This window comes from Adiantum capillus-veneris, chromosome 7 (genome assembly GCF_014529385.1).
Source record: "Adiantum capillus-veneris isolate H3 chromosome 7, ASM1452938v2, whole genome shotgun sequence".
Taxonomy (NCBI): Eukaryota; Viridiplantae; Streptophyta; class Polypodiopsida; order Polypodiales; family Pteridaceae; genus Adiantum; species Adiantum capillus-veneris.
In genome coordinates, this window is record NC_140937.1 from 136,091,627 (window position 1) to 136,163,715 (window position 72,089).

At 39.7% G+C, this 72,089-nt stretch overlaps 1 pseudogene; it reads right to left on the minus strand.

The window, feature by feature from the left end:
* Window positions 1-19,909: 19,909 nt before the first annotated feature.
* LOC147454666 (26S proteasome non-ATPase regulatory subunit 7 homolog A-like) lies at window positions 19,910-39,734 on the minus strand (annotated as a pseudogene).
* Window positions 39,735-72,089: the final 32,355 nt, after the last annotated feature.

Below are 72,089 nucleotides of genomic sequence, written 5' to 3' on the forward strand. Positions count from 1 at the left end.
TTCCAAGCTTGCAACTAAGTGTGAGAACCAGTTAACTAAACCAACTGGACACTTGGTGGGTAGGCAACTAGACTTGCCATGCAAGGACTGAGTGCTCACTCAGATGCTTATAGTGGCACAAATTGATTTTCAGCTTGAGAAGGCCTATTTAAAGGCATGCACACACACACACACACACACACACCCATGCTCACACACACACCCAGTACACACACACACACCTACACACACCTTGGGGAGGTGCTGCCGGTACACACACAATTTTTGAAGGAGAAGCAAGGAGGGAGGTGCTGCCGAAATTCTCATCTTGAGGATTCATTGGATCAGAAAAATCAGAGGATTCTCAGCCCCTAATCACGGTAATCATGGTTTAATTACTGCTCTTCTTAATTCTCATCTTTATTCTCCAAATTCCTTAGCTACTAGGCTTAATCCTGGCTATAATTCCCTATAGCTGCTCTCTAAATCTCCATAGCTATACTCCATTACATAATAATCATTCAATTAGCTAAATTATGCATCCATTCATCATCCTTAATTAATGATTAGTGCATGATTATTAGAATTTTTTCTCTCTAGGTAGCATAGTAATTAATCGGTAAGCTGGTAATTATGTAGATTGATGAGAATCACTCTTTCTATCACGCATTAATATTGTAGCTGATTTAGATTCATTTCTGTTATGCATTAAGATATAATTAAGGTAAGATTAATCTGTCATTAAGTCTCTAAGAGGTGGTTTTTCTCACACCTATGCATGCGGTGATTCTGCACCCTCTAATTGCTAGGAAAGAGATTAATCGTGCTTAATTCACCTCTCTCGTAATTCCATTAGTGAAATCCTATTATTCTTAATCATGTAAGCCGAGTAATTATCTTTAGAGCCGGTTCCCATAGGATCATGTGTCATCCATAATGATTGCTATATGAAAAATCTAGACCTCTCATATAGGAGGGATTAATTGATGTTACTAATCTATCTATTGGGTTGTTGTGACGCTTGCGAACCTTAGCTTTTTCTCCAAGCTAACTAATTAAAGTAGTGAGTAAAATGGCCTCGGTTAAGAGAACTCACTTCGGTGGTGCCCACGACCACGAGGCAGGAACGAGCAATACAAATGGAACAGGAAAAGCTCCCATGGTCGAACAAGCACCGGCCATCTCACGAGCCAATGACGAAGAAATGGAAGAGGTAGATCATAGTTTTATTCAAGATGTTTAATTTAACGTTGCATACGTTTAGCTAGGAATGAACATATCCCCAAACATGTTGGAGAAATCCGACGAAAACCTCGGCAATTGAATTCATTTATATATTAAAGTCTAAAGTAGGAAAGAAATGATTGACGGATATACTGTTTGCAATAGGAAAGAATGTCTGCTAGGGAAAATTTAGCTCGGCATGTTCATTCTATTTCCAATGTTGAATTAGTCATGAACCCCCTCCTGATCATAGGGGGTAGAGTTCCTGGTTAAGGGCTCTTGAATCCATGTCTGCTGGTTAAGCGGTGGATACCCACGACTGCTGGTTAAGCGTTGGGAACCCATGTCTGTTGGTTAAGCGATGGGAATGTCCATGTCGTGCTTTCTATGCGATGGACATACCTAGTTGTATGGGCAGCTAGGCGACAACGGGAGGAGTAAACTCTCGCTGGAGGGGGGATGTTGTACCTCCAGAACATTGGAATTTTAATGAATAAGTTTGAGTAGAATTTTTACTAGAATACTGTCTTGGTGTTGTTTGCAATACTGGTTGAAGGACTGTCTTAACGAACAATGTGCTTCGGAATTAAAGCAAGGAATGTTTATGTTGAACAAACTTTGTGGTAGTAATTAGGTCACACAAGGAAGTGTGAGTGTGGGGGTGGAAAGTGGGGGCTTGGCTCAGGTTGCCAATGCCTACGAGATGGGTGGTCCCGATTGGTCTTGAACTCTTTGTCCCCATAGTGCCTACTTCGATATTAGTAATACTCATTGCCCCTAGAGCGGTGAGATCTCGAGAGTACGTGCCTCTGAAACATGGAGAAAAAGGCACTCGAGGTTTCTCTCCTCTTGGAAGGTGGGTCTTAGGATCGATAGATAGGTTAAGTACGCTTCCCCTGCGAGGTGGAGCTAGATCTCCTTGCTAGTAGGCTCGAACTTGACTCACTTTGTGATGAGAGATCGTCCGCTAGTCGAGCCCTGAACCATTTTGTTTGCTTCCGCAATAGATCTAGTGGCCACCAGGTTCACCATCAGATCCGCTGTTTGATATGGCGGTGTGGGGACCTCACACCAATGGAGGAGCCCAAAAGGATATGGATGAGGCAAGCCGGCCAACGGAGGGTGAGGAAAAGACCTTGCAGGAAACCATGGAAGACAAGCGAAATGATGAGGCACAAAGGGCCATGGGGGAGACCCTTGATGAAGATGAGAACGATGACTACAACGACGAAGAAAAAGCAGAGGATAGCAACAACGACAAAAACAGTATAGAGACCCAGTATGGACCCTTGCTACCTGTAGATATGGTTGTTCCGGTAATGTCTAGTATGGAAAAATATGTTCAGCTTCTAACTACTTATATGTACTTGTCAACTTTTGCAAAGGTTGATTATCTTGGACATCAATGGATTGCTGCTGATGCGCCTGCCCCTAGGTATAACAGACACCTACGAGGATTTGCAAACATTTCGGATGGGTACTTGTCGAGTTGTGGTTCGTCCAGGAACAAAAGAATTTATTCAGTTTCTTCTTCCGCACTTCAGAGTTTCCGTATGGTCTTCAATGCAGCCGCAAAACTTGTTGCTACTAGTTAGAATAGTTTGCATTGTATCCGGTGTTCATACGAGACATTTTGCCTTTTTGTATGATCAGAGAAGATGTGTTACCATCGAGGGCCACTAACACCCTAAAAAACCCAACTTACATCTTTTGTAAAAACCGTTCAGCCAAATCAATGTACCCTTTGATGAAAATAATACACTACTGATTGATGATACTCCTGAAAAGGGAGACCTAAATCCACCAAGAGCAACTATCTCACCACCCTCTTTTGAAGGGCATACCTTTTATTTTTACCTTGAAGACATTTTGATTCCATACTTACAAAAATTGTATCTCAGTCCATTGTTCACCGATGAGTTTGTACTTTCTAATGAATTAAGACGAATCTTCTATCATGTCTTTGTGTTGCCTTACATTGAGAGAGAGAGAGAGGCACACACACACACACACACACAGAGAGAGAGAGAGAGAGAGAGAGAGAGAGAGAGAGAGAGATGTGGCAATGGCTAAAGAAATGTATTTCAAGAATACTTATATTCACAGACCACAATTGACAAATGAGCTCAACAAAACTTCATGTATTGAAAGTCAGTCGTATACACTTGGGTTCACAAGAATCTCTGTTACATTGACACTATTTCAACTTGACCATCCAACTCTTTGCACAAAATATCTTTCTCCCTGCGCCACATCAGCTTATGGCCAGCCTAGGAAAAAGGAAAAATCTGAAAGGTTCCTATCCATTGACTCTTCAATTATGTCGTGCCACAACTGCAGAAGACTGCATAGCTCCCTTATTGTAACCAGCAACATTAGGCCATGCTCTTTATCAAACACTTCCACATCCACAACATGATTCTCTTCCAAACCTGCAGAAACTTGGTCCATAGAAATGTACTTACCTCTGAGCATTTGTGATCGCATATACCAAAAGGAGACTAACAGTGATTGGCTTGCAATCATGTACTTGACAACTAGAGTGTCAAGCGCGACCTCACACCGTATGCCAATCTCTTCCTTTACATACCATCCTCTGTCAAGAAGTTTGTCACAGGATGATTGCTGAAATGACTTGCACATGAACATAGTTTTCATAACACGTATATTGTAGTTATGAAACAATTCTATGAACAGTGCAGCAACCAGCAGGACAAAAGTTTGCAATTCTAACGAGTTTGGTGGGAATAGAGCCACGTAAAGACCTATGTATATCCTTGTAGAGCTTACTTCGCATTGCCTCCACCATTTTTCCCTTAGGAACTGGCTAGTCCACAGTGTTCCAGTCGGTTGGTAGAGGCACTTTCACCAACATGCCATTCTTATTCCCTGGGCAGAGTTAGTAGAAGTGGTGATAGAAAAATATTCCTTCATCAGCCAGGATTTTGCTAGTTCTCCCTGAATACTGTAGAGAACCAATGTGGGCATGAATGACAAGGAAGAGGCCTATTATGCACTCCACAGGCTCCCATTCCTCATAAGAAGAGGAATAAACATCTGCAAAATTTATAAAAAGAGTCAAACTAAGAGTATCGATAAGTGAAAACTAAGAGTATCGATAAGTGAAAATGACAAATCTAATGTAGTTGAGATGTGAAGAATGGAGCCATTGCTCATAAGAAGAGGGATAAACGTTGCAAAATATATAACAAAAGTTAAACTGAGAGTATCAATAAGTGAAATGACAAATCAAATGCAGTTGAGATGTGAAGAATACTTACAATTGCAACATGGTTGATGTATATCTGACACATTTCCACCATTTGTTATCACCTCTGGATGGGTAAATACATGCTGAACAAGAACTTCCTTTACAAATATTTTGCCGATTTCAACTTTGAAATCCAACACTCTGGCCTTCCATGCTGAGCGGTAAACATTGATAGCACTAGACCTCTTGGCTCTTCTTGGTTGCATTAGGACCCATGAACATTTTCTTATCCTTTGTCCAACCCATTGGTTCTCTGCACTTATTGAAGTTGATATTGTAATTGATGATATGCTACTACTTGGCCTTCTAGGCAAAGTGCAAGTGGTGTTAGTTGGTGTGAGAGACCCATAAACACCTAGAGCTTCTTGGGCAGGAAGACATGGAAGCCATAGCTCTGAGAGAAAAGCTTTAGTGGAGGGAGATTCACTTTAAAAGTATCCTAATGGAGGGAAAGTGTTTTACAATTCCAATATCTTGTGCGGGCTTAATGGCCACCCTCTAGTACGTTAATGACCATAAGAGAATATCAGTACTGGGACCATACATGCACCTAACAGCTCGGTAAAAGTAAAGAAGTTACGATGCCACAATCCTAGATTCGTGAAAGTTTTTAAATTATTTTCCTATTTCTTGAGTCTTTCCACATATTTTCCTACGTAATGTAGCCCTGAAGCTCATTGGACAAGCTCTATTTTCTCTCTCTTTCATATGGCCCTCTAAATGACCTCCAAATTTTCCTAATGGCTAGTAGTTGAGCCAAAAATATAAATAAAAATAAAAGCCAAGGTATATTATGGTCCTTTTGTGTATAGGTATTTCATTGTATATAGGGCCGAAATATAGGGATGTTTTATTATAATTATTTTGGTATTTATTTAAATATTTTTGTTTAGGTGTGTGTTATTTATCTAAGTATGGTATGTATATTTACTCACAACTACCATGATGTTTCTTACCTATGTATTCTATAAAAAATAATTTCATGCAAGCTTCTCTTATTTTTTGTGTGAATCCAATCTAAGGAAATACCTCAAAAAAATACCTTCCACCATCAGTCATTACCTTTCAATAAATTTCTATTTTCTACAGGTATTTCTTCTTACCTCTTGTAAATAAATATACACCAATCAAATAAATGAGAGCCCTCCTCATTTTATTCACTATATTTTCATATATCTATTTTTTATTTATAGCCCACACTATTCTAGATTCAAGGAATTATTTGTATATACTAGCCTCATTTTTCCATCAAATTCATATAGTATATTTATGCATAATCCACAACCATGCATATTTTCAAACACCTAAGAATCAATTAGGTCACGCTCTAATGCAAGGAGGGGCTCACTTTTGGAGACATATGCAAATCAATTAGGTCATGCTCTAATGCTCTAATGCATGGAGGGGATCACTTTTGGAGACATGCAAATTCAACAAAAGGAGGGCCACTAAAGAATTTTTTTTGAAGAAAAATAGTCATTTTGGTGGGATTTTTTATATCCATCTCCACTCTAAATTTGAAGTGGTGGTTAAAAGACAAAATGTGTAACAAGAGCTAAATAATCACCTCAAAAAAATTGATAATTTTTGAAGCTACCACTGGTGAGGTAGGATTTTTTGATTGGACCCTAGTCCGCCTACTTTTCTCACAAGTAGCCCATAGTCTTCTCTCACCTCTTTCCACACTTCCACACACACACACACACACACACACACATACACCCATTCTTCTCAATCCCTCACTCAAACCTGCACCTTCCATGGTTTCTTTCACCTTATTCACCATTAACCTCCTCTCTTACTTCCATAGCTCTCCTATGAGCTCTACATGTACATACACTATCTCTATGCCTCTCTCTATTACTTCCAAAGTATAATTCCATCTTACCCCTTCTCTATATACATAAATTCAACATGTAAACCATGCTTAACCTCTACAAATTGAGAGATCTCATCAACTAAATTTCCATTTTTATCGCGATAATCAACCTTGGCAGCGGTGGCATAAAGAAGAAGAAGGCATGAAACAACGTTCAAATCTTCGTCCTTCTACTTGCGCAATACGGTTTGGTGAATTCAAGGTGACTTGTGTATTTTAAGTTTTTTTCATTTGATCTTGTGTTAGTGTGTTTTCATTTCTAATTTTGTGTCCATTGTAAGAGGGTATTGTGGTGAGAGGTCTCCCACACCCTAAGACAATGTGTATGTGTGTGTGTGTGTTGGCAATGTTTAGCTTTCACTAAGCATTGAGTTAGTTTTTGTACAAGCTCTACGATAGCATCATAACAAACCATCTCCATTTGCAAGTCACAAACAAGGTATTATGAAAGTTCCATTCGTCTCTCTCTTACCTTTGCTCTAGCTCTCTCTGCTCCATTTGTGTGTCTTGGTGTGAGATTGCTTGTGTGTGTTTGTGGTGCGTCTTATTGGGTGTGACAAAATCTCTCTTCTTGCATCCTAGTCCGCATACCATAACTAGGTGGTGCCCCTTCACTTGTTTTGTTGTGGTTTTGTTGTTGTTGTTTCTTGCTTGTGGTTGCCCCAGCTCCAATTGAGCAGCACGGGAGCCTTGAGGGGTGTTTAGAAGTTGTCTCTCTTGTTGCCTGCCTCAGACAGCCTCAACAGATCGCGATTTTGTAGAGGGAGTACAAGGAATGGTGTAGAGTATAGGATGCAATGTATCCCTCTCTGCCATGTTGAGATCCTCCCCAACCCTCTCTCTCTCTCTCTCTCTCTCTCTCTCTCTCTCTCTCTCTCTCTCTCTCTCTCTCTCTCTCTCTCTCTCTGGGCCAGTTCACATGGAACGTGAGGTTGACAACATGCTGGCAACCCGCAACCAAGACATTTTGATTCACATGAATCAAAGCCCAGTGAGCGCAAGAAAATGAAAAGGCAAGGAAGAGAATAAATGACAAGCAGACAAAGCTAATTTTGGCTAGTTTTCTTTGTTGTCTTCTGCGATTGCAGTGTTGCTCCACCTCTTGAGGCAGGAGCCTGCTCGCAACCATTGGGTAATTAAGTGCCCAATACGTTTCTAAAAACTCACCACGTGAAGTCGAGTTGTTTGCAACAACTTGCACACATGTTCACAACCAATTATCTAGGTGAATTGTCTTTCTCTCCCCCCCCCCCCGGCCCTCTCTCTCTCTCTCTCTCTCTCTCTCTCTCTCTCTCTCTCTCTCTTTCTCTGAGTGGTGCTGGATTTCATGACCTGTCACTCCATGCGTAATTGATAGAAAAATTATTCCACGTTCCTTATTCTAATTACAATAGCCCCTCCACTTTGTAGCTCAACAGAACGACACAAAGGCATGCACTCCTTAACCGTTATTGTCAATGTCATATGAAGTATCCCACAAGACCTCAAAGATCTAGCAAATGAACGATGACTCTTAGACTTAAGGCCAATTATTCAAGAGATAATTGGGATGATCAACCTACCATGTGTGGGTGATATAAATGATATTCCATGGAAAAACCAGAGCAGTGAAAGATCCATAGAGAGAGAGAGAGAGGAGCCTTCTACAATGGCTACTGAAAAAGAGGCAAAAAAATATCCTCTCCTGTTAATTTTGAAGGGAGCAGCTTGGGGAAGATGGTTATTTTTTGGGGGTAATGCTTATTTTGAAAAGTTTTCTCTTTAAAAAAAAATTAGGAGTTCATCTTACCGAAGTAGCTCAAAAATTCAAGCTCGAGTGTACTCTCTTTAAGTTTTGTTGGTCTTCTCACCTTTAAATATAAAACCTAAAGGTAAATTTCAAAATTTGTAGGTGGGATTGCAGTAAACCTAGGTTTTTATTGAGCTCGCAATGTTCATCATAACAGGTTTTCTCTAATTTTGTAGGTTTTCTCACCTCCAAATATAAAACTTGAAGATAAATTTTGAAATTTTGTGGATGGGATTACATTAAACCTAGGTTTTATTGGGCATGCCATGTTCATCATAGTAGGAGCTCGCAACCAGTTCGCAATTAAGTGTCCAATACGTTTCTACAAACTCACCACGTGAACTCGAGTTGTTTGCAACAACTTGGACAAATGTTTGCAACCAACCATCGAGGTGAACTGCCTCTCTCTCTCTCTCTCTCTCTCTCTCTCTCTCTCTCTCTCTCTCTCTCTCTCTCTCTCTACCCGCTAGATTTTCATGACCTATCACTCCATGTATAACGGATATAAAGTTATTCCACATTTTTTCTTCTAATTACAATAGCACCTCCTCTTTGTGGCTCAACAAAACAACACAAAGGCATGCACTCCTTATACGTTAATGTTTAATGTCATATGAACTATCCCACAAGACCTTAAAGATCTAGCAAATGACCGATGACTCTTAGACTTAAGTCCGATTATTCAAAAGAGAATTGGGATGATTAACCTACCATGCTTGGGTGATATAAATGTTATTCCATGGCAAAACAAGAGTAGTTAAAGAGAGAGAGAGAGAGAGAGAGAGAGAGAGAGAGAGAGAGGAGCCTCCTTAATTGTTAATGTTTAATGTCATATGAACAATCCCACAAGACCTCAAAGATCTAGCAAATGATCGACGACGCTTAGAACACATTTCTAGTTTTCTATCATCAATACACGTCAAGCATTTGAGGCGATTATGAAGGGTTTCACATGCCTCCTCTGACGGCATCGTGCTAATGACAATAGTCTTTATTGGAAAGTTGCTAATGAACATTCCTAGCTTCATTTGTTCAAGAGAGTGGAAAGGGTAGATTGAGTAATTTGTAAGTTTGTCAAGATCTTACAAATATCTACAAGCTAGAAGCAGTGCTAGAGAACTAGGTTTAGTGTAATCCTATGTATAAATTTTGAGGTTTACCTCTATATCTAACCCAATAATATAACAATACCTTTAAGGAGAAGGTGCCCTAATTTTCTTCCCCATTTCCTTTGCTTGCTTCTCTTTCTGTGTCTTGCTACCCACATCATCATCTATCAAGAGAGAATTTGACAGACACATGACATACACACACAGATTTATATACACATGTAGGTATGTACACACATACTCATATGTTTGAGCTGGGAAACTATATAGGCTTGACCTATCGGTGAAAGCAAATGAGATCCACCAAAGACATGTGTTCGTACACACATACTCAGATGAGTGATCTTGACATACTATATAAGAGATCCTCACAAAAGGAGCATTTTTGAGTGTCAGCCCTAATGAGGGAGGGAAGTCTGTCTTTGAGCATTGTGTTTTGGAGCCCCATGAATTGCTCCTAGATCGCACTTTTGCGAAGGGAGTAAAAGGAATGGTGTAAATCTCTCTCTCTCTCTCTCTCTCTCTCTCTCTCTCTCTCTCTCTCTCTCTCTTTTTCTCTCTCTCTCTCTCTCTCTCTCTCTCTTTGCCTGCTGGATTTTCATGACCTGTCACTCCACGCATAATGGATAGTAAAGTTATTTCACGTTCCTTCTTCTAATTACACCAACCCCTTCGCTTTGTGTCTCAACACAACGACACAAAGGCATGCACTCCTTAATGTTTAATGTCATATGAACTATCCCACAAGACCTCAAAGATCTAGCAAATGACCGACGACTCTTAGTCTTAAGGCCAATTATTCAAGCGAGAATTGGGATGATCAACTACCATGCTTGGGTGATAGAAATATTATTCCATGGCAAAACGAGAGCACTGGAAGATAGAGAGATAGAGAGAGAGAGAGAGAGAGAGAGAGAGAGAGAGAGAGAGGAGCCTTCTACCATAATTACTTACAAAGAGGATTACATTAAACCCGGGTTACATTGGGCATGCCATGTTCATCATAGTAGGAGTTGGACCGCCTTGACCCCTTGCTTATTGTCTGCATTCTGTTGACACACAATGGTTTTATACAAAGAATGAGAACTATTATGACCTATAGACTTTCCAATTCATACATGTGCTATGTGATATAGAACACATTTCTAGTTGTCTATCATTGATACGCCTCAAGAATTTGAGGCAATTATGAAGGGTTTCACATGCCTCTTGAGACAGCATCATGCTAATGACAATAGTCTTTGTAAGCAAGTTTCTAAGGCAAATTTCTAGCTTCATTTATTCAGGAAAATGGAAAGCGTAGATAGAGTAATTTGTAAGTTTGCCAACATCTTACAAATATCTACTAGCTAGACGTAGTGCTAGAGAACTAGGTTTAGTCTAATCCTACGCATAAATTTTGAGGTTTACCTCTATATCTAACCCAATAATATAACAATACCTTTGAGGAGAAGCTACCCTGATTTTCTTCTCCATTTCCTTGCTCACTTCTCTTTTGTGGCTTGCTGCCCACATTGTCATCTATCAAGAGAGAAAGTGATAGACATAGACATCCACACCCACATTTATATACACACGTAGGTACATACACACATACTCATATGTTTGAGCTGGGAGACTATATAGGATTGACCTAGTGGTAAAAGCGAATGAGATTCACCAGAGAAACGGGTATGTACACACATACTCAGATGAGTGAGCTTGACATACTATATAGGAATGACCCCTTGGTAACAGCGAAGGAGACCCTCCAAAGGCGGGTTGCGTGAGCTTGTGATCTTTAACAACCAAGCACAGATGATGCCAAAAAGCACAAAATCTAGAAAATGGCCAGTAGAGAAAAAATAATGTGAGTAAATGACAAAGATTCAATACCTGGCAGTTAAAATATATGAGCTTGAAGAGCCATGTGCAAGCTTTTTATGTTCCTTGCTCACCACCTTGTTGTTGATAAGATTAATATAACACAATCACACTTCAAATAACTGACACCGAATAAATGACCATCATCATGTCATTCGTTTAAACTGCAAACAACTTGACAAGCTTGTTGACATTCAAGTTTGGTATAAGATTAAAAGAATCTCTTGTTGCAAGAGTGTTGATGGTTGTTTCCTTTACATCCCTGAAAAGATGCTCAACTCCGATTTCCTGTAAGGTTTCCAGTTTTTCAAACCTTAAAAATTGTACAAAGATTGTAAAATTAAATTAAATACCACTGTTGAATAATTCAATCATGGCTAATATTCGTATTTTTGGAATCATAAGCAGAGCTTTACTATGGTTAATAATTTTCAGAATCAGAATCCGATAAAAACTAGAGAAGTTACAGGCCCTGAAAGGTTTCACTAGGAATTCAATTAGTTAATAAAAATTGGATGGTTTCAGTAATTATTATTAACAAAGATTTTCTTATCCTAAGGTTCTAGAATTAACTGATATTCCAATTTTCATCATGAGAAATCAGTAAAATCAACCAAAATCGATTCTAGAAGATGTGTGGGCAGTGTGGAGCTCGGGGGAACCTGCTAGGGACTGAAATAGTAGCAGTTGGCGCCACCTTGAAGCTGGGGGCCTGCTTGGGGTGTCAAAACCTACCAAGAACTGCCCGGGGCCCAGAAAAACTATAAAAAGACCCCCTTTCCTTCATAAAAATTTAGACTCGAAACCTTGACACACTCTCTCTCATCTAGAGAGACCACTACATAGAAATCACTAGAGATTAAGCTCTAGTTGATTAAATTAAACGGCAACTAGCCTAATCCTTCTTAATTAGCAAGGCTAGATTAACCTATTTTCTTAATAAATTAAAGATTAGGCCTATGTATACTCAAAAATACTCTCTTAATTAAATATTCTCTGTTGATTGTTGTAATTAAGCTTAGGGATATTAAGCTAATTAATTACTACATCATATTAGGATTGAAATTAGCCATATTAACATTTATTAATGGGAAATATATTAATTAAGTTTAGATTGAGTTGAGATAATTATTAGAGTTGCATTAGACTGTCATTAAGCTAGGAGAATTATCTTATAATTTTTTGGGTAATTTTCATAATTAAATTAGCAGAATTACAGTGTTTTTTAGAGAAAAATAAAGTGGAAAATAATCAAATTGCTTCAAAATGCTTTGAGTTATTTATCATAGGTTAATTACATGTTAGAATTACTTAAACTATTAAATTTCCTAATTATTTTAGTGGAATTACTCTGTTTTTAGAAAAAACTAAAAGGGAGAAATTAGCAAATTGATTCCAAATGCTTTGAGTTATTTTTTAAAGGTTAATTACATGTTAGGAAACTCGTGATAATTATGTTAAGCTAAGATAATTAAATTTACCTAATTACTTTAGCAGAATTACTCTATTTTAAGGACAAATTAAAAGGGGGAAACTAGCAAATTGATTCATAATTTTTTGAATTATTTATCAGAGGCTAATTATATGTTAGAAAACCCGTGATAATTATGTTAAGCTCAGATAATTAATTTACCTAATTAATTTAACAGAATTACTCTGTTTTAAGGGCAAATTAAAAGGGGAGAAATTAGCAAATTGATTCAAAACACTTTAAGTTATTTATGAGAGTTTAATTACATGTTAGAGAACCCATGATAATTATGATAATTATGTGAAGCTCAGATAATTTATTTATTTAATTACTTTAGTAGAATTACTCTGTTTTTAGGACAAATTAAAAGAGGGAAATTAGCAAATTGATTCAAAATGCTTTGAGTTATTTATTAGAGGTTAATTACACCTTACGAAACCCATGATAATTATGTTATTCTCAGATAAGTAGTTTATCTAATTATATCATTAAAATGACATTATTTTTAGGAAAAAATAAAAGGGGGAAAATAATACATTAATCAAAAAATCTTTGATATAATTATCATCGATAGAAAACACCTTCAGGAATTCGTGATAAATACCCAACCCCAAATAAATAATTTAAATATTTATCTTCATTAAAAGTAACCGATTTTGCGTATAACATAGAGAAAGGAAATTAGTAAATGAATTTATCTAACTACCAAATAAATACCTGAGGTCCAAAATCACTATTGAAGGGTGGAAAAATTACCTCATCATAAATGGTTGGTATAACACATTACTATCAGTAAAATTTTACCTAAATTAGACCATAAGTATAGGAGGGAAAGGTTATAAATCAAATTTATTCCTAAAGATAGAACATATCCAATTACAATTTAGGATGAGTAATCCATTAGCCGATAGAAATTTATAATTTACTAAGGTTAAAAAGTGGAATAAACCTAGTTAAAAGACTTCCCTAATTAAACGGTAATTATGGGAAATTATTAAACAGTATAAAGAAGTTACAGTAAGAATATCTCATCCAATTAACTATCAAGGATACCTACTTATTACAAAAATCCTTAATTTTGGGTAAAAAGAAAAAAAAACATTATTCAATTAAACTTCTAATCGATTAAGTCTTTTTATAAAGCTGTCGACATGGCTCCAAAGAGAACCAGGGGAAATCCTCTTAGCGAGGAAGAGGATGTTAGCAACAAAAGAAATAAGGCCACTAATGACCATGAGGCTAGGCCTAGTCATAGGCCAACGGAGGAAATTCTACGGGCTCCCGCCCAACAGCACATGGACGAGCAGTCGTAGGTGGATTTCTATTTTGTTTTCTTAAAATCTTTTAAAGTTCATTTTTAAGTTAGCATTGCATACGTAAGGTTAGGAAGGATAAACTGGCTATAAACGGAAGGTAACTTCCACGAAACTAATGAGCAATGATTGTAAATAGAAAATAAATGATTGGGTTATGACTCATTGACTTAGGAAAGAAATGTTTGACCATCCTTAAGACAGCTTGTCTCAAGACACCTCTGATTCCTTGGAAATATTTTACTCCAGGTAATGAGTAATGATGGCGATATCGTCATGGATGAGTCGGTTTTCTCAGCACGCCTGGAGTCTTTACCCCGTGCTTGTTTGTGTTTGTGGATATTACCTTCAAGTTTATCCTAGAGGAACCGCCCGGTTGTATGGGCAGTCGGTTTGCGTATGGGCGCCCAGACTTTTGGTGATGGTTTTTCCCACCCCGGTTTTTATAAATAAGGAATGGGTGCCGTTTTTTCACCCCTGTATAGGTGGTCTTGAGACAAGCCAGTACTGGTCAGAGATACTTCAGAATGAGAGTACGTTGTCTTAAGTCTAAAGATGTTTGTTTGGTGAAAGAATGTCTTCGATATTATTTTCAAAGGTTGTCTTAATGAAATTTAGTTGTGAAAGTTAAAAAGGAATCATTGTTTTAAATGTGAAAAGAATGTGGTAGTAATTAAACAACACATAAATCATGTGTGAGTGCGGGGTGGTAAGTAGGGATTGACTAAGGTTGTCAATTATGGACGGGTGGATCTAATTAGTCAGGTAACTATCCATTCTCGTACACTAAAGCGTTTAGAAACTTCTTCACTTGGAAGAGGAATCCACCAACGGCTGTGCCCTCATATATGTTAGGGGGAAAAAGCGTTGGCTAAGGAGACCATAATCTGAATGATGAAGTTATAGGGCCGAAATGTTTTTTGTAGTCCCGTTTGCACTGCGAGATAGGACTAGGTCTCTTTCTAGGGCTATAAACCTAAACCATTGTCAATGGTAAGGGTTAACTCCCTGTAATTTTTCTTGTTTACGAAGTCTAACTTAGTAGGCCTAGAGACCTGTCAATGGTACCATCCCGTTTTTTGGTGTCGGCGGGACTGGGGACATTACAAGTGGTATCAGAGCATGGTTTAATAAGGTCATGACCTTAGGAGGAAAAAAGTTGAAAAAAATAAGGCACAAGTTATATTGCATTTTTATTTATGGTATATTGTGAAATGAGAATTTCCCTAACAATACAGGAAAATATCCGCCAAGCTTACCGAAAGTTTTTTATTTTCAACATCATGTTCGAGGATGCTTGCAGCTCCAATAACTTTGTACTTCACAAGAGCATCATGCAATTATTAGATGTAATATTTTTCCCTCCTTCTACATGGGGAATTAGCTGGTCATAGTTTGGTGGAATTTTCCTAATTGATGCGGGATGGGTAGAAGGGTTGGCACTCAATCTTGAAAGACACAAGTGGGAACACTTCGGACCATCGAAATTTTCTTTTTCAGTGGGACTAAAGATCCAGATCAAACCATTATTATAGATGGGGTAGAAGTGTCACAAAATCAGTGGGTATATGATCAGGTAGCCAAAGTAATATACCCAGGTAGGATCAGGCCCATGAGGGTAGGCCCAAAATTTAGGGGACCAAAAGATGTCATATTTTTTGATCCCCTGTCAGACCCACGAATGGTGAAGAGGATGTTGATCTAGAGAGTTACACATTGTATACAACATGAGTCCATCTTGTATATAGCATGAGTCTTGTACATAGTATGAGTCAGTGTCGTATTAACCCTTGTATATGTAGTTTTATGACATGCTTTGTGTAGTTTAAATTGAGATGGTGATAGTGATTTTCGGATTTCTATTTTCATTGAAAATTTTAAAAGTATATAGAGTAGAAAACTTGCATAGAAAAACAAAAGTAGTGTAACCACTAAAAGATTTTCATTAATTACAAACCCAAGGAAATGCAAAAAGTCTCTATACTCCCACCCAGGAAAATAAACTACTGTTAAAACAAGTTCAACTCCCAACTTTCAAGGGAGAAGGAACCAACGTAGAGCGTGATCCCAAGCCTGGCTCGACGCCATGGATGATTATTTCTTGGCAGCAGGAACTGCTTCGGAAAATCAGGCAATGTTAGGAATGTTTCGACTCACCGGAGATGCAAAACGCTGGTGGAAACAATACTGTAGAGATAACCCTTCCATTATTCCCTCCTAGGAAAGAGTGAAGCAGACAGTGAAAAGAAAGATTTCTTCCTCCAGCTCACCAAGCTATTAAAATGAATGAATTCTTTGCCCTCAAATAGTTAGGGCTTACGTTGGAAGAGTACTACACCAAATATGTGTCTTTACAACGTTATGCATCACCAATGACTATGGAACAACAGATTGCTCGTTTTTGTCAAGGTCTAAACAAACCTTTAAGTACCCGCTTGGAAGCTATGAGACCCATCTCTATTCAAGATGCTCTTCTATGAGCTAAACCACTTGCAGCTGAAGGAAACCCCCCTACTAGGAGCTATTACAACTACAATAACTTTAGAGGAAGAGCAAGGGGAAATTATAACCATGGAAATCAATGAAGGGCAGTGTCAGCTACAGCCACTATAGAGCAGACTTTTCCAAACATCAGATGCTATGGATGCAATAGAATGGGACACTATAGGAGTCAATGCCCCGAGGGGCAAAATCCCCGAGTTGCTACCGGAACCACTCCTCAGACTCAGATAGGACAAGGAAATAATCAAAGAGGTAGAGGAAATAGAGGACGAGGCAGAGGAAGAGGTAGAGGAGCCAGAGCTTATGCTACAGTATGAGAACCCACCTTGCTGGATGAGGAAGATAAAAGAGATACTCTTTTTGGCGCCATTGATAACCCTGGAGCTCGGCAACAATATGCTGTAATTCAAACCACTCCAAACAGAGAAGGTGAAAAATTTGAACTACTTATAGATTGTGGCAACACACACTCTTTTCTCTCCCCAAAATGTTTAAGGAAACTTAAATTGAACCAATATCCCACCAAGAAATTAGTGGCAGAACTAGCAAATGGGAAAGAGGTTCTATCTCAATTTTACAGCTGGGGAAGTTGAGTTTGAACTAGGAGGAACCCTTACGTCATCTTACTTTCGGACTCTACCAGTAGGAATCTATGATGGCATTCTAGGAATGGATTGGTTAATAAAAAATAAAGCCCAAATTCACTGTGCTCAAGGGAGCTTAACCTTCAAAAATCACTTAGGTGAAGAAACATTAGTACAAGGATCAAATGGGAAGCCTAACGCTCATTTAGTTAAGGCTAGTCGACTTCTGAAGGGGTTACGCAAGGGGCAACATATCTTTGTAGTAAAACTTAATAAGGCCAATGATTCAAGGGACAACACAACTCTAGAATGACTTAAGGAATTTTTGGATATATTTCCAAAAGATCTCTCAAATTTACCTCCTCCAAGGAATATAGACCATGAAATAGAAACCTTTCCAGGCAGTGAACCAATTTTAAAAAGACCCCTACAAAATGTCCCTCCCTAAAGCTATTGAATTAAAAGAACATCTTCGTCAGCTTATTGTGGACAAGGATTCATAAGACCAAGCATTTCACCTTGGGGAGCGCCTATTCTATTCCAAAAGAAGAAGGATGGATCTTTACGTCTCTGCATCGATTATAGGAGACTTAACCAGGTATCAGTAAAGAATAAGTATCCTATTCCTCGCATCGATGAATTTATTGATAGATTACATGGAGCCGAAGTATTCACAAAAATTGATCTCAGATCAAGTTACCATCAAATCCGGATTAAGGAGACAGATATTTACAAAACTGCTTTCAACACCCGGTATGGGCATTATGAGTTCATCATGATGCCTTTTGGTCTTACGAATGCTCCAGCTACTTTTAACCATCTCATGCAGGATATATTCAGAGAATATCTGGATGATTTTGTGTTGGTGTTTTTCGACGATATCCTGGTATATTCCAAGGAACAACAATTTAGGAATTTAGGGAAAAATGCACAAAAATGGGACAATTTTGCTTACCTCTATTTCTAAGAACATCTTAAGTCTGGTTGAGGATGCACATCATTCTTGTCTAAAATGTACAAACTACTAAACAAGTGCTATTTAGGAAGCTCTAAGTTTTGTCTTGGAGCCCAATGCTTGTGGCACATGTTACATGTAGGTTGTCCCTACAAGAAGGTGTAAAAGATGTATGGTCATGAGGCAAATACTTGATGCTAATACTCTAAGAGTGGTGCAGATCCTCTCCTTGAAAAGTATAGTGAGATTTTGAAAGTATGCGTTTCCAGAGACAATGATCATATCAAAAGTGTTTGTGAGACTGAATATCTTGGTTGAGGGTGTGTGCCATCTATAGCATGTGCATGTTGTAATTGTGCAAGCAAGCATATATGGTGACAATAAATTAGAAGATACAATGGTTAGCTTGCATGATGGATACATATCTTCACCAGTGACCAACAACTCCATCAAGGACAAAAGTCTTGTTAGAAGATGTTAGGACTAAAATTTTAGATCAAGCATCTTTGAAAATTCTTACAAACAAAATGGGAGGTCCAAATTGTGTTGACATAAATATAGAAAAGAAGTTGCTCAATTCTGTGAATACTTGTAGAGATCTTGCAAGGTGACTACCTTGGAGTTTACTTACACATATTTGTATCATTACAACTTAACCTTGAGAACATAACCAAAACCACTTCAAAGAAGCATTGAGGCTCAAACTTGAGTTAGAGGGTTGCAAACCTGTCCCATTTAAACTAGTGCTGAAAAACTCACAAGAGATCAAAGAGCTATCCCACAACTAGTATTGACAAGCTCACAAAGGGGCAAAGAAGTGACCAAATCTGTAGGGCCACACTACCACCCGAGAAGGAGAGAAAATGGAGAAAGGAGAAGTCCACACTCCATCAAAAAATTCCTTCAACTATTGTCATTGTCAGCTAAGAGTCTAGCATCAGATGCTTCACCTCTAAACTCCATCCAAGGAAGTCAGATGATAAAACAAGAAATGGCTTGAGAGATAGAACTATCCCTCTCTCCTTGTCAAAGCCAACTCTAACACATGGACTAGAACATGCACGTGAACTTTGTTGAATATCATATGAACAAGAGTCACTTGAGGTCGGAACTCAAACTTCCATCCTTAGAATTTATACTCGATGTGCATCTTCAAAGTCTCATAGCATAATGCATACTCTATGTACATCTTCAAAGTATGGATCTAGAACCTCAAAGAAAGATTGAAGCTCGAACTTGAGGTCTCGAGCAAGATGAAGGCATTGCATTATGATCCAAAGCATTGCATCATTGCTCTTCTAGGTGCTAGCAAAAAAACGTGTGGGTGTGCTCATTGGGTGGTCTCGTGAAAAGTGAGTGGTGTGCACCATTACTTAGTTCAAGACAAAATATCACGTGAACCTCATTAAGTGAATGCACTTTAAATTGAATTTTGAAATTCAAACTTCAAATCCATCAGATTGTGACGGTGGTTCTCCCCTACCGTCTGCTGATGTCGTTCATTGCCGTTAAGTGCTGCATTGTATTTTGCTACCAATGTTGAGCTTCATGCCAGCCTACACGCACGGTGGCAACGATACTTGCAGAGCGGTGATGGTTGTTGCTGCAGAGCAATGAACATTAGCAATGTAACGAAGTGTAGCCTTGACTGTCCCGTGTTTTGATATTAGAGAATTTTTTATGGGACAGTAGGGATGATAAGGGAATGGATACTCCCCACTCCTGGCTCAGCAAGCGCAGGTTTGTATTTTGTTCAGTAGTGTAGGTTTGTATTCTGTCAGCAAGCGCAGACTTGTATCTTGACAAAGCCTCGAGCAGCGACCCCATGCCAATATAGTTCGTGAGGAAACATCCCCGCCATTGAAGGATCGGCAAGCATGGACGTCTGTGGTGCCCAACTAATCACGTCATCTCTCTCTTTCTCTCCGCTTCTCTCTAGAAAGCCATCAAGTGACATTCACTTGCGCATTCTAGCCATCACTCTGCCCTGCATGGTGGTCGTCGAAGCTAGGAACCCACAAAAATAGTTGTTTGGATGCTCCCAAACCCAACGCCACCTCCTCCTTAGTGAAGTACACCATGCTCCTCAGCGCCATATACACCACAGATGCAAGAGACTGCATGTTAAACCGCTACAGAAACTCTGTTGTGGAATAGCCATTGGCCAGTCCGGACATAGTGTAGCTTATAAAGTGGCCTGCCTTGGGCGCGTCTACCTCCAGGCTAGACAATATAGAGCCCAAAATATACAGTCAAACCCACCATTGCAACCAAGCTCTGCACTATCTCTAGCAGTTCCAGTTGATGCATCGTGTTGACAATTGCTCCTGCATCTCTCTTCGTCCCCTTCACTATCTCAAACAGAAACTTCAGTTGTTGGCAGTCTCTTGCACGAAAGTCATTTGCACGGGACTCCCTACAGTGACATTAGTGTAGATATGAGAGAATCAGTTACCTAGGAATGTTAGAGGATCCGAAATAGAAGCGGCTGAAATAGAGGCAGAGGGAGAAAATTGGGGTGGAGCTGAAGGGAAGGAGCATCAGGCTTGTGCTGCAAGAATATGGTGACTATTGTTGAGCAATCATCTCAAGCTTGCAACCACTTCTACCTGCATCTGTCTTGTCATTCGATTTCATAAAAGACCTCACAAAATCCAAAATTCACATCATGATTTGGCCGCATGCAGACAAGGCTTGTAGAACCCTGCATTCCATTCTCTTGTCATAATTTGGCCGCATGCAGCTGTCTCTGAGTATTGGTGCACATTTTGTAGCCAACATGGAGATAGACTCTAGCCTCATGCTCTTTATTGACTTAGAACAAGGTGGAGGCTTAAATATTTATGTCCCTTATGTGCCTAGAGCAAGGTGGAGGCTCGAACTTAAGTTGGAGCCTCACGCACTTACCAACTTTGGACTGCAACATGGAGGCTCGATCTTTTACCTATAAATTTGGAGCAAGAAAAAGGCTCCAACTTAAGTTCGAGCCTCATGTCCTTGTCATATTTGGAACAAGGTAATTGCTTGAACTCAAGTTCGAGCTTCATGCCCCTTGTATACCTAGAGCATCGTCAAGAACTCAAGTTTGAGCTTGAACTCAAGTTCAAGCTTCATGCCCCTTGTATACCTAGAGCATCAGCAAGAACTAAAATTTGGTCCTCATGTCTTTACCTACTGCGGATTTAATACAAGGTAGAGGCTCAAAAACTTCATGTTCCTTACGTACTTAGAGCATAGCCCCAAGAGTTTGAACTTCAACCTTTCCTTAGGTATTAAAGGGACATAATGCTCAAACTTAAGTTTGAACCTCATTTCCAATACATATTGTCTAGAACATGGTGGAGGCTTGCCTTACCCCTTCAGTATCTAGATGAAGACTCAAGATTTCGGAGTCCTATGCCCCTTATCTACCTAGACCAAGGCAAAGGAGTTTTAGCCTTGTACTGCATATGTATCTAGAACAAGGTTGATCCTTGAGTCATGGCCCGTACATACCTATAGCAAGATGGAAGCTCCTTACATACCTATAGCAAGGTCAAAGCTCAAATTATGAGTGTGTTGATTATCATGTCCTACTGGTACCTTGAACATGGTGGTACCTCTAGCCTCATGCCCCTTATGTACCCCCTTTCAATACCTAGCAAGAGGTGGAAGCTGACACTAAAGGGGCATAGAATGGGGGCACATAAGAGGCATGAGGTTCAAGAACAATGCCTAGCAAGAGGTAAAAGGTTATAGTAAACATTGACCTTCTTGCCCTTTTCTATCAAAAAATGGATATCTTAGTTTGAGCCGCATGTCCATTATATACCTAAACATTCTTCGTATCTATTAGTGAGTAGTAGCACCAAGTGAGGATTGAACTTAAGTTTGAGCCCCCTATTCATGTGCTAGTGCCTCATTTTTACATGGTGCAAAGGCTCTTCACAAACAACCATGAGGTCAAACTTAATAAAAAATACTCCAATTTTTAATCTCAATTTAAAAAATGGGACTTGAATAATTCCCAAAATTCCTAAATATGTCTTAAGGATGAAAAAGAGCATGAAGGCCATGTACGTAAAGTACTTCATCTTCTACGCCAACATCAGTTATATGCCAAGATGAGTAAATGTGTATTTTTCACACCTGAAGTTAGTTATCTTGGGTTTATAATAAACCCTAAAGGAATTTTAGTAGACCCCGCAAAGATTAAGAATATAATAGACTGGCCACAACCCAAAACGGTCAGTGAGATTCAAGGATTTTTGGGCATTATAGGGTGGTATAGAATCTTCGCCAAAGATTATGCAGTCATCGCCGCACCCTTGACGCAGCTACTTAAAAAGATAGCCAAACTTACATGGAAAAAAGAACAGGAGGATTGTTTCCTCAAACTAAAACAAAATCTCACATCAGCCCCGATACTCAAACTTCCTGACTTCACTCAAGAGTTTGAAGTAGTAATAGATGCCAGTGGTCTTGCTATAGGAGGAGTCTTCAACCAAGAAGGCAGACCAGTCGCCTTTACTTCTCAAAAATTAAGAATCCACGAGCTGAATTATCCAACTCATGATCTAGAACTCCTAGCTGTCATCCATGCTCTAAAACTCTAGAGGCACTATCTTCTAGGAGGGAAGTTCCTGTTAATCACCGATCATCAGAGTTTAAAATGGATTTTCGCACAAGCAACACTCAACATGAGGCAAAGAAGATGGATAGAACTCTTACAGGAATATGATTTTGAAATAAAATATAAACCAGGAAAAGAGAATGTGGTTGCTGACGCTCTTAGCCCGTAAGGTTTTTCTTGGGGCTATTTCCACAATCGACAATCCCATCCTAAACAAGGTTAAGGAAGCTTCCTTGGAAGATAAGGATTATCAAAAACTTCTACAGGTTATCAATCAACAGGATCTAAAAGAGAAAGAGAAAGACAGAATCAAAGCTTATTCACTTGAGGATGGGCTTCTCTATTATAAGTATCGGCTTTACATTCCCAATAATCCAACATTAAAGGAGTTAATCCTTTATGAAGGACACAACGCTCTAGTTGCGGGCCATCCTGGTTATGCAAAGACCCTTAATGCCATAAGGAAAATCTATTTCTGGCCAGTAAAGAAAGGAGATATACTTCGCTACATCAGACAATGTCTTTCCTGTCAAAGGATTAAGGCTGAACGAGTAATGATGCCATGGAAACTTCAACCTCTGGACATTCCTCAAATGAAGTGGGAACTCATTAGCATGGACTTTGTAACAGGCCTTCCCATTGTTCAAGGGGGTTACAACTCCATTATGGTGGTAGTGGATATGGTGACTAAAGTATCCCATTTGATGCCTATAAAAACAACTTACACTGCATCAAACATAAGCCGTCTCTTTCTCAAAGAGATCTTCAGATTACACGGACTTCCTAAGAGAATAGTTAGTGATAGAGATGCAAAATTCACTTCAAAATTCTGAAAAGCGTTTTTTAAATCCTTAGGTACCCAGCTATGTTTCAGTACATCCTATCACCCTCAGATAGATGGCCAGATGGAAAGAGTGAATCAAGTTATTGAAGACATCCTTAGAGCCTACTGTAGTAGAGAACCCCGGAAATGGATCCAATTCCTTCCTCTGGTGGAATTCGCCTATAACTCATCCTTTCATAAAAGCATTGGGATGTCACCACTTAATGCTCTTTATGGGCATGAATGTATATCACCCTTAAAATTTTCTGACCCTACTAAAAGAGTAGAAGCTTCAAAGCAAATGTTGGAGGAGATAGATGCCCAAACCAAAGCCATAAGACAAGACATTCAGGCAGCCAAGGACCGCCAAAAACAATATGCTGATAAAAAATGGTTTGATCGGTTTTTCAAACAAGGGGATGAAGTATTCTTTAGGGTATGGCCAAAGAGAAGCACTTTATCCTTGGGAAAATACAAAAAATCAAGTACTAGATATTGTGGACCTTATGAAGTGATTAAAGTAATCAGTGATCAAGCTTACAAACTAAAACTACCTGAGCACCTCAAGGTCCATAATGCATTCCATATCAGTCTTCTAAAACCCTACATCCCAAAATCCAAATCACACTCTAGATGATGAACAAATTGTGATGCAGAAGCAGGGAATTCTTGAACTCAAACCAGATTGTATTCTCGACACCAGGGAAAGGAGTCTACGAAACAGAGTTATCAGAGAACATTTAGTAAAATGGAAAGACTACCCCACTGAAGATGCCACCTGGGAGGATGAAGTATCACTTTGCAAATATTTTCCCAATTTCGGTTGAGATGAGGATATCTCAATTCCTTAAGTTGGGGTGAATGTAAGGTTTCCAGTTTCTAAAACCTTAAAAATTGTACAAAGATTGTAAAATTAAATTAAAAACCACTGTTGCATAATTCAATCATGGCTGATATTGGTATTTTTGGAATCATAAGCAGAGCTTTACTATGGTTAGTAATTTTTAGAATCACAATCCGACAAAACTTGGAGAAGTTACGTGCCTTGAAAGGTTTCACTAGGAATTCGATTAGTTAATAAAAATTGGATGGTTTCAGTATTTATTATTAACAAATAATTTCTTATCCTAAGGTTCTAGAATTAACTGATATTCCAATTTTCATCATGAGAAATCAGTAAAATCAACCAAAATCAATTCAAGAAGATGTGGGGACAGTGTGAAGCTGGGGGGAACCTACCAGGGACTGAAATAGTAGCAGTTGGTGCCACCTTGAAGATGGGGGCCTGCTTGGGGTGTCAAAACCTGCCAGGAAATGCTCGGGGCCCATAAAAACTATCAAAGAATCCCCTTTCCTTCATAAAAATTTAGACTCGGAGCCTTGACACACTCTCTCTCATCTAGAGAGACCGCGACACAGAAATCACTAAAGATTAAGCTCTACTTGATTAAATTAAACTATAGATAGAGTAATTTGTAAGTTTGCCAACACCTTACAAATATCTACTAGCTAGACGTAGTGCTAGAGAACTAGGTTTAGTGTAATCCTACGTATAAATTTGAGGTTTACCTCTATATCTAACCCAATAATATAACAATACCTCTGAGGAGAAGCTACCCTGATTTGCTTCTCCATTTCCTTGCTCACTTCTCTTTTTGTGGCTTGCTTCCCACATTGTCATCTATCAAGAGAGAAAGTGATAGACACAGACATACACACCCACATTTATATACACATGTAGGTACGTACACACATACTGATATGTTTGAGCTGGGAAACTATATAGGCTTGACCTAGTGGTAAAAGCGAATGAGATTCACCGGAGAAACGTGTATATACACACATACTCAGATCAGTGAGCTTGACATACTATATAGGAATGACCCCTTGGTAAGAACGAAGAAGACCCGCCAAAGGCGGGTTGAGTGAGCTTATGATATTTAACAACCAAGCACAGATGATGCCAAAAAGCACAAAATCTAGAAAATGGCAAGCAGAGAAAAAATAATGTGAGTAAATGACAAAGATTCAATACCTGGCAGGTAAAATATATGAGCTTGAAGAGCCATGTGCAAGCTTTTCATGTTCCTTGCTCACCACCTTGTTGTTGATAAGATTAATGTAACACAATCACACTTCAAATAACTGACACCGAATAAATGACCAGCATCATGCCATTGGTTTCAACTGCAAACAACTTGACAAGCTTGTTGACATTCAAGTTTGGTATAAGATTGAAAGAATCCTTTGTTGCAAGAGTGTTGATGGTTGTTTCCTTTACATCCCTTAAAAGGTGCTCAACTCCGATTTTCTGTAAGGTTTTCAGTTTTTGAAACCTTAAAAATTGTACAAAGATTGTAAAATTAAATTAAATACCACTGTTGAATAATTCAATCATGGCTGATATTGGTATTTTTGGAATCATAAGCAGAGCTTTACTATGGTTAGTAATTTTCAGAATCAGAATCCGATAAAAACTAGAGAAGTTACGGGCCCTGAAAGAAATTTTCAGAATCAGAATCCGATAAAAACTGGAGAAGTTACGGGCCCTGAAAGATTTCACTAGAAATTCAATTAGTTAATAAAAATTGGATGGTTTCAGTAATTATTCTTAAGAATCACTTTAATCTTATCCTAAGGTTCTAGAATTAACTGACATTCTAATTTTCATCATGAGAAATCAGTAGAATCAACCAAAATCGATTCTGGAAGATGTGGAGGCAGTGTGGACCTGGGAGGAACCTGCCAGGGACTGAAATAGTAGGAGTTGGAACCACCTTGCTTGGGGTGTCAGAACCTGCCAGGAACTGCCCGGGGCCTAGAAAAACTATAAAAAGACCCCCTTTCCTTCATAAAAAATTAGACTCGGAGCCTTGACACACTCTCTCTCGTCTAGAGAGACCGTTACGCATAAATCACTAGAGATTAAGCTCTAGTTTATTAAATTAAACTGCAATTAGCCTAATCCTTCCTAATTAGCAAGGCTAGATTAACCTATTTTCTTAATAAATTAAAGATTAGGCCTATGTATACTAAAAAATCCTCTCTTAATTAAATATTCTCTACTGATTGTTGTAATCAAGCTTAGGGATATAAAGCTAATTGATTATTACATCATATTAAGGCTCAAATTAGCCATATTAACCATAAATTAATGGGAAATATATTAATTAATTTTAGATTAAGTTGAGATAATTATCAAAGCTGCATTGGACTATCATTAAGCTAAGAAAATTATCTTATTATTTTCTGAGTAATTTTCATAATTGAACTAGCAGAATTACATTGTTTTTTAGAGAAAAATAAAGGAAAAAATAATCAAATTGCTTCAAAATTCTTTGAGTCAAAGGTTAGTTACATGTTAGGGAATCCGTGATAATTATGTTAACCTCAGATTATTAATTTTTTAAATTATTCTAGCAAAATTACTCTGTTTTTATGACAAATTCAAGGGGGCAAATTAGCAATAATTAAAAATGCTTTGAGTTATTTATCAGAGGTTAATTACATATTAGGAAACTTTGATATTTATGTTAAGCTCAGATAATTAATTTACCTAATTACTTTAGCAAAATTACTCTGTTTCTAGGACAAATTAAAAGGGAGAAATAAACAAATTGATTCAAAATGCTTTAAGTTATTTATTAGAGGTTAATTACATGTTAGGGAATCCATGATAATTATGTTAAGATAAGATAATTAATTTAATTAATTACTTTAGCAAAATTACTCTGTTTTTAGGACAAATTGAAAGAGGGAAATTAGCAAATTGATTCAAAATGCTTTGAGTTATTTATCAAAGGTTAATTACACCTTAGGGAACCCGTGATAATTATGTTACCCTAAAATAATTATTTTATCTAATTATCTCATTAAAATTACATTATTTTTAGGAGAAAATAGTAAATTAATCCAAAAACCTTTGATATAATTATCAGAGATAGAACACACCTTGAGGAATCCGTGATAAATACCCAATCCCAGATAAATAGTTTAAATATTTATCTTCATGAAAAGTAACCGATTTTGCGTATAAAATAGAGAAAGGAAATTAGTAAACGAATTTATCTAACTACCAAATACATACCTGAGGTCCAAAATCACTATTGAATGGTGGGAAAATTACCTCATCATAAATGGTTGGTATAACAAATTACTATCTGTAAAATTTTGCCTAAATTAGACCATAAGTATAGGAGGAAAAGGTTATAAATCAAATTGATGAAAATTCCTAAAGATAGAACATATCCAATTACAATTTAGGGTGAGTAATCCATTAACCCATAGAAATTTATAATTTACTAAGGTTAAAAAAGTGGAATATAGACTAAGGATAAACCTAGTTCAAGGGCTTCCCTAATTAAACGATAATTATGGGAAATTACTTATAGTATAAAGAAGTTACAGTAAGAATATCTCATCCAATTAACTATCAAGGATACCTACTTACTCCAGAAATCCTTATTTTTTAGTAAAAAGAAAAAAAAAATTATTCAATTAAACTTCTAATCGTTTAAGTCTTTTTATAAAGCTGCCGACATGGCTCCAAAGAGAACCAGGGGAAATCCTCTTACCGAGGAAGATAATGTTAGCAACAAAAGAAATAAGGCCACTCATGACCATGAGGCTTGGCCTAGCCATAGACCAACGGAGGAAAGTCTACGGGCTCCTGCCCAACAACACATGGACAAGCAGTCCCAGGTGGATTTCTATTTTGTTCTTTTAAAGCTCATTTTTAATTTAGCATTACATACGTAAGGTTAGGAAGGATAAACTGGCTGTAAACGGAAGGTAACTTCCACGAAACCAACGAGCAATGATTGTAAATAGGAAAGAAATGATTGGGTTATGACTGATTGGGCCTAGGAAAGAAATGTTTGACCATCCTTAAGACAGCTTGTCTCAAAACACCTCTGATTCCTTGGAAATATTTTACTCCAGGTAATGAGTAATGATGGTGATACCGTCATGGATGAGTCGGTTTCCTCGGCACGCCTGGAGTCTTTACCCCGTGCTTGTTTGTGTTTGTGGATATTACTTTCAAGTTTATCCTAGAGGAACCGCCCGGTTGTATGGGCAGCCGGTTGGCGTATGGGCGCCCGGACTTTGGGTGATGGTTTTCTCCACCCCGGTTTTTATAAATAAGGAATGCGTGCCGTTTTTTCACCCATGTATAGGTGGTCTTGAGACAAGACAGTACTCGTCAGAGATACTTCATAATGACAGTACCTTGTCTTAAGTCTAAAGATGTTTGTTTGCTGAAAGAATGTCTTCAATACTGTTTTCAAAGGCTGTCTTAATGAAATTCAGTTGGTGAAAGTTAAAAAGGAATCATTGTTTTAAATGTGAAAAGAATGTGGTAGTAATTAAACAACACACAAATCATGTGTGAGTGTGGGGTGGTAAGTGGGGATTGACTAAGGTTGTCAATCATGGAAGGGTGGAGCTAATTAGTCAGGTAACTATCCATTCCCGTGCACTAAAACGTTTAGAAACTTCTTCACTTGGAAGAGGAATCCACCAACGGCTGTGCCCTCACATATGTTAGGGGAGAAAAAGCGTTGGCCAAGGAGACCATAATCTGAATGATGAAGTTATAGGGCTGGAATTTTTTTTTTGTAGTCCCGTTTCCACTGTGAGACAGGACTACGTCTCTTTCTAGGGCTATAAACCTAAATCATTGTCAATGGTAAGGGTGAATTCCCTAGAATTTTTCTTGTTTAAGGACTCTGACTTAGTAGGCCTAGAGACTTGTCAATGGTACCATCCCGTTTTTTGGTGTCAGCGGGATTGGGAACATTACATTTCCTCAGCCTCATATGCCCCAATGTTATAGGTTACATGAAAAAAAACCTTTTGGCTCTTTTGAGCGGCGTCCTCCTTGACTTATTCTAATGCGTAATACACTGTTGTTGGTATTCCAATCTCTTTAGGCTGCACGTGAATGCTTAAAAGCACTAGATTGGGAAGATAGTCTTGGAATAGCTCGTGTATATTCATGTCATTCTCTCTTACCTTTGATCTTGTACTATACCATCTGACCACATGTTCTTTGACCACACTTAAGAGAGTGTAATCACTCCTAAGAAAAAAATGTCTTGTAATATTTATGTTTTGTGATGTGTGTGAACACACTAGGACTGCCAGGGCATTTTTTCCCTCTTTAGGAGGTTTTTCCCCCCGTGCATTGTATATACACCCATCACTCTAGGGCTATCTATCTTTCCATTTCACACTAAGTGATACACTCTCTATTGTCTGCCTTGAGCTTCCTTCGTCTTCTCCAAGCTGTGTGCATTTCTCTGCAACCCTAATTCCAACAATTGGTATTAGAGCAGGTTGCGTCCTCCCGGGCTTAGTCACTAGCTGCTCTAGCACACGCCTACTCACTTTCTCCGATTTCAGTGAGCTTTGGCAAGCGTTCGTAGGTCTGCTCAGATTTTTTATTTGGGCTCATTTCGACCTCCGTTTCCACTACAGGCAGTACTGCATAGGCTATTTCATCATTTTGTGCAGAATATCTGTCAGTGTCATTTTCTGCATAACAGTTGCCTTACAGTCTTCTACGGTTTGTGTTATATAGCACGTGTTGTTCCCGCTCCATTTCTCCTATTTTCGGGTAGTTTTCACATCAGGTGCAACATTTACCATGGCTGACAACAACAACACAGATGTGTTCAAGATGTTTGCTACTGAGGACAGGTTGGATGGGGACAATTACCCTATGTGGGCTTATACGATGCAACATGTTCTTATGTCAAAGGGCGTCTGGAATATTGTGCAGGGCATTGATGTACGTCCTGGTTCTGAGGATGTAGGCGATCCTGAGGATGTTGCAGGTCTTGCTGCTGTTAGAGTTGTTTTGCCTACGACAGAACAAGATCATTGGGATGTTAAGGATGCGCATGCTCATGCATTGATTGCGTTGTCTGTGAAGCGCACCATTGTTCCTCACATCCGTTCAGCAAAATCTGCAAAACAGGCTTGGGATATATTGGCTGGTCTTTATGCAAGTCGCAATGAGGCTAAAATTGCTTTGCTGCGTAAAGAGTTGGAGTCAAAGATTATGCATGAGGAAGATGATATGGACACTTTCCTTGCTAGTGTCAAGGATATCAATGAGCAACTCATTTCTGCAGAGGTGAAGTCATTTCAGACAGTTCCCTTGTGCAGACTGTTCTTGATGCCTTACCAGATTCTTATCAGACTTTTGCTAGTATTTAGAGACTGATGACCCAAGGAAATCCTGAAGTTGTCAAGTTTGATGCATTATGCACATTGCTATTGCAAGAGTCACTTTCTAGAAAAAACAGGACTAGCCAGTGTGCAATTGAATAGGCTTTTATTTCTTCTCAAAGAAAGGGTGGTAACAATAATGCAACCACTTCTTATGGTTTAGCTGCGAATGGAAAAACTTCTGTTCCTAATGCTTCTCCTGGAAACAATTCATCTGGAAATTTTGGTGATAAGGGCAACAAGAAGATGCGTTGCCATTATTGTAAAGCTAATGATCACTTGATCAAGTCATGTCCTAAGTTGAAGGCCAAAGAGGCTAAGAAGAAAGAGGGTGGTTCCACTGCAAATGCTGGTTCCACTACAAATGTATCCATTGTTGAGTCTTCTGTGAAAGGAGACTGTAATGCTGATGTTGATGCAGAATGGGCTTTCAGTAGAGTGCACTTACAATTCTGTTGTCCATGATGCATGCTTGTTAGTTGTTGCAAATTCACATGTGTGGTATTTTGACAGTGGTTCCACAAAGCACATTACCTCACATCGTGAATTGTTTACCTCTCTCGAGTATGTCCCTCATGGGAATTTAGTCACTTGTGCCAACAATGCCTCTTATCCAGTTCAGGGAGTTGGAAAGATTGTGCTTACTGCTGCTAATGGCAGTTCTTTCACACTTGTTGATGCACTTTATGTACCTGAGATGAAGAAGAATCTCTTGTCTGTATCTGCACTTGCTAGACTTGGACTTGTAGTCAAATTTGTGGATGACAGATGTACGGTTCATGATCTCAGTTTTGGTGACGAAATTGTTGCATCTGGCCTTTTGTGCCGTGGGTTGTATAAGCTCACTTTGTATGACAAGTTTCGACAAAAATTTGCAAATGTTGTTGCAGATTCAAGGGCTATTTTAGATGCAAAAATTTGGCATGCACGTTTTGGTCATTTGAATTTTTCCAGTTTGTTGTGTTTGCAGAAATATGATATGGTTGCTTCTTTGCCGCCTATTGAAGCACACGTCAAACATGTTTGTGAAGGCTGTATTTTGGGTAAGATGCAGCGTTCTAAGTTTCCAAAGGATGGTTCAGTTCGGGCCACATGCAGGTTGCAGCTTCTGCATAGTGATGTTTGTGGGCCCATGCAAACTACGTCCTTGGGCAATTACCTGTACTTCGTGACTTTCATTGATGATTACTCCAGGCATGCATGGGTATTTCCGCCTAAAGCGAAGTCCGAAGTTTTTATGTGCTTCAAAAAATTTCTTTAAATATGAATGTAATTTCCAATGAGGCAAATGTACAACCTATGGGGGTTTCTGAAAATGTTATAGATCAGCCTATCACTGATGCAGATGTACATGATGTACTTCATGAGGAAAGGGCTAAAAATGAGCAAGCTAGAGGTATGCCAAAATGGTTGGTGCACACTTTGCGTGACAGTAAATTGGATACACCTTTGTCTAGTTGTACTCGTTCAGGCTCTCGCCATGCATCTTATGCATCAGATTGCTATGCTTTGGTTGTGTCTAGCTTACATGATGTTGAGGAGCCTCCGTCTTTTTATGAAGCACAAAATTCAAAAAATTGGATGGCTGCCATGCAATCAGAATATGATGCACTTATAGAAAATGACACATGCAGTTTATGTGATTTGCCTCCTGGCAAAAAGGCCATTGGTACGAAGTGGGGTTACAAGTTGAAACGCAAGCCGGATGGTGAGATCAATCGCCATAAGGCTCGACTTGTTGCAAAGGGTTATGCACAGCAAAAAGGCATAGATTATCTGTCATATGACTACTGCGCATTTTCTATGTACATTGGTAGCTCATTTTGGTTGGGATGTACATCAATCAAACATTGTTACTGCTTTCTTGAATGGTGACATATTTGAGGAAGTTTATGTAGCGCAGCCTCGTGGTTTTTTCATAAAAGGACAAGAGGACAAAGTGTGCAGATAAGAAGCCTTTGTATGGGCTGAAGCAATCTTCTCGTGCTTGGTATGAGAAAGCTGACACTCATTTGTTTAAACGAGGCTTTCGTAACAGTCCGATAGAAAGCACTTGTATGTAAAGCGTGAGGATGATGTACTTCTCGTTGTGGTTCTTTATGTCAATGATTTGCTGATCACTGGACCAAATGAGAGACATATTGCTGAATTTAAGGCTGATTTGAATGCTACTTTAAAGATGAAAGATTTGGAGTTGTTGCATCATTACTTGGGTATACACTTTAAGCAATGTGATGGTGGTATTGCCTTGTGTCAGAAAAGTTACATAGAAACATTGCTATGTAAGTTTGGACTTGAGAATTGCAAACCTATTGCCACTCCCATGGAAATAGGTTTGAAGTTGAGTCTACATGATGTTGGCAATCCTGCTAATGTCACTCTTTAACAAACTGCTATTGTGGCTGTCTCATTTATGTATGCAACAAGAGGCCAGATATTCAGTTTGCAGTCTCACAGGTCAGCAGATTTATGCATAGCCCAGGGTCTAAGCATTGGCAGGATGTCAAGAGGATTTTCCGCTACCTTAGTGACACTTTACACCTTGGCTTGTTTTATCCCAAGGGGGGATCATTGCCGCCAGACTTACATGCTTTTTCGGACTCAAATTGGGCTGGTTGTTTTGACACGCGAGTGTCCACAAGTGGTTCTTGTTTCATGCTTGGAAGTTCATGTATATCATGGTTGAGCAAGAAGCAACCTACTATGGCCACTTTGAGTTGTGAGGCTAAGTACAGGGCAGTCTTGAAGGAGTACGAGCGGAAGTGCGACGCGAGAGAGAGTGCGAGAAGAAGAGCACGACGATATGGTGAACTCGCTCTACTGTAATGTGTAGAGCATAGTGAGTTCTTATTAGGTTTTTACAAAAGAATATGTGTACATACCTGGCGGCCCGCCCACTTACCTGGGCGACCACATTGGGCTTTATACCCCAACAACCTCCCACTTAAAGTCCAATGTGGTACTTTAAGTGTAAGAGAAGCTACTATACAAGCTAATATACAAGAGATGTAGAGAAGTGATGTACTACCCTACACCTAACTGCTTGCGAAAATGCGCAAAGCTCTCTGAGGGAAGTCCTTGTGTAAGTAGATCAGCAGGATTTTCTGTGGTGTGAACTTTGACAAGCTGAAGTTGCTTATCCTCGAGCATTTCCCTGATGAAATGATACTTCACATCCACATGCTTTGTCTTTGAGTGATAAACTGGATTGCGAGCCAATTGTATAGCACTTTGACTATCACAATATAACACAGGCATCTCTTCTTTGATTCCCAAATCTGTTACTAGTCGATTAAGCCAAATTGATTCTTTGCATGCCTCTGATGCTGCAACATATTCAGCCTCTGTAGTAGACTGAGTAACACAATCTTGTAATCTAGAACTCCATGATACTGCTCCACCAGCCACTGTAAAGACATACCCTGATGTAGACCTTCGGTTGTCTAAGTCACCTGCATAATCTGAGTCTGTAAAACCCTTTACACTTAGCTCCTGACTCTCATAGCATATACACATACTCTTTGTAGCTTTCAGGTATCTCAATATTCCTTTCACTGCCTCCCAATGTTTCTTGCCTGGGTTTGACATGTATCGACTTACTACTCCCACTGCAAATGCAATGTCTGGGCGAGTAGAAATCATTGCATACATCAAACTACCCACTGCAGACGCATATGGAATCTTATCCATTTCAGCCTGTTCTTCCTCAGACACAGGACAATCTTGTTTGCTAAGTTTCCAATATGGTGGCAATGGAACACTCAGTGCCTTTCCCTTCTCCATATTGAAACGTTTCAAAACCTTGTCAATATACTCTGTTTGAGATAACCAAATCAACTTCTTTGATCTGTCTCTCTCAATGCGCATACCAAGTATATGACTTGCCTCACCCATGTCTTTCATGTCAAACGATTTTGCCATCTTTGACTTCAAAGCTAAAATTTCTTCCAAGTGCTTGCCAGCAATCAACATGTCATCCACATACAAAATAAGGATCAGCCAACTACCATCCTTAGCCTTCTTTGTATATAGACAGCGATCGAACTCACTACGTTTGTAGCCTTGAGAAAGCATAAACTTGTGGAATTTATGGTACCATGCCCTCGGTGATTGTTTTAAGCCATAAAGACTTTTTAACAACTGGCATACCCAATCTTCCTTGCCTTTCTCAACAAAACCTTCTGGCTGCTGCATGTAAATTTCCACATCTAAATCACCATGCAAGAACACTGTCTTGACATCCATTTGGTGCAACACCAAATCTAATATGGCAACCAATGCAAGAAAGCATCTCAATGTAGTCATCTTGACCACCGGAGAGAAGACTTCATCAAAGTCAATGCATTAATCTTGCTTAAAGCCCTTGGAAACAAGCCTTGCTTTGTACTTTGGATGACTATCATGAGCGGTGATCTTATACCTGTAAACCCATTTACAAGGTAGAGCCTTTTTGCCCTGTGGTAATTTAACTAGCTTCCATGTCTTGTTTTTATGCAGAGCTGTCATCTCTGACTGCATGGCCAATTGCCGGCGTCCTTCATTTTCACTGCTTCCTTGTAACATGAAGGCTCATTGCAATCAGTCAACATGACATAGTTCATAGATGGAACAAACCTATCAAGAGGTCGCGTGACACGTCCAGATCTATGCACAATACGTGGCTCAGGCTCAGCCACAACCTGTGGTTCCACTCTATCCTGACCTTGCTCCTCTTGAGCCCTGACATTTTGTCTTGCACGTGCAGGTCCATCTTCTTGGAAGACAACTCTTCTAATCTCCTCAACTTTCTCTGGTTTAGAATGATATTTGGCTTCATTTGAAGTGAACATCATTGCTGCGGATAACCTTTCTAGATTCGGGATCCCAAAGTATGTACCCCATCTCACCAGAATTACCATAGCCTAGAAAGATGCACTTTCTACTCTTTGGCTCAAGTTTGTTCCTAAATTCCTTTGGAACGTGAGTATATGCCTCACAGCCAAAGACTCTGAGATGCTTGTATGAGGGCATTTTGCCTGACCATACCATCTCTGGCAGTGAATCCTTCTGCAAAACCTTGCTAGGAGATCTATTTACAAGATGAACAACTGTTGATACAGCTTCAGCCCAAAACCCATTTGGCAGCTGTGCATTAGACAACATACTTCTGACCTTCTCTTGTATGGTCCTATTCATCCTCTCAGCAAAACCATTTTGAGGAGGATTGTAAGGAGCAGTAAGTTCACGTTTTATACCTTTTGACTCACAAAAGTCCTGAAAGGCCTTTGAAACATACCCTCCACCATTGTCAGTGCGTAAGCATTTAAGCTTCTTGCCACTCTAATTCTCCACAAGTGTCACAAACGTTTTGAAAACACTAAACGCTTCATCCTTGTGCTTGAGAAAGTAAACCCATACTTTCCTCGAGTAATCATCTATAAATGTCATAAAGTAAGAAGCTCCCCCTAGAGATAGGTTAGGCATAGGTCCACACAAATCACTATGAACAAGTGCCAACTGTGTATCTCTTCTACTGCTTCTATGCTTATGTGGCTGCTGTGTTTGCTTACCATACAGACAATGTTCACAGAATTCAAAATCATTAAATGAAAAGCCAGGTAAATAACCAGAACGAGACAAGATTTCCATTCCCTTCTTGGACATATGTCCTAACCGGCTATGCCACAAAGAAACGTTCGGCTGCTCGGTTACATTGATTACATTTTTAGAGACATTTGATACATAAATCATGTAAAGTCCTCCAGACTTTACTCCATGTGCTACTGTCATAGAACCCTTGGATATCTTCCACATGTTCTGTCCAAAAGTGGTGACGTAGCCAGCATCATCAAGTAAACCTGTGCTGATCAAGCTCTTTGTAATTGCGGGAACATGTCTCACATTCTTCAGAGTGAAAGAAGAGCCATTCTGAAACTTCAATTGAACATCTCCAACACCTAAGATCTCACATGTCTATCCATTGCCTAGCCGAACATGATCTTTAGTGGTCACATAAGAGGTAAACCACTCCTTGTTTGGAGACACATGAAGTGATGCCCCTGAGTCTATAATCCAGTCACTCAGTGCATTTCCATCAGATGATGTAAGAAGAGCTGAGTCCATTGTATTCTTCAAGAAGTAGATGTCTCCTTACACTAGACTGTCATCCTCTGCAACAGTGTTTGTCACATTTATTTCTTGAATCTTCACTGAGGACTTGTTCTTCTCACCATGGTCTTCAGCTTTCTCTTTGCCTTTTTTTGCTTTCCATTCTCTGCAGTCTCTTTTCATGTGACCCTTCTTGCCACAATGGTAGCATTCTATGTCACTCTTGCCTTTAGCACTGCGGGACTTGCTACGAGACTGATTCCTCTTTCCACCTTTGTACTTTTCTTTGGTCCTTCCCCTGACAACTAAGGCTGTTCCTTTGCCTTTGTCCATTGTCTTTCTATTGGTTTCTTCAGTAAGCAGACTTCCTTCTACACCTGCTATGTTCAAACCATCTGGAGGTGCAGAATTACTCAAAGCTGTGCGAAAAGTGTCCCAACTTTCCGACAATGTGATCAACAGGAACATAGCTCTAACAGGTTCATCAAACTTGACACCTTGAGCTAACAATTGACTGTAGATTGTGTTGAATTCATTCAGATGATTGGACATAGGTGTCCCTTCTTTCATCTTCAAGTCAACAAGCTTCTTAAGCCAGTATACCTGTGAAGCTGCACTCTGCTTCTCATAAAGATCACTCAGCTTTAACCATGCTTGATAAGCCGACATCTCGTCTGCTACATTGAAGTAAACGCTTTCTGCCAAAGTCAGCATAATGGTAGAAAGTGCCAATTCATCCATTTCGCTCCATTCATCTTCGTCCATATCTTCTGGTTTTATCCCTTTGAGCTTTATAGGTTTTATCTGCTTCTTTTGTACCAACACGTGCCAAATCTGCTTCTTCCACAATGGGAAATTGGTTCCATCCAGCTTCTTGATATTGTAAAGAGCAGTGTCCTGTGATCCAGCCATAGCTACGCTTCACAGTGGTTTACTTTCCTGGGAAAAATTCGGCAGAGTTTCCCCTGTAAACTGACCTCTGAACCAATATCAACCTGTCAAATGAACCAAGAAAGCTTCAGATTCTGCATAAATTTCGGCAGAGTCTCCTTTGTAAAATGGCTCTAGTGTACTCAAAAACAGACCAAAAACAGCTCAAAAACACTGTCTCTCTGACACTGTAAGCTACGGGTAAACCTGTCCTGCACCTGTACTGTCTCTCACTGTCCTATAAGCATAGACTGTGGCAATGCCTCAACGGCAGTAAAGCAAAGATGCAATCCCAACTGTCTAACTCACAGTCAATACATCCTAGTTGCCTATCTAAGGGTGCTCGAGGGATCGCTCCAAGACCTGTATCACCGAAAGGATCTCAACATTCGAGAATCCCCCAGCTCAATAAAACCTCACTCGACCCTCAACAAAGGCTGCAGTAAATCTGACAGTACATAGACTTCCCACAAAGTCATACATCCACAAATTTCCCACTGTATGCTGTAACCGCTGCGGCGATTGTTTGCTGCGTGACTCACAGCCAGCAAACCCTCAACAGACATACATCATCTCTAACAATACATCCCATGTGGAAGTACCTGCAATGTCAGGATGAAATCTGGAATATCAAGCAACAAACACAAGCTACCTGATGAACTAGTGGATGTCGCCTACAGTCTGTGTGTAGATGCGTCCGTGTTGTATGTGACACGCCTCCAAGAACTGTGAGCCGTCCTTCGATGTGTAGACAGCCACAAATCAACACTCTGGGAGTGTCGATATCCTCAGCACCTGCAGTCGTAGGCCGAAAAAACCCCAAATTTGCAGAGTCGGATCTGCACCCGTCGAGACTACGTAGTCGAAAATGGCCTGCGCAGACCTTTGTCGAAGCCGAACAGTGGCCGAGATGACCTCATAATGAAATTCTGAGAACACCAAGCCATTTGGGTTCTCCCACAGGTTTGGGGCCGTGTCTTCGCTGGTGACTCTAGCCTCCAATCTGAGCTGGTGACTCTAGCCTCCTGCAGCGCTGCCCCGAGCTTCAATCTGAGCTCTGATACCAGTTGAAGAAGTACGAGCGGAAGTGCGACGCGAGAGAGAGTGCAAGAAGAAGAGCACGACGATATGGTGAACTCACTCTACTGTAATGTGTAGAGCATAGTGAGTTCTTATTAGGTTTTTACAAAAGAATATGTGTACATACTTGGCGGCCCGCCCACTTACCTGGGCGACCACATTGGGCTTTATACCCCAACAAGTCTTCACAGCTATGGTTGAGTGTGTATGGCTCGGACGCCTTATGGCTGATTTGGGTGTTGGACAGGACACATTCAACACTATCTACACCGACAGTCAGAGCTCATTGGCAGTTGCGAGGAACCCAGTTTTTCATGCTGGCACAAAGCACATTGAGGTGCATTACCACTATGTCAGGGAGAGGCTCTCAGCAGGAGAGATCATCTTGGCTTATGTGCCAACACAGGACAATCTTGCAGATCTTTTCTCAAAGGCATTGTCTTGTGAGAAGATTGAAGCTTTCTGCAAAGCTTTGGGCTTACTCCCCTTTGTGGACTGATCATGTCCTCAGGGCATGGAACTTCCCTTTACTCATGTGCCATCTCTCGTTCACCGCATCACTCCAGGGGGGATTTGTTACCATATACATGTGGTAGTGATGTGTGTGAACACACTAGGACCGCCGGGGCATTTTTTCCCTCTTTAGGAGGTTTTTTCCCCCGTGCATTGTATATACTCCCATCACTCTAGGGCTATCTATCTTTCCATTTCACACTAAGTAATACACTCTCTATTGTGTGCCTTGAGCTTCCTTCGTCTTCTCCAAGCTGTGTGCATTTCTCTGCAACCCTAATTCCAACAAAAACGAGATGCTAGGATCCTTGCCATCTTTCATAAATGGGAATGTGTAGTTGTTGCTAGCATCAACGTGGCCTAAAAGATAGCTCTAAGGAGTACACCCACAACGAGCTTGTGAGCATCCTTTGCTACACAGTTGTAATTATCAACTATTCTAAGCATGACAAAAGGGTAAACTGTGACCTCCTTGATGGGTCTCTCATATGTGGCTTGATGTAACCATGTCCATTTCCTATTTGTCTTCTGTTGCAGCTCCTGCCACTACTATTGCTTCTACCTCCCCCCCCCTTCTCTCTCTGCTTCTTTCCAAAAGATCCCTACGATTACAATTTGATTTTCTTAATCTTGCATTATACAAGTGTGCAAGGTGCAAGGTGCAAGGATTTAGATAGCCATCCCTTTAAGATCCATTGAGATTCCTATGAGTAAAATCATTAGCCCAAGACATCTACATATACAAATTAGAGATGACCATATGAGATTATGGTCTTTTTGTGATTATAAAATCCAAAGTACTAATAGATTTCTCTTAGTTTTGGATAGTTGTCAATCACGCCCTCAATGGCTTTATCGTCATCCATGATGCACATGATACTTATAGCCATGATCTATAGCCTAAATCTTATGAGTAAAATCATTAGCCCAAGACATATGCATATGCAACTTAGAGATGAACATATGGAAATATTGTCTTTTTGTGATCAATATGGTCTTTTTGTGATCAATAAATCTTAAATACCGATACATTTTTTCTTAGGAGGGGTTACACTCTCTTATGTGTCAATCACCCCCTCAAAGGCTTCATCGTTATCTATCATGCATAGGTTACTTATAGACATGATGAATAAAATAAATCTTATGAGTAAAATGATTAGACCAAGACATTTTCATATGAAACTTACAAATGACCATATGGAAAGATCATCTTTTTCTGATCAGGGAATCCAAAGCATCGGTACTAGATCTCTCTTAGGATTGGTTACACTCCCTTACTTGTCAATCATCCCCTTATTGGATTCATGCAAGGATAATTATAGCCATTGAGATGTAGGAAAAAATAAATAGTTTCTTGATTTATGTACATGTTGCAATACTTAGAAGATCCCAAAAATATTTTGCTAGTTGTGTGTTTGGTTGTTGGGGTGGAGAGGTAGCTTGTGTGGCATCTTGCATCCTCTTTCACAAGACCTCCTTGTATAAATACAATAACTTGATCTCAAGTCAATGGATTTGTTGAATTTGAAGACAAAGGAAAATAAATAGAAGAATTGCTGGAAAAGGATAATACACCCGGTCACTCACTTGTAGACATACTTCATTGGTAGATCGTGAGAAGGTCCACAATGGTAAAGTTTTGATTATGCATAGATATTAGCTCCTCCAACCTCTCCTATCTTTTTTCTCCTCTAAATTTTCTTATTTTACATTGATCTCTCTCTCTCTCTCTCTCTCTCTCTCTCTCTCTCTCTCTCTCTCTCTCTCTCTCTCTCTCTCTCTCTCTCTCTCTCTCTCTCTCTCTCTCTCTCACACAAAAAACAAAAAAAACAAAACAAAACAGAAATCAAATGATGATCCTTTCTTAGTCAGGTACGCAAAATACAACGTAGATTGAGGCGTGAAGCTTTTGGTTGTCTCACATGTATCCCATCCACTCAAAGACATTCATTGTTTCAATTCATAATGGATGTTATTTTCATGGAAAGAGGGAGAAGGTATCAAGAAAAAAAAAAAGGTGTGAATAATGATGAGTAGTGTATACACATCTACATGCACAAAAGTAATATTGAGCAAACAAACATGGCAAAACGAGAAATAATATACCCACTTTTTGTGTAAATTCAACACATGAAATTAAGAGAGAGAAGACAAAGTTTGTGTGTGTGTGTGTGTGTGTGTGTGTGTGTGTGTGTGTGTGTGTGTGTGTGTGTGTGAGAGAGAGAGAGAGAGAGAGAGAGAGAGAGTAAAGAATTTTGGACATCATTGGCAACAATCGCTATGCAATTGGCCAATGAGGAGGAGTATTTCAAATTGGACAAATTCATGGCATGTTCTCAATCTAAAGTGTGAGAAAAAGTGGATCTTGAGAGTCCATAGAAATACAACGATCTAGTTGAAGTTGCACGAGAAAAGAGAAGAAAAATCAAGACGAAGATAGAGCAAGGCATGTTGGATGTGAAGCAATGTCTCTGAGTCCACTTGAGAGTCGGAGGGATGAGATTCAAGCAGAGAACGAGTAAAACCAAGGCATGGAAATTGTTCCTCAACATTGGGTGCTTATTATTTAGGATCTATCTAAGCAAATCCAAGAGCTTTGTTTTGAGTGTAATGGAAAAGGGCCAACCAAGGGTTGATAGAGGTAGTGCTAGGTCCTTGCCTAGCCTTTGTTACAATTGCGGGGAAGAAGGCCACTATGCTCCAGATTTCTCGCATAAAACTGCAGTAGATAATTTGATACTACGAGCTCTGCTAGGTAATGAGGAAGTTCCTAGAGTTAGTATCATTGATGTGGATTGGTAGGATGTTGATGTTTTGACCAATAAAAGATAAAGGAAGTCAGAAACTGAATAAGAGACAAGTACCTGCAAGGGCAAAGAGATGGTGTGCAAGGGTAGAAGCACCAGAGACTAGAAAGAGGAGATGATGCCGCAAGATTAAGCAGTCAAGTTTTCAACTCGGGTGGGGTCATATGAAGTATGATTTGGTGAGTGATATCCAAAACCAAAAAGATAACATTACATTTGGGAAATTTCTAACATTAAATCCCAGGTTGAGGAGGCAATGGTCTACCACTTTCAGCAAAAGGCTTCCATGAGTTTGAAATGAGATACATGCAATTCAAAATTTGGATGTTAGGGAATCTAGTGAATAGTCTTTCTATTGTTGATTTCTTGATTGAAAAGAGGATGTAGGAGCAAGCATACATTGATGGTGGGGTAGAACTGTGGTGATTAAAGAGGCAGTTATGAGGGACATAGTTATCAAGATGGTGGTCAAGCCCAATATATAAATGAGGAAGGTGCATCATGCCAAGGCAAGGTGTTTGGGGGTGGCTCAAGATGTGAAGTACAGGTGATGGGAATTGAATGCCTGATTGATTTTTTTGTGATGAAATCAAGTGAAAAATTCTACCCTATCATTCTAGGAAGGCCATGGCTGCTTACAATTGGGGCTGCAGGATTGGGAGAAGGGGCTGTTCACTTTGCTAGATGAAGAGAATGGTAGGCAGATGATACTTGATTTGAAGACAAGAGAAATCTATTTTCATCCTATGGTCGAAGGTGATGAAGAAGATTCAAGCACCAACTATGAGAATGAGTTAGATTCAAACTATGATGACGTCTTTACCATTACACGGGAGGAAGAGAGTGATGAAAACCTATTGAAGCTTGACATGGATTTGTTTTTGGTCACCATAGACTCTTCAAATCCTAACAAAGGTATGAAATCTCCGATTTGTGGTGTGGATGCATAAGGAGTAGAGGACATGTTGGGTGAAGGTTTGACCAAGTAGGAGAAGCAAAGATATGTGGAGCTATGTGTGTTGTATCCGAGCTTTCTTGCTATAGATTACAGATGCCTATCGGGACCCAAAGCTTGGGGGGTTCACCATCTAGTACCCCCCTATATAACGTGCATTCGTGGGGTATTAAAAACACCCTCTTTTAACATGTCTAAATAGAATAATGACCCCTTATTTTAGGAATTTTTGCTAAAGTTGAATATAAAAACCCTTATTTTAATGTATCTCTGTTAAATTGATTAAAATTTTTGCATTTTAAAATCCCTCTTTCGAACTCACGTTATAAATTAACATGATTACATCTTGCACCCCCCAAGACCCAAAGGGATGGAGCACCAGATTCTTCTCAAGGAAGGATGTGAGCCAAGGGCACAAAAGCTGCAAAGAGGGGGAGATCCAAAAGGAGGCTTTGTGAGAGGAAATCAACAAATTTCTTGAAGGAGGTATTATTTATCTAGTTCAAGAGTTTGAGTGGGTTTCTTCTGTTGTCATAACTCCAAAAAATAATTGGAATTGGAGGGTCTGTGTACTTTATAATTCTTTGAATGTTGCTACAAAGAGGAACCATTATCCAAAACCATTTTAGGAAGAAATTTTGAATCAAGTTGCAAGGCATGAAAGGTATTCTATTATTGTTGGCTTCTCAAGATACTTCCAAATTGGCATTGCTTTGGAGGACCACTTGAAGACTACTTTCATTTATCCATGGGATTGCTTTGCTTACCACAAGATTCCCTTTGGATTGGTGAACTCCAGTGTGACTTTCCAAGATTGGATGAATAGGGTATTTGGGCCTTACTTGGGTATGTTCATTAGAGCATTCATGGATGATACTACAATTGAAGAGTAGATCATTTATCCAAGATAATATTATGCTTTCCAAGGCTAGATGAAGAAGGTGGTAAATTGAGTCCTAAAAAGTGCAAGTTGGCTAACCTGCAGGCTCATTTGTTGGGCCATGTGGTCTCTCAAAATTGTATAGAGGCCGATCCAAAGAAGGTAAAAGCTTTGGTTTTGATGGAGCCTCTTGTCACTGTGGCAGGCTTAGATTTTTTTGTGCACAAGTTGAAGTATTTGTCCGGTTTTTTTTTAGATTCTTTCATAGTATATGTATCCTCTTTAAAAAATAAGTGAAGAGAATCCTTCCAATGGACTCTAGATGCACAGATAGCCTTTGACTAGGTCAACAAGATTCTTTGTCAATTGCCAATGGTTTGTCCTCTCAACAATGAGGATAACTTCTATATTTCTATAATGGTAGGCACTATGGCTATTGTGATATTTTGATGCAGAAGGTGGAGAGGTCCTATAAACATATTTATTTTGATAGCTGTGTGATTAGCCTAGGAGAAAGGTATTACACAAACGTCAAGCAATGGGTGATGAATCTAGTATTTTCATGCAAGAAATTTAGAGTGTATTTGATCGTTTGTAAGTTTTGTTGGCTCACTTCTAAGAATTTATTGCCTAAATTGGTGCTCCACCTAAATCTAGAAATGTGTATCAAGAAGTGGGTATTGGAGCTGCAGGAGTTCAACTTTCAATTCAAAATCAACCACATTAGTTGGTATCATCTTGTATAAACTTTGGTTAACAAAGGGGTATATTTTTTGGTGTATCCAAAGGTGATAAAAGAAGAAGCTAAGGAAGAATCAAACTTGGAAGAAGCTTTTACCATGTGGTTCAATGGTGCTTATAGAAGGGTAATACAAAAATCAGGTGGAGGAGTGGTGATACAAGATCCACAAGGTAAGGTGATCTTTCCCAAGGCTTTTAATTTAGAGGGTGTTCAGACAAACAATCAGGCAAAGTAATTGACCCTAGGCTTAAGGCAATGTGTGGAGACTATTATTTCTAGGTTTGTGGTGAAGGGTGGTGCCCTCTTAGTAAAAAAGAAGCTTGTGGGGCAGTGGTAGGTAAAGAGGGATTCTCTTAGAAGTTGATTTTTTGTATAAAGAAGTTGCTAAAACTTCTTGAGGCTATCCAAGCATGTCAAAAGAGAGTAGAATAAAGAAGCTAACCAGTTGGCTAGTAGCCGAGTATAGGCTTATGTAGCTGGATTTTATGTGGATTTTACCACCAATGCAAGTAGAGAAAATTTCAAAGCAGTTCAAATTTTTTGAGTACATGTCAATGTTTTGAGGTCTTGTCTAAGCTGAAGAAAAGGAAAGCTATTCAAAAGGCTTGCAAGTTCACCTTTGAAGGGGAAGATCTGATGAGGTATGGCCTTAGGGGTGTCACCACATTTATATTGTGTATATTACGTGCATTCAAGGAATATTTTTGAAACTCCTTATTTGTGGATTTACTGACAAATAAAATGCACCCTTTTCCCTATTCAATCTATAAAATTTTCTCCTAATTCCATTTTGTCGTACCCTTATGTATGTAAAAATGTGAGAAAAAATGCAATCTAATAACCCCTTCTATTGCACTCACACGATAATCACATAATTATAAACCACTCCACCTCCCCCCCCCCCCCCCCCCCCCCCCAAAAAAAAAAAACAAAGGGCGTGATGGAGTGCAGAGAAGAAGGGTTCTCTACAAAGAATAAATTGGTATGGTTATGGATCAATTTCATGAAGAAAGCAATGGTCAGCTGGTGAAATTGAATGGTAGAAATCTCAAATAGAGGGTAAATGGTGTGGTCTCAAGGTGTATTTTGAAATGGAATTGGTGTTCATTATGCATCAAGAGATAGCTGAAGATGGTGGACAACCCACTTAGACAAGTCCTATGAAAAACAAGAACAAAACTCTGTACATATGGTAGTGGTTTATTTTGTGTATTTGATCAAAATTTTATTGAGTTTTGTAGTCTCACGTACAACAAGCATCCCTTGTGGCTCCATTCAACACTAGGGGAGTTGCAAAGTTGATGATTTATTTTGTCCATATTTCTCTATACTAAGAAGTTATTATATATCATATTTTTCTTATACAATCTCATCGTACAAATTATATCTATCATTTTCACTTAACCACTCTTATTATACCTAAAAAATGTTATGGTTGAGTATGAATTCTCAATAAGGGGGCTGAGAAATGATGGTGTAGCTCAAGAAAATTGATGTTAGGAGGAGCAAGAATCGAGGCCAAGAGTTTTCGTAGGTGCATGCTTGGATGGTACAAAAGTTATGAAGGTATATGGTACATAGGTGGATCTAGATGTGTATGGCTTATAAGGAAAGTGCTATGCTACGGAATTTTTTTAAAGGTGGCTAATTGGGGAGCTTAAAATACAAAAAATAGAAGCAGAGACAATGGTCTTTAAAGTGTGCTTCCTTTTAGTCCAAATTGCCTCTCAATTGGAGGTGTATAGGAAGAGTTATGGTAAAGGTTCTTTGTAGATTATCACAAGGTTGAACGGGTGAAACGAGATAATCAAAGAATATGTGAGGTGGAAGGATTAAAGATTCAATTTTTCGGAGCATGTTGGTCTATGTGGATTGGAAATCAGAGTTCAAATAGCCAAGATATGAGGAGCTAAAGTTTTGTTGGGGGCCCGTTCTTGACCATTTGATTTCCTCAAAAAGTGTGTTAGCAAGGGTTTGTTTAGCACTCGCTAGGGTTTTAAAAGACAATGTGCAATGTAAAAAGATTAGTCAAAGTTATAAATTGTTGATGGGAGTTGTGTGTAAGAAAATATGCTCGAGTGAAGTTTGCAAAGAAAAGAGATGGTCAATGCTAGATGACTTTTTCCATTTTAAGACTCACCGTTTGTGCTTATAGGAAAGCCAACATGCAGTTGGATTCTTGGGACTTAAAGTCCTCAAGGTGATGCATTTTTTTAGAAGAGTTATCCCATTCAGGAGCACCAAGAGTTAGCAATTCAAATGTGGTACTAAAAGGGTTAAAGCATCATGTTAACATGACATGCTTTTTGTTGTCCCGGACATTGCTTGTTAGCACAACTTTGACATACGCTAACTAGTACAATGGCACGAGCTAGATCTCTAAGATCTATGATGTATGATATATCAATAGAAATATCCTAAAATAAGGAATCCAAATGTATGAACTCCAAAAAACTTTGATCCTATTTGTGAAAATTTACGATGTGTCCACTTTTTTTATTATAGATGTGCTAATGTGAATGCGCTAACTAGCACAAAAAGGATGTCACGTTACATGCTTTTACCCAAAAACAAAGGTTTTCTTCATGTTTCATGGGTTTTCTTAACTTTTGAAGGGGTTAGGGGCTCTAAAGATGCCACGAGGCTTAGGAAAAAAACCCACATGCAATATAGAGAGTTGGAGAATAGGGGTATATAGGGTAAAACTAGACATGTCCATAAGCATCTAGAAGGGACCCAAGAAGTCTCCCCATTTTCATTGAGAGGCAAGCGGGCTTCTAAATTGAGATGAGGACAAGTGGCCGAATTTACAAGGGTGGTGCCCCATGCGATGGAAGTGAGCATGCAAAGTGTTCTAAATGGACTCAGACACTCATTAAGGGAGAAATTTCTAAAGCTGTAAAATCTTCCCTATAAAGGACCATTTGTTGCACTATTTGGGATCTTTTTCTCGCGAGTTCTTGAGAAGAAACTTGTGTAGAGAAGATGGGATTGTATATTAATTTTGAAAGAAGTGCAAAGCTCCACAAATTCCCTTTTGTGCTATCTCTCTCTCTCTCTCTCTCTCTCTCTCTCTCTCTCTCTCTCTCTCTCTCTCTCTCTCTCTCTCTCTCTCTCTCTCTCTCTCTCTCCCCTTCTCTTCCCTTTCTCAAGGTGTTTCGGTGCCGGTGTGTGTGTGATCCCCGGACCATTTATGGTATGCCAATAGAGCGAGAGCGAGGTTATGTGTGTGGTAAGGGTATATAAGATTGAAGAATCAAGGTTTGTGTGTGGATATCTAACGTCATAAGTTTGTATGTTGGGTGGTGCATAATCGAGGATATATTTCTCAAGGAGTGTGCTATTTTAAGTGATTTTTCAAGTAGATTGGAGTGCTATGCGTGCCTTGGGCTAGACAAAGATAATTGGGTGTGTCTATGGGCGTGTTCTCATTCCCCCTTTCCCAACAGCCAAAACATTGTCCCTACCACCTATGTGAAAGTAAGGAGCAGTTTTTATACATCTAGGTGATCATAAACACATCATATGAAAATTTTTACATGGTGAGCACAATGGAATAATCATGGAGCATCCTTGCATAAATCTGACAAGCTCATACATGTCTATGTACACTAGACAATAAATCATCGAGAGCATAGTTTCATGGAAAGCAAAAGTAGAGAGAGTAATATATGATGGCTATAGAGCTTAGAGCTTATTATAGTGAGAAAAAAAAGACTACCGGCGATGATCAAAAGGCTTCTTTCATGAGAGCTACAAGGATTTTGCCATGAAGTTGATGTAGAAGGCGTACACCATGAACAGAGAAAAGAATATAGTAAGACAATAAAAATAGATGGCACTTCTTCTTATTATTTTTTATGGATATGATGATGGAGAGATTGCACCACCTCTATATATTACGTACGTAGAGTTTCACTATATTCTATGCAATGATGACACCAAAAACTGAGCACTAATGCTCCTTTTATAACTCGTTGGTTAGCTAGAGTGGGTCCCAAGGTAAAACAGGACGTCCCCTTCTAGCTTGGGATAGCTCCTAGCTTTCTTGGGATTTTTGCTAAAAACATGGCCTTGTTTTTTAAAGTCAACTTTGTTCAAAACCATCCAGTTGTTATCAGGAATCCAAAAAGCCTTGTAAGAAATCCACTGGCCATATAAAAATCCCTAATATAAAGCTCAAAATCCTTACTTTGAACACACATAATAACATTATCCAAGGTTTTGAAGAGCTTTCTATACGTACAACTATGAGTGCTACTCAACAATACCTTGTAATTGATTTTTGTCTTCATCTGGTAATCAGAATTCTATTCCAACAATTGTATTATGTTCCTTGTCTCTTGATATTTTGTTTAAGCTAAATCTACAATTTTGAGTGCAAAAATGGTTATTTGACATACGAGAGTGTTCCTAGACAATATGGAGACCTATCTGGACACTTTTTGTTGTAGTTTTTAGGACTTGGATAATGATGGATTGGGATTGTGGTACCTTGGATGACCTATTAACTTTATAGAATAGCACCACTAGGCCTATTATAGCTTCTTCTAGCATTTTGTTGCATTCCAAGTTCATTTGGTTGACAAAATATCATGATGACCTAGAGCGATGAGATAGGACATAGGTGGATTTCCTAGATTAGAGAGTGATAGTTTGTTGGTTTTGTTGAAAACTTAGTTGACTAGGTTCACTTCTTTGAGGTCAACACCCTCAAAGAGCCTACATGACCCATGTGAGTCACTTCCCTTTGTATTGACATTATGTTAATGCTAAATAGCTATGCTGCAGACGTTCGATCACTGTGACCTGCTAACATTGGCACCATTGCAAAGGATATGATCCTTAGGTGGTGAGTGACCTAGTCGTATTCATAGCCTTTTTTTTGGAGATTTTGGCACCCATTTTGTTTACACCTTAGCAGTGAAACAACTAGACACGGGGTTTAGTGCTTGGTAGAGGATAGAAGTCCAGGACTTGCTAGGTCTACGCTTGATAGGCAAAGGAGTTGTAAGTGAGATAGAAAGAATTTTATTCTTCAATTTTATTGATGCTTTGAGTGAGTTACATTCTTGAACTTATTCTTACTGTAATGATTAGTGTGTGCTTCCCACTGGTCAGTACCATTCGTTTCAATTACTATCTCTGGGTCTAGTTTTCTCTCAGTCTTCTTGTGCCCTGACCTATGACTCCTCCTGCTACTTTCACTCTCATTGGTGTGCTTTATGGTTTTACACTTATCCTTCTTCTAAGATTTAGCACATCGAGAGCATCTCTTTGCCCTCTCTAATCGTTGATGCCTGGACCTTGTAGAGTGCAGGGAGTCCTCCTGTTTCTCCCCCTCTTGCTAATCCAAGTTTGAATTGGTTTGATTATCATCCTCCATGTTAGTGTCAAAGCCTCAATTTGACTCCTTGTGTATTAGGCTGACACGTTTTGGATTCTCCATGAATCTCATTGATGGCCTTCTGCCATGGGAAAATCTTATGGGTGGCATGGATGATAGCAGCTAACCCAAAAACCACCTCGGAGAGTGATACACTATCATGACCAGTTCAAATCAAGCCACCATGATTGCCAAAATGGAATGAGCTAGTCTCTTTAGACATCTATTCCAGGTTGGGTTAAGAGTTAGCTAAATTAGTTTAGGCAAGCAAACTTCAGACAATAGACCAAACAAAGATAGTGATATTGAAATGAAAATGGAAATAGTATTTGAAACAAAAATAGCACATAGATTGGAATTGGAACTGAAACTAGACTATATTGAGAGTGATACAACTATAATAGAGTACAATATAATCCAAAGTATTACTCTAGGCTTAACAACAAAAGAGTACAAGAGCATATTGAGCTCCAAGATACTAGACTCAAGAGCACAATACAATGATTCCCAAATGTTAGGCCATCAAATGAACTAATGGCCCCTATTTATGGTTGTTGGATTGGGCCTCTAACTGACTATACATTGTCCAGCTACCATAGTATTTGGCTCGGTAATTACCAATTCAGTTTTCATTCTAGATTCCCATCTGTGTGACTATTCACACCATCTACAGTTACATATTTGTGTCCTCTTGACATTCATCACTTGTAAAAAGAATCATTCTTCTATAAGATGATAGACTATTTGCATTCATGTAGTCAACATGTGAGCTATGGGTGTAGGAAGATTTTAAAGCAAAGGCTTCATAGGCCATGATTCACAGGGATTTCATATTCACGTTGTGACGGATTGGGGGGATGGTCTCTACAACACCTCAAACCAACATGAACAAAAGAAGATGAAGAGAATAGCTCTCTCAAGATAATATGGGTTGATCTTCTCTCACAAATTTTGATAGCCTCATTCGCACTTGGCCTCGACTAGCCTCAACTAGCTTCCCTCTACATCACTACAACTCCCACTATACTTAGATGCACTAGATGAACCAAGGGAACCAAGAAAATCAGAGGAAAAAAGTAAATAAAAACAATAGCCACACACAACATGGCTACCATATCTCAAACCAAGATGAAGAGAGGTCAATATGCAGATCTAAGCACCCACTTTCATCAGCCCATTGAGTACAGACACACTCTCAACTCACCATACCACTCTTTTGCAAGGCAAGAGGGGCACCTCTACACCAAAACCCCCACCCTCCACTGCAGGCTGCAACACAGCAGCACATAGTTTCTTCTTCACAGCTGAATATCCCTCTTCACTCACGACCCCAAGCTGATAAAAGTTAAGTTTTTGTTCATATTTTAGAGCACTAACTCACTCCTTGAAGTCTCGACACCTCTATGTACAAAAACCATAAAACTATATACCCTGCACAACTGGCTCGCATGCGTAGAGACAGCTTGCACACACTGCCTTTGTACACTTTGTACAAGCATATTTTATTTACATGTAAGGATCCCAAAAGCATTAAAAAACATCTCTCACAGACTTTGGGGTGGCCTTAACCATTCCGCCAAAACATGTCACATATTGCCTCCCCAACAAGCATGGAACACTTTCAAGTGTTTCATGTACACATTTTAGGATCAAGTAATCACTCTATATAGTTTGAATCTCAAGAAGGAATTAATTCTCATGATAAACTCCAAAAAGGGTGTCTACTCTCACCACCCACTTCCATTCTTCATGTAACAACCATACACATGAACTACCTCGCTTGAGCAAAATCCCATGCACTTGTGAAATCAAGTATATCCCACTTACCTCTATCAAACACATAACATTGCATGCCATCATTTTAAAAAAGAACACTATCAAAATCACTGATATCAGCATGGTACCTGTCAACATATCTATCATATACCTCATCATAAAAGAGAGAACATACAACGAGTTGGCTACCATGTTCATAACGATGCCAGTCAAAGCAGTTCATCTCCCACAAGCTATTGGCTTGAAAATCATAAACACATGGTAAGGATGCATCACAATATTTCTCAAAGGTACTCAATATCCTCTTCACATAAACATCAAATCATCTCTCACTCATGACACAATACATATTATCCTTTCTTGGCATAACTAGAGACAAACTATCATCAAAGTCTTGTCTCTCACCATCCACAATAACATCATCTCCCATAGAAACTTCCTCATTTGGTTGCATCTCAAAACCAATTATAAGAGGCAAAATACCATCCACCATACCAGAATTCACAAGGGATGCATGCTCTTCATCTCTATGCTTGGCATCATTAGAAATGTCCTCAATCTCATCAAACAATCCAAACGTAGACACATAATCTTCATGTGACACCATATCATGCATACCAATGGGATATTGATCATCATCAAAGATCTCAGTTTTTTCATTATTAAAAGAGGCATGAGACACCAAAGCATCATGTGTAGCATGAGTAATTTTATTACTATCGAGAATCATGGGGAGCTCATCAAATAACCCATATGTAGAGACATAGTCTTTATTCCCCTTAACATCATTCATAGAAAAGGACTCAAAATCAGCATTCAAGTCATCAAAATCGGCACTTTCATCACCAAGAGAAGTATCCATGAGAGTGTTTGTCGCATCCAAATCCACATGAAAAGTATCCATCTCATCTACAATTTCATCTTCCACACAATCACATGATGCTTCATTATCACTCTTGACTTCTTGGTCACAAAGACCTACCTCAAGCTTCCACAATGCATACTTTGCCATAGGCTTACCAAAATTAGTTTCTTCATATTTGAAACTCACATTCACATATTGCATAACCTCATCCCTTTTGCATGTGATATCGAAGAAAATGTCTTTCTTATCCCATAGAGATGCATATTCATTAACATAACCTGCTTTTCCACTTGCAAGAACTTTGCTAAACTCCAAGAGAGAATCCTTTGCCTTTTCCCAACTACCACATATGTCATACATAGCATCATCCATAAGAAAATTTTTGAAGTACTGTCAAGAACTCAAAGTGCCTATATTAGCAAGCCAACAAGAAGAGCAAACCTTGCTTATAGTCATCAAGTTGTCCACAAATCTCAAATACATGGTCACATGCCTCCAAATACCATCTCAAGGCTCAAAATCCTACAAAATCATCTTAAAACCAAGATTAGGGAAGGCCTAGAGTTGATTCCCAAGTGGACTCCAACCTGGCAATCAAAGCAGTAAAACACTACCCTCTTCTCCTCCGTGGGGGTATCAGTTTATGTGAAGGATTGGGGGGTTGGCCTCTAAAACACCTCAAACCAACACGAGCAAAAAAAGATGAAGAGAACAACTCTCTCAAGATAATATGGGACTGATCTTTTCTCACAAATTTTGACAGCCCCACTTGCACTCGGTCTCGACTAGCTTCCCTCTACATCGCTACAACTCCCACTATACTTGGATGCACTAAACGAAGCCAGGGAACCAAGAAAACCAAAGGAAAAAAATAAAGAAAAACAATGGAAGTCTCTGCACTTTTCCTCATAAACCCAAGAGCTTCACTTCTTTTCAAACTCCCTTCCATGTGCTAGTAGAGACTCCATAGGCGCTCTCATATATATACATAGCTTGACCAAAAATCATCCAAACCAAGTCCAATTTTAAAACACACAAATTTCAAAAAAAGTGATGGAAAACTTGGGGAAAACCTTGCCCTTTTGCGTGTGTACAATCAAGGAATTGCAGTGCATAGTCTACTCTTGACTAGCTGCACCAATGGGAGCCACATATTGTTACCATATACATGTGGTAGTGATGTGTGTGAACACACTAGGACCGCCGGGGCATTTTTTCCCTCTTCAGGAGGTTTTCCCCCCAAGCATTGTATATACTCCCATCACTCTAGCGCTATCATCTTTCCATTGCACACTAAGTTATACACTCTCTATTGTGTGCCTTGAGCGTCCTTCGTCTTCTCCAAGCTGTGTGTGTTTCTCTGCAACCCTAATTCCAACAATTGGTATTAGAGCAGGTTGCATCCTCCCGGGCTTAGTCGCCCGCTGCTCCACTACACGCCTGCTCACTTTCTCCGATTTCAGTGAGCTTTGGCAAGCGTTAGGTCGACAAATACTTCAAGAAATCTCAAAGAGCTTGGTCTGTTCAGATTTTCGAATTGGGCTCATTTCGGCCTCCGTTTCCACTACATGCAGTACTGCACAGGCTATTTCGTCATTTTGTGCACAATTTCTGTCAGTGCCGTTTTCTACATAACAGGTGCCTTATAGTCTTCTACGGTTTGTGCTATATAGCACGTGTTGTTCCCGCTCCGTTTCTCCTATTTTCGGGCAGTTTTCACATCAAGTGTAGCATTTACCATGGCTGACAACAACAACACAGATGTGTTCAAGATGTTTGCTGCTGAGGACAGGTCGGATGGGGACAACTACCCTATGTGGGCTTATATGATGCAACATGTTCTTGTGTCAAAGGGCGTCTGGAACATTGTGCAGGGCATTGATGTACGTCCTGGTTCTGAGGATGTAGGCGATGTTGAGGATGTTGCAGGTCTTGCTGCAAGGATTGCTGCTATTAGAGTTGTTTTGCCTATGGCAGAACAAGCTCGTTGGGATGTTAAGGATGCGCAGGCTCATGCATTGATTGCGTTGTCTGTGAAGCGCACCATTGTTCCTCACATCCGTTCAACAAAATGTGCAAAACAGGCTTGGGATATTTTGGTTGGTCTTTATGCAAGTCGCAATGAGGCTAAAATTGCTTTGCTGCGTAAAGAGCTGAAGTCAAAGATTGTGCATGAGGAAGATGACATGGACACTTTTCTTTCTAGTGTTAAGGATATCAATGAGCAGCTTATTTATCAATGAGCAGCTTATTTATGCAGGTGAAGTAATTTCAGACAGTTCCCTTCTGCAGACTGTTCTTGATGCCTTACCAGATTCTTACCAGACTTTTGCTAGTACTTGGAGACTTATGACCCAAGGCAATCCTGAAGTTGTCAAGTTTGATGCGAGTGCAAAACATACTGTTCCTAATGCTTCTGCTGGCAACACTTCGTCTGATAATTCTAGCGATAAGGGCAAAAAGAAGATGCGTTGCCATTATTGTAAATCTAATGATCACTTGATCAAGCAGTGTCCTAAGTTGAAGGCAAAAGAGGCTAAGAAGAAAGAGGGTGGTTTCACTACAAATGCTGGTTCCACTACAACTGCAGACATTGTTGAGTCTTCTGTAAAAGGAGACTGTAATGCTGATGTTGATGCAGAATGGGCTTTTAGTGCAAACTGCACTTACAATCCTGCTATCCATGATGCATGCTTATCAATTGCTGCAGATTCACATGTGTGGTATTTCGACAGTGGTGCTACAAAGCATATTACCTCACATCGTGAATTATTTACCTCTCTCGAGTCTATCCCTCATGGGAATTCAGTCACTTGTGACAACAATGCCTCTTGTCTAGTTCAAGGAGTTGGAAAGATTGTGCTTACTGCTGCTAATGGCAGTTCTTTCACACTTGTTGATGCACTTTATGTACCTGGGATCAAGAAGAATCTCTTGTCCGTATCTGAACTTGCTAGACTTGGACTTGTAGTCAAATTTATGGATGACAGATGTACAATTCATGATCTCAGTTTGAAATTGTTGTATCTGGCCTTTTGTGCCGTGGGCTGTATAAGCTCACTTTGTATGACAAGTGTGGACAAAATTTTTCAAATGCTGTTGCAGATTCAAGGGCTATTTAAGATGCAAAACTTTGGCATGCACATTTTGGTCATCTGAATTTTGCCAGTTTGCTGCGTTTGCAGAAATCTGATATGGTTGCTTTTTGCCACCTCTTGAAGCACCTGTCAAACATGTTTGTGAAGGCTGTATTTTGGGTAAGATGCAGCGTTCTAAGTTTCCAAAGGAAGGTTCAATTCGGGCCACATGCATGTTGCAACTTTGCATAGTGATGTTTGTGGGCCCATGCAAACTCCGTCCTTGGGCAATTACTTGTACTTCGTGAATTTCATTGATGATTACTCCAGGCATGCATGGGTATTTCCACTTAAAGCGAAGTCCGAAGTTTTTATGTGCTTCAAAAATTTTCTGGATATGGATGAAAATGTCTCAAAATGTACTATGGGCACCCTCCGTTCGGATCGAGGGGGGAGAGTATATGCCTCATGAATTTAATGAATTTCTGGCTAGTCGTGGGATAAAACACCAATGTACAATTCCTTATACACCTCAGCAAAATGGTGTTGCTGAGAGGAAAAACAAGTCACTGACGAAAATGGCATGATGTATGGTCAAGAGTCAAGCTTTGCCTCATTCTTTTTGGCTTGAGGCCATCATATGTGCCACTTATGTACTTAACAGGTGTCCTACAAAACTTTTCAGTCTATTACTCCATATGAAGCATGGCATGATAGAAAGCCTTCTATTGAGCACATGCGTGTTTTTGGTTGTTTGGCATATGCTTTGGTGCCACAAGTGCAGCGCAAAAAATTGGATGATAAGGTTGTCAAATGTATTTTTGTTGGTTATAGTGTTGAAAGCAAAGGTTACAAGTTGTATCATCCACAAAAAAATCGTATTCTGGTTTCTCAAGATGTAGTGTTTGTGGAAGATTCTGTTCAGCCCTTGTTGTCATGTACTAGAGACAGTAATGTAAGCTCACAGGATATTTATGACACTTTGTTGCCTCTTTTCAGTGGTGGAAATACGAATGTAAGTTCCAATGAGGCAAATGTACAGCCTATGGGGGTTTCTAAAAATGTTTTAGATCAGCCTATTACTGATGCAGATGTACATCATGTACTTGATGAGGAAAGGGCTGAAAATCAGCAGGCTAGAGGTATGCCAAAATGGTGGGTGCACACTTTGCGTGACAGTAAATTGGATGCACCTTTGTCTAGTCGCACTCGTTCAGGCTCTTGCCATGCAGCTTATGCATGGAGAGATCCATGATGTTGAGGAGCCTCTGTCTTTTGATGAAGCACAAAATTCACAAAATTGGATGGCTCCATGCAATCAGAATATGATGCACTTATAGAAAATGACACATGGACTTTATGTGATTTGCCTCCTGGGCCATTGGTACCAAGTGGGTTTACAAGTTGAAACGCAAAGCCGGATGGTGAGATCGATCGCCATAAGGCTCGACTTGTTGCAAAGGGTTATGCACAGCAAAAAGGCATAGATTATGAAGAGACTTTTGCTCCCACTTGTCGTATGACTACTGTGTGTTTTCTATGTGCATTGGCAGCTCATTTTGGTTGGGATGTACATCAATCAAACATTGTTACTGCTTTCTTGAATGGTGACATATTTGAGGAAGTTTATGTAACGCAGCCTCGCGGTTTTGTCATAAAAGGACAAGAGGACAAAGTGTGCAAATGTAACAAGGCTTTGTATGGGTTGAAGCAATCTCCTCGTGCTTGGTAAGAGAAAGCTGACACTCATTTGCTCAAACAAGGTTTTCGTAACAAGCACATTGTATGTAAAGCGGTGATGTACTTCTCATTGTGGTTCGTTATGTTGATGATTTGATGATCACTAGACTAAATGAGAGACATATTGCTGAATGTAAGGCTGATTTGAATGCTACTTTCAAGATGAAAGATTTGGGGCTGTTGCATCATTACTTGGGTATCCAGTTTAAGCACTGTGATGGTGGTATTGCCTTGTGTCAGAAAAGTTACATAGAGACATTGCTATGTAAGTTTGGACTTGAGGATTGCAAACCTATTTCCACTCCCATGGAAACAAGTTTGAAGTTGAGTCTACATGATGCTGGCGATCCTGCTGATGTCACTCTTTATCAAACTGTTGTTGGCTACCTCATTTATGTATGCAACATGAGGCCGGATATTCAGTTTGTAGTCTCACAGGTCAGCAAATTTATGCATAGCCCAGGGTCTAAGCATTGGCAGGCTGTCAAGAGGATTTTCCGCTACCTTAGTGGCACTTTACATATTGTCTTGTTTTATCCCAAGGGATCATTGCCGCCAGACTTACATGCTTTTTCGGACTCAGATTGGGCTGGTTGTTTTGACATGAGAGTGTCCACAAGTGGTTTTTGTTTCATGATTGGCAGCTCATGTATATCATGGTTGAGCAAGAAGTAACCTACCGTGGCCACTTCAAGTTGTGAGGTTGAGTACAGGGCACTCTTCACAGCTACGGTTGAGTGTGTATGGCTCAGACGCCTTATGGCTGATTTGGCTGTTGGACAGGACACTGCCAACACTATCTACACTGACAGTCGGAGCGCATTGGCAGTTGCAAGGAACCCAGTTTTTCATGCTCGCACAAAGCACATTGAGGAGGTGCATTACCACTATGTCAAGGAGAGGCTCTTAGCAGGCGAGATCAGCTTGGCTTATGTGCCAACACACGACAACCTTGCAGATCTTTTCACAAAGGCATTGTCTCGTGAGAAGGTTGAAGCTTTTCGCAAAGCTTTGGGCTTACTCGCCTTTGTGGACTGATCATGTCCTTAGGGCATGGCACTTCCCTTTACTCATGTGCCAGCTCTCGTTCACCGCATCACTCCAGGGGGGATTTGTTACCATTAGGAAAAGTTTGGACTCAAAAATGGGCCTTGTAAGAATTGTTGATGTGGCATAGCTTTCAAAAAGTGGGGATCGGTAAATTTTTTACAAATAAGATCCAAACTTGTCGGAGGTTGGATATTTAGAATCTACTCTTCAAATTCTATCTATTGATATATAGCATGCATGTATCGGACATTGCTTTCATGTAGATCTAGAAAAAGGTGATTTTAGATTACCGTAACGGTAACAAAACCTCGTTGATTGAAAAAAAATGGCATAACTTTCATAGAAGTCATCCAGAATTTTCGAACCTTGGTTCTTTAGAATCCATTTTTCAAGAACTTTCCAATGATAGGTCATATCATGGGGTTCTAAGCAATATTTAGAGGGGTCTACCGGGTGGATTTCTTTTGTACAACTTTGATGATGTGGCACTCTTAAAAGGCCCAAAAATGAGTTCAAAATTTTCCTAATGCATATATATGTGGTAGTGATGTGTGTGAACACACTAGGACCGTCGGGGCATTTTTTCCCTCTTAAGGAGGTTTTTTCCCCCGAGCATTGTATATATGCCCATCACTCTAGGTCTATCATCCTTCCATTGCACACTAAGTTATACACTCTCTATTGTGTGCCTTGAGCTTCCTTCATCTTCTCCAAGCTGTGTGTGTTTCTCTGCAACCCTAATTCCAACACACACAACATCACTGTCGTATCTCAAACCCAGATGAAGAGAGGTCAATATGAAGAGTTAATCATCCTCTTTTATCAGCCTATTGAGGAGACACACACTCTCAACTCACCATACCAAGCTTTTGCAAGGCAAGAGGGGCACCTCTACACCAAAACCCCCACCCTACAGCGTAGGCTGGCAGCACATAGTTTTATCTTCACAGCTGAATATCCCTCTTCACTCACGACCCCAAGCTCATAAAATTTCAGTTTTTCTTCATATTTTTAAATCTTTTACTCACTTCTTGAAGTCTCGACACCTCTATGTACAAAAACAGCAAAACTATGTGTCCCGCACAACTGGCCCGCATGCGTAGAGACAACTGGCACACACCGCCCTTGTACACTTTGTACAAGCATGATTTATTTACATCTAAGGCTCCCAAAAGCATTAAAAAAAATCTCTCAAAGTCTTTGGGGTGGCCCGCACCATTGGCGTTTACATCTAAGGCTCCCAAAAGCATTAAAAAAAATCTCTCAAAGACTTTGGGGTGGCCCGCACCATTCCGCCAAAACACGTCACAACGTACTCATGGTTTTTTTTTGTATCACACTGGTAATTAAAAAAATTCTCAATTCACAAGTCGTCACATTCACAAAAAATGACATGGTGATCTGAAGGGAGCCTCGGAGGGTTGATGTGATTTGCCTGGTGATACAGCATTGTAGCTCGTCGGCTCTCGTCATGCGACATGGCCAGCCTGGTGGGCTACGCACACTCAACGGGCTCGACAAATAACCCAGTGGGCCCCTCAGGGATCTATATATAGGGCCCCTACGGGGCCCGATTTCCTCACAATATCCTTGCCCTCCACCTCACAAATTCTCAAGTTTCCCAATATCTACTAAGCTTTCCAAAAGCCCTCACAAGAAAGTCAAAAATTTACGATACAAACGTTAGCCTAATCTCATGAGTTCTTTATTTTCTTTGTATTTAAGCTGGTGTACCTTTTTTCTATAATGTTTTTAAAATAAGTTTCTCTAAACTTAAAAGTATGTTGATCTTTCTTTTCACGTCGACATTGATCCTATTATTGGACCAAAAGTGTCGTGAAACGTTAGACCAATAGGAACTGTTTTTCAATGTGCTAATTGTGTTCACTTCGGCATTGATTCTATTTTGGACCGCAAGTGTTGCTGTTGAACATGGTTGGTTACGTTTGATTTATAGGTAGTTCTATTAGTCTTGTCATCAGTTAACAGTCCTACTATTGAACTGGGAGTGTCATTGTGCAAGCTAAAATGATGCTTTCTATGTTCTGTGTGTAATATATGTTCTTTTAGGCTAGTTCGGTGTTGCTTTTGGCATCAACTCTACTTTTGGGGTGAAGGTGTTTTTAGTTTCATTGAATGATTCCCTACTTTCTATGCTAATTCTTTGTTGCTTTTAGCATCAAGTATACTATTGGACTGGAGGTGTCATTAGTTTCATCAAATGATGCCCTGATTTTTAGGCTAGTTAAGTGTTGCTTTTAGCATCAAGTCTACTATTGGGCTAGAGATGTCGTTAGTCTCATTGAATGATGCTATTCCTTTTTAGTCTAGCTTGGTGTTTCTTTTGGCATCAGCTCTACCATTAAGCTGGAGGTGTCGTTAGTTTCATTGAATGATGCCCTGCTTTTTAAGCTAGTGCGGTGTTGCTATTGGCATCAGCTCTACTATTGGGTTGGAGGTATCGTTAGTTGCATCAAATGATGTCCTTGTTTTTTGGGCTACTTCAATGGTGCTCTCCACATCAAATCTACTACTGGGTTGGAGGTGTTGTTAGACCCATTGAATGATGCTCTACTCTTTAAGCTAGTGTTGTGGTTAGTTTCAATGAATGAAGTTTATATTTGTTATCAATTTTAAGTTATAATGTCTTCAAAAATCACAAAATATGTTATCATTGTAACATAGATGGATCATGTGGAAATGAAGGAGTTAAAATAAAGATCAGATGTCTCATGGTCACATATATATGTGCCCTAGCCACAACACACATCACCTCTACATTGGAGAGTGCGACACATTGAGAGAGTTTCTTTAGTGTCATGATTCAAGCAGTTCGCACACACTTCTCATCTTACAGTGGAAAGTCTATATGTAGGCTAATGGATAGTGTTGCGGGGAACATGATATAGTGTTCAAGAGGCTTGGACATTGATGCACCAACAGATGCGAATTCAACAAAGCTACAACATTGGACTAATGTATGGAATGCAGAGAGATCAAATTGAATCGAGTGCACAATATTGATATGGAAGATGTCCATAGTCACAAAGCTAGAGCCATGTTTTTTTTTGTAGACCCCTCTCAAGATGCAGTAGTGGAACGGTTTGATGCACAATCTGAGGTGGACCATGAGCATTTTAGTGTGTACTTGCTTTATGTCCCAATGTGACATCGGTGTTTACCTCACACCCGAAGCTATAAAGCATGGTAGAAAGATTGGCAAAGGATGCTACGGAGTTGTGTCATAGTGCATCATTGAAGGAGTCACTTGGTTGCCACCAGAAGTGAAATATGTGGTGAAAGACTTCAACGAGATGCAGTAGAGAGCCATCAAAATTTCTCTATAGAGGCGAGTGTGCAGGTGTTCCACAAGGGGCATCATAAGGTGCATAGAACAAACACACGAAGATCCATGGTTTGGGTGACATGTTAGAGTGTGTTCCACCACCTAAAGGCAAATTTTCTAACATACTGGTGGCTCAAAAGGAAGATCCTAGATGCCCCTGCACAAAGCAAGAGTTAAAGATGTGCAAGCATATGCTTAATTGGATGCCTTCTTTTATGGATGCCCTAGTGAAGACCATGGCACATGCACATAGCAAAGGAATTATACACTATGAATTGCACCCGTGGAACATCATGACTAATTCACCAAGGAGGGTGTGCCGCGTGTGGGTGTCATTGATTGCAAATTGGCATTGCTAGGGCATTTAGACATCATAGCACCAAATGAAATTTTTTGTATAGTGATGGTTGATGGTGCAAAGTGATCGATAGACAATGTGGTTTCTTTTGATATTTCATGTTGATTTCTAGCCACTAGATTTCCAAGTAAATTTTTGTTATAACTTGATGGACACTTGATTTGCAAGTAACATATGTTTGTAATGATCAACCATGGTGCAAAGTGATCAATACAGAATGTGATGTGATATGATAACGTCCAGGCATGGATGAATCTGAGAAATCCAAAAAATCATACAACCGCTTGCACGCACTTGCAAATGTAGGCCCAAACGCTAAGCAAGAGTTGTCATGTGTACTAGTGAGTGGGCACTGGCAAATGTCAATCAATGGAAAGACATCAAAAAAGTTTTCACCCCAAAGATGTCAAAGAAGCATGGCCGAATGTGTCTGAATTCTCCATCCACAAGGGGAGATTAAAGCTAGACAAATGTGTTGTGCCAAAAATTCACATGCATGATGAGGCCATATACCTTGCATGTAGAGGGAGTACACTAAACCACACGGATTGTCTATTGTGGTTTGAAAAGATGTTGTACATGCAATATGTTCAGAATGACCCATTGGGATTTAGCAGCAAGGCCCCCAATAAGAGCATAGTGGATATTCAAAGTGAGACAATTACAATATCAGGAGAGGAGCTAAGATATGAAATGGCCGAATCGTTATGCAAACACATGACGTTGTGGAGCAATTGCAAACACAGATTCGTACCTCCACACAAACGATGGGTGAAGCCAACACAAGTGACTCCAAGGAGTTATAGAGAGACATCAAGCTCCTCAAGCGAGACCTCTGTAAAATGGAGGAATGATGTCAGCAACAATCGATCATGACTATAATCGAGAATCCCAACACTTTGCCACCACCTCTAGCTAACACAAAAGAAATAGTGGGTCCTTGCCCGGTTTGTGGACACTTTTTCGACAGTTAGAGTGGTCACTAAGAATAGTTTGAGGTGACCACATGTACCATTTTCCATGTCTCATGCAAAACATGGTAAATTAAAAAGAATTCCATATTTGGAAAGCTCCAATTGATGAGCTTACGTGTTCTATGTTCAAAATGGAGAAATACTATCAAAGCTTAGTGGCGGCCATTGCAAGGGAGGGAGACTCTATTTATCTTTGTAAACATCATAAGCTAGAGTGGGTTGTAGTGACCTTTTGATCATTTTATATGACCCCCTTGTAATGAAAGTTGAAGCCTTGTAGTCAACCGTGGATAAAATTGATATGTGAATGTTTTGATAGTCCGTATATACAACATGGTGATCCTAATATTAGTGTGTTACATGTACTTAACTCTAGTGGTTGTACACATTAAAGCAAAATTTGATATTGTCCATGATAAGTTCACAAGCCACCTATGCATTCATATGATCACAAAAATGTCAGGTTTTTAAACATTGGATTTAATTGAGTATTTGTATAATAAAGTAAAATAATATGCATATCAAATAAAACAAAAAGGGACATGAAATTGGTGGTATTGAGGAGTGCTCCATTCCAAAAATAGAAATAAACACACAAGTACGTTGGTGTAGTGATGAGGAGCACTCCATTTCAACCATAAAAATGAGCCCCAGGAACTTGCACCATCTAAACCCTTCGCGAGGATGCTTCCTCTCCAAACCTATTTCCAGACGTATAGACACCTAGGGAAGGTACCTAAACCTAATAGACAAGTACGTTGGTGCAGTGATAAGGAGAGGTCCATTCCAAAAATAGAAATGAGTCCCTTGGAGGCACTTGCACAATCTAAACCCTTCGCGAGGATGCTTCCTATCCAAACATATTTCCAGATGGATAGACACTTAGGAAAGGTAACTAAACGTAACAAACAAGTATGCAAGTGTAGTGATAAGGAGCACTCCATTCCAGAAATAGAAATGAGCCCCTTGGAGGCACTTGCACCATCTAAACCCTTCACAAGGAGGCTCCCTAACCAAACCTATTTCTAGGTGAATAGACACTCAGGGCCGGTAACTAAACATAACAGAAAATTATGCAGGGGTAGTGATAAGGAGCACTCCATTACAACCATAGAAATGAGCACCAAGCACTTGAACCACATAAACCCTTCACAATGATTCTCCCTACCCAAACATATTTCCAAGTGGATAGACACCTAGGGGAGGTAACTATTCATGGATTTTAGAAGATATAGTGAGAAAGCTACCTTAACAAAACGGAATAGATAAACCTCAACTAAAATTTCTAGTGGAATCTTTGCAGAGTGTTCCAAAGTGTAGGGCTAGGAGGAGGGCACCATGTTTATATAGCCACCTCCAAATATGGGGGGCAGGAAGAGGCAATAGCCAAGCACATCAGGCATAGCTGCTCTGCCAAAAGGCCTGAACAGATGCCCAACGGGCTAATAGGAAGGCCCAATTTTAGCGAGTCATTGTAAATTGATGTTATTAACACTCTCATGGAGTAACACAAATTATTACCACTTCACACTTCACATGAAGACGTGAATGACATCCCTAGCCATGAAACATGTCTTGAATACGACTCTTCTAAATTCATCACTCATACAATATGTTTTTGATGTTTCTTGGGAGTGATCCTACAATGTTTTTGTTATAGTACTCGTATACAAAGACTTTACAGTAGCCAAATTGTTCCTACACAGGAAATAGTTATAGCCAAATTGTTCCAACACAGGAAATAGTTATAGTTAAATCTTGAGCATCATGTCTTGAGTTATTAAAAACAATTTTCACATTTTAAAATTTATGATTGGTATCTTTTAGAATATTCTAAAGTAGCTCTATCAAAATTTATCTCTAGCTACTTATAACAAGGCTATTCTTGCACTTGGCCTAGATGTGCATTTCAAGTGAGACCAACTAACCTTTTGTAAACAATGTGAAAAGGGTTATTAGGTCTATATTACCTCAAACTATATTGATAATAGATTTCACACTCGGTAGTGCTTTACATTAGGTGTGACACTGCTCTTATATATAGGTGTGCCTTTTTTCTTCAATGTAGGGTTCATCGCACTTGTAATAGTGCATTTGCTCACCATTATCGTATTTTTACATCCCCACAATAGTGTTGTCTATGTTGACTGGAGTCGTTTCATTGACACGGCTTAGCTTGGCATTTGATTTGTCCAACTTAAGTGGCTCATCTTCTAGATCTACATCAATTTTATCTTTCATGCTTTCATTCCCTATTTTTCCACAATATAGGGATTTTACACAACTAAATATATCATTCCCTCATCATCAAAGTATTGATCATGACCATAGTCCATGGGCACTAAGTCTTTGAACTCACTAGGCCTCTCCTCCAATTTCACGTAGTACAATCCATACCATCTTTGTAAATCTATGCACTATGTTCTTTTTCCAATTGATATTTTAAATGCAACAATTTCATTTGGGAGCTAGCTAGGATGGTCGTGCACGGATGTTTGGTCCCTCCTCAGCCATGTAGGTGTAAGATCTCTTTGATGATGTATCAGAAAGACTTTCCTCTATGATCAGCTCTAAGGGATCCATTGTTCCTTGATTCACACTCTCTTTAGTGGAAATGTTAATTACTTGGTCTCCTTCCATCGAATTCTAATCGGGTAAAATCTACTTGATCTCAAATACATCAAGAAACAATCACTCTTTCAAAACCCTAGCCTACTATCTCTTTTGTCAATTTGAAATCTTCAACTTGGACTCGGTTCAAGCTATAGTGCATAAACCCTTGCAATTTCACAATAAACATTCGATGGCTATGAATTTACAGTTACTCTTTTAGTCAAACAAACTTGAAATGACAAAACAATTGCGCTTTTGGCACGATTCATATTTTAGCTTTCAGAATCCTCTAATGATGTCCAAGTTTAATTGTGAAAAGAACTCTATTATCCTTATGACTATTTCTAGCTATGGTATAGTTTGGTCTCAATCTATAGCATGGTGACATGGATCGAATCATGTACCTCAATGGCAGAATGTGATGAAACTTGGTAAAGCTCTTTCCCTTGGTTTCTTGATGCCAGATATCTGCTTTTTGTGATTTAATTAGGTTTAGGTCATCTGAAAGTTAAACCCTAAGTCTACCTTTGCAGTTTTTCACCTTGAAGTGTTCTTTATCTTTTTGGTCTAGTTTTTTTTTTTTTTTTGCAATCTTACTTTGAGAAGCTTGTTTCTACAACCCTTTGATAGAGTATGTACAAGTCTCTGCCCAATTTCTTAGAGGAGGGACATGGATTGTGATCAATGTTTGGCTGCCAAATCAAATTTTTTTTGTACCATTGGGATCAATACGACTAATAGATGCTATGGTATCCAATGTTTTGGGCTTGGACCTTCTGATTTAAACTTAGGATAATTTTTGTACTTTCATAGAGTGCTTGGTAATTCTGGAATTTTGACTTGGATTTTGATATCCCGATAAAATAAAACTTTGGGATTAAACTATAAATAGTACTCAGATCAAAGTAGGTAGGTCTTGGCTCAAAATTTTGGAAAAGGTACATGGATCACAATCCATGCTTGGAGAGATTTTGACCCCAAAATTGAACGACTTATAGATGAAGGTATTTCGAGGCTAAATTGTTTTTTATTTCAATCAGAAAAGGTTGAAAAACCCTCAAAATTTGGTCTAATGGGCTTGTTTTGAGTGATTGTTTTACAATCTCCCTCTTTTGAATGTGTTTTTGGTTTCAAGTTGCCCAAACTTTGGTTTTGAGTTGCCCAAACTTTGGTTTTGAGTTGATTGACAGAAGTATCTATCAATTTGTTTCGATTTCTCTTAATGTGCCTCTAGGGGACATGGATCACGATCCATGTTCCACCAAAAAATTAGCTAGAACTCTCAGTTTGCTTCAAATGAGTTTTGTGAGGCCCTTTGGTACCCTCTTTTTGCTTTTGGATTAGCTTTTAGATCTCCACCATCAAATTTTCAAAATCTCAAAGTTATGTTTTTTTCCCAAAATATGATTTTTAGCCCTTTTTGCCTTGATCTTTTTAGCCCAATTTGATGGTGTTGGTTTCTACTTACCCTACTTCTATGTACTAGAAGGAAACATGAAACACAAATGAGCAAAACAATGGAAATTTGAGTTAAAATGGAAAATGGAACAACCCTCTCAAGCATAGGTTGCAAGAATGTTGCTGATATGTTTAGAGACCTTCTAGGAGTCAGCACAAAGTGACATCGCATGGATATCCTTCCTTGAAGGCAATAAACATTTGTACTATGATCTTTCCATCCAACCCACATATGAAGTGCTTTATGGATCATTTTATGCTTGGATTATGTTTTTATTCTCATATTACATGCAAAAGTTTGAGGAGGATTACACAGTGTTCTTCAATTTCAGATCCCAAATATTTGGCCTGGTAGTATAGAATCTCAAAGCCAGATTTATCGCTTATTCAGCTATCGAAGGAAAGAACAAGATAGCCATGCAATTCATTACTACAATGGAGAAAGAGCTTAAGATCAAGTACCGCCAAGATCTAGAAGAGCTCCACAAGCTCTGTCAAATCATGGAGGTCCGAGCTAACACCACAATCCCTAACTATTTGAAGCTACACTCAATTGCATGTCAAGCAGCAAATACTAACTACGACACCTACAAGAAAATCTTACTGATTTACTAAGCAAACAAAGTCCAAATGTTACCAAACTTTGTAAAGAAAGAGGATGCAAGAGAGCTACACAAGATAAGCACACACCACACAGAGATGGAAAGCTTCTTCTTCTTCTCACAGAAAAGAGAGTACAAAATGACTAAGTGCTAAAACTGAAAAATAGCACATATGGACATGCGGTCACTAAGTGTGAACTCGCTAGAAGCGTACTAGGCTGGCACTATAAGTGTAGTCCAGCTGTAGAATCACTGGCAGAGATCCTCCGTGTCGGTCATCTAACGCGCCAGTGAGTAAATGTCGTAAGCGGCCAAGACCCGTAGCGGATGCCAGCTCAAGATGTAGAGCTCGACATCTCAACACTCCCCCTCGAGCTCTGCATGTTGGAGAGTCCAAGCATAGTCCGAAAACGTTGAAGCTTCTCAGCTCTGAGGGCCTTGGTAAAGATATCCGCTATCTGCTCCTCTGTGCTGACGTAGACCAAGTCGATGTCGCCCGCCAACACTCGCTCTCGAACGAAGTGGTAATGGACCTCGATGTGCTTGGTCCTGGCATGGAACACTGGGTTCCTAGCCAACTGCATGCTACTGAGGTTGTCACAATGGATGACAATCTGCTGGTCCACCTGCACTCCCAAGTCCTCAAGTAATGTGTGTAGCCAAGCTACCTCACACGCCGCAACGGCTGCACCTCTGTACTTGGCCTCTGTGCTTGATAAAGCAACCGTAGGTTGCTCTTTGCTGCTCCAAGTAACAGCAGCACTCCCAAAAGAGAACATGAAGCCACTCGTAGATCTCCTATCAACAATGCTACCTGCCCAATCTGCATCTGTATACCCATACAATGCTAATGGCACATCTGCTGCATAGAACAATGCGTAGTCAAGAGTCCCTTGAACATACCGAAGTGTGCGTCGTACTCCATCCAAATGTGGCTTCCTTGGAAGCTGCATGAACTGACTCTTCAAGCCTACTGTGTAGCTCAAGTCTGGACTCGTGATAGTCAAGTAGATTAGACTACCCACAATCTTCTTGTACATCTTGACATCCTCAACAACATCACCCTTCTCTGCACTCAGCTTTGCATTCACATCCAAGGGAATAGAAATTGGCTTACAATCAGCCATACCATACTTTGACAACATGTCCAAAGCATATTGTCTCTGTGACAGCCATACACCCTCTGGAGTCCTGATCACCTCAATGCCAAGAAAGTAGCGCAACTCGCCCAAATCTTTCATTTCAAACTCCTGTTTGAGAAGACCCTTCACATGGTCAATCTCCATAGCATTGTCACCCACAATAATAAGGTCATCTACATATATGGTAATGACAACAATCCCCACATCACTCTCACGTACATAGAGTAAATGATCAGCATGAGCTCTCTTAAAACCAATACTGACAAGATACTTGGCAATCCTGTCATATCATGCTCTAGAGCCCTGCTTCAAACCATACAAAGCTTTGAGAAGTCTGCATACATAATCTGGGTAACCTGGATCGACATAACCAGGTGGATGATCCATATACACTTCCTCTTGCAACTCACCATTCAAGAAGGCATTCTTTACATCCATTTGATGCATAATCCATCCTCTAGATGCAGCCACTGCTATGACAGCTCTCACAGTCGTCATCTTTGCCACTGGAGCAAAGGTCTCCTCATAGTCTATGCCATACGTCTGTGCATAACCCTTTGCGACCAGCCTTGCCTTGTGACGCTCAATGTTACCATCAGCCTTATGCTTGGTTTTATACACCCATTTACAGCCAATAGCTTTCTTGCCACTTGGCAATGGCACCAACTCTCGTGTGTCGTTTGCTTCCAATGCAACCATCTCTTCATTCATTGCATCATCCCAATGCACATTTCCAACTGCATCCTCAAAACATGTGGGCTCCACATCCTGTATCACCTTAGCCATGTAGGCTTGGTGATGCGCTAGATACCCATCATAAGTCAATTTCTGAACTGGATTTTTGACTCTATAAGAACTACGCGGTCCTGGGTCACTCCTTTGCCCTCTAGCATCTTCTTGTACTTTCCTTACACCAGGTGTCCTGATAGCCGGAATTCCAAATTCCTCATCAAGACTTTGTTCAGAACCATCTAAATCCATGTCTACATGTGAAAACCCTGATGATGCATCAGCCAGAAAGGGAGGTTCATCTACCTTTTCCTTTCCTTTTCGTGATACATTCCATGTACCTGCTGATGGAGTAACCTGCGTACGTAGTCTACCATTCCATGGCTTCTCAAAAGAGCCACGAGAAGAGGACTCTTGTGGTCCACTCAAAACCTGTGACTGTGGCCTCACATTTTGTACAACCACATCATCTTTTACATCAGCCCCAATAGTGCCATGTGCATTACTGTACCAGCTGCTCATCTCATCAAAGACTACATCTCTGCTCACTCGTAATTCTCGTGTAGTAGGATTGTAGCACCTGTACCCCTTTTGTTCAAGGGAATATCCCACAAGAATACATTTCTCTGCTTTAGGATCCAATTTCCTACGCAACTCATCTGGTACATGCATGTAAGCTATGCAGCGAAACACTTTCAAGTGTGCCAAATCAGGCTTTGTACCTGTAAACTTTTCGTCAGGTGTTACATCATGCACCGTAGCTGTAGGTTTCCTGTTCATAATGTACACAACTGTATTTACAGCTTCAGCCCACAAATGATGAGGCATGTTCTTCTTATTCATCAATGCACGTGCAACCTCTGCAATGTGCCTGTTTTTCCTTTCTGCGACCCCATTCTGCTGTGGAGTATATCTGCATGTAAACTGCCTGCGTATACCATGCATTCGCAGAAAATCTAAAAAATCGTTGGAGAAGTACTCTCCCCCTCCATCTGACCTCAATGTCTTGATTTTCATATCTGTCTCCTTCTCAATCATGACTTTGAAGTCTTGAAAGTGACCAAACACTTTACTTTTATTACGCATGAAGTAGACCTATACTTTCCTTGTATGGTCATCAATGAAAGAGACATAATACTTGCAACCATGTATACTTGCAGTATCGGTTGGACTCCAAACATCTGTGTGCACCACCTCAAGTGGCTTTATACATACATTGCGCTCATGTGGAAATGAGCCCTTTGACTGTTTTCCAAACTGGCATGCTACACGCACTTTATGCATACCATCGACCTTGAATTTGGGCAAACCTTTTACAATCTGTTTTGATTGCATGCTGCGCAATCTCTGCTCATTGACATGGCCAATGCGTTTGTGCCAAATGTCAACATCAGCCACAACACCTGTGCCCTGTGCAAATAATGCAGCTTTTACCTCAGGCATGTCTACATTCAGCGTAAACATTTTTCCCACACATTTGCCCTCTGTGATCAGCTTACAGCCATTCTGGAAATCTTCTACATAACAGCCATTCGGATTGAAACGAACCTGCAAACCCTGCTCAACCATTTGTCCAACAGAAACAAGATTCTTTGTAATGTTTGGGACATGAAGTACATCTGCTAAGTACTTTGATTTCCCACTCTTCGTATTTAGAGGTATGTCCCCTACATGAGCAATGGGGTGAGCTGTGTCATCTCCTGTCTGCACATAGCCTGACACATCTGGTTTGCGCATATCTCTAAACCACTCTCCACGAGATGTCATGTGATTAGAGGCACCTGAATCCACATACCAAACATAATCTTGGGTGGAATTCTCTGCAGTCATTGTATTCATTACATGCTGCATAACAAACATGCGCTCGTTTTTGCTGTCATCTGCATCTCTGCTAGTAGATGCATAGTTGCCTTGTTCTCTCTTTCCACTTGCTTTTCCCTTTGGACAGTCACGTGACATGTGACCTCTTTCGCCACAAGTCCAACATTCTCTGCTATCTGCAGTATGTTGCTGCCTGCTTGATCCTGCACCACGACCTCTTTGACTCCCCCTGCCTTGAGACTGGTTTCCCCTGCCACCTGTATTGTTTTGATTTGATTGACCTTCTTGAAATTGGCCCCTGCAACCCCTTGGGCCTCGACCACAACCTCTACCTCTACCTCTGTTGGAGTGAGAATAGAAGGCCTGTTCAGAATTATTTCTGCCATGAGAAGAAGATGTGTCGAGGTTCTTCTCCTCAAGAATAAGCATAGAAATCAAATCTTGGAACACGGGGATGTCGTCTCTTGTATTCATGGAAGACCTGAAATGTACATACTCATCTCCTTGACCATCCAAGCATGCACGGACAATGTCATCGTCTTCCACTG